Genomic DNA, 72,089 nt, shown 5'->3' with positions numbered 1-72,089 from the left:
GGTCTCATGAGGGTGTCTGTCCCTCACTCAGTCAGGATGGGGCTGGCAGCAGCTGATTAGGGGGCTCTGGCTCACTCAGACCGGAGGAAGGGAGGGGATGGAATGCAGGGCAAGCCTTTGGTGGCAGAGGCCAGCGTGACCTTGCAACTGGCTGAGGTGTGCCGTTTGTTCTCCAGGGGAAATTGTTCCTTTATCACCGGACCCTGGCAGAGGCGGGCTGCACAGGCTCCCAGGACGGGAGGTGTGGATAGTGACCTGTGCTTGCACACAGGCTTCTTGGTGGCTGAAGCAGCAATCTTAGGATTTCCTGCCCATCTCTGGTGTCTGTGCTGATAGCCGTGGCTGGCGCCCACCTCTGGAGCTTGTGTAGGCAGTGCTCTGAATCCCCTCTCCTCTTGCACCCCAAAACAATTGTCTCTTGCCTCTTAGACAGGTCCAAACTTTTTCCCAGACTCCCTCCAGGCTAGCTGTGGCGCAGCAGGCCCCTTCAGGCTGTGTTCATGCAGCCAACCCCAGTCCTCTCACTGAGATCTGACCTCCGAAGCCTGAGCCTCAGCTCCCAGCCCCACCCGTCCTGGCCGGCAGATGAGCAGATAAGCTTCTTGGGCTGGTGGGTGCTGGTTGTCGGCACCAATCCTCTGTGCGGGAATCTCTCCACTTTGCCCTCTGCACTCCTGTTGCTGAGCTCTCCTCCGTGGTTCTGAAGCTTCCCCCTCCCCCATCCCCACCCCCATCTACACCAGTGAAATGGCTTCCTAGTGTGTGGAAATGTTTCCTCCTTCACAGCTCCCTTCCAGTCGCTCAGGTCCCATCCCTATTCTTTTTCTGTTTTCTTTTGCCCTACCCAGGTATGTGGGGAGTTTCTTGCCTTTTGGGAAATCTGAGGTCTTTTGCCTGCGTTCAGTAGGTGTTCTGTAGGAGTTGTTCCACATGTGTTTCTGATGTATTTGTGGTGAGGAAGGTGATCTCCACGTCTTACTCTTCCACCATCTTGAAGGTTTCTATCAAACTCTTTAACACATTTGTGACTCAGCTTTACAATAGAGATTACAGATTTTATCTATGAGATTTTATTCATACTTCTACAAATATTTTAATGTAGATATTACCATAGGAGAGCATATATTGTATTGATTGCAATATAAATGTCAGAATCAAAGACTATACTTAGGCTTTCAAAAACCACAGGACTAATTTTACCTGATGTACTTAATCAACTTAAAAATATAGAAGTAGTTCTATTGCCTTTTCTCTTTTTGTATTTCTCAAAAAATGTGAATTGATTGAGACTTTATTTAGATATACCTAGAGACAACTGAATATCATAAATTTAAAAATTATTTAATGTCATACTATTTGTCTTTCATTACTCTACATTAGCACCTGTCATATTGCTTAAGATAGGGAGGACTTCAATAGATATCTGCTTCTCTAATAAGTGAATTAATAAAGTATATAGTCACATTCATAGAAATTAATTTAGACTTACTCATCATCATCTCATAATTCTTATATGGGCCGAACAAAAAATGAGTGACAAGGAAAATTTGTATTTTAATTATTTGAAAGTCAGTGAGATTTTCTAGAGGAATATATCACCACATCTGTGTGTCACCATTATTATTTGTATCAATTCCTCTTTCAATGTGAGGAAACTGGGCTGAAAATTACTAATATTAAGAGTTTTTCTTGTTAAATATAAATCTTGAGCAGATTATCAGGAAATATTTTGTTTCTGCTTGTTTTTCATCAAGGTAATTATTTTATACATGATAAACGATTTGACATTTAGTAAAGCCTCTAGTGCATCAATAGCATGATATCATGTGTAAGTTTTACATATTTTATAGCAAATAAGAGTAACTTTTCATTATTCATAAATTTACCTAAATATCAATTAAATGTTCAAATTTACTTCAGTAAATTAGTATATAGATTTCTCGTGTATGATGACACAAAAGAAACTTAGATAGAAAACAGTGACATTTATCATAGGTGTGTTTAATTTAGGTGACTATGATTATATGTATTAGAGAGAGAGGGAGAGAGAGAGAGGAAGATCTAAACAGAGTGTAGAGGAGAGAGATATTTAAATAGGGTGGACAAGTTGACATGTAAATTACTCAATGAGCTTATGCTAGTGAGTAGGCATGAGAAGGAAGACAGAAAACTGCTTTCTATTGGTTAAATTCAACTGCAGCAAGACCTGTAATGGTTTGAGCATCTCACAATGCAGTGTATAATGTAGAGTGTTCACATGTATGATACAGATTTTTCATATCACTTGCTTACTAATTTTACCTCTAACCATTTTAAGAAACTTCAATGCCAGAGATAAACTAACTGTAGAACCTAATTAATAGGGTTCTTTATGGTTGACTTATGTAGAAAGATTTTGCTTATACTAATTCACTTTCCATACTTAATTTCAAGCTTACTTTCCACCTTTACACTTGTATTTATTAACTCTAAGCTACCTTCTAAGGCAAGTGCATATTTCTAAATTTTAAAAATCTCTTATTAAAAAAGCCAGAATAATATAGTATTATATTCTCTATATCCTTGAAGAAAACATTCTATTGTTATACTGAAATGAAAAAAGAGAGAGCTATTTTAAGTAGTGTCTTGATTACTAATTAATAAATTACCATAGTGGTCCCCAAAATTCTTTTCACCACTCTGACAAACTTGAGAAATATTTCACAGTTCCCATTATGCAAGTAATTTTCAAATGGGAATTAAGCACTCTGAAATGAATATTAGAAAAGTGAAAGGACAGAGAACTATAACTAGGGAGGAGACTTCTCAAGTGATTCTTACACATTTTTGGGGAGTTCTCTTAAGAATCATTGACATGAAAAGATTGGCATATATGCTGCATAATTGATTCACATGCACACACACACATTTAAGAAAGAAGAATGACAGTAAGGAGGAAAGGGGACAAAATGCAATGAAAGGCAAAAACACACAAATCAAATATTGAATAGTTTATAGCTTTGTCTAGTGGTAACTTATTTGTATCATCTGACTCATCTCTCTCAGATATTTTATGAAAATGTCTAAAGTGAAGGAATTTATGATAGATTCTTAATTGGAGGCCACAGGCCCAAGGAAGTAACACTGGCTGTGTGGCCCTTGCTGCTTTGCACTTTTCCCTAATACTTGAACTACCCAGCCACTCACATTCTATTTTAAATATCTTATCATACAATTGCAATAAAATACATGAAATATTTCTTCCTGTTAATTATTAACAGCAAAACAAGTTAAAAACTCTCCAGGCTTCAAGGCAGATGATATATCCATGGACACCAAACAATAAGCATAAAATAGAAGACTTTATGCATATGATAATGATATTTCATCTTGTCTCTTTAGCATTCAAAATCTTACAAATATTTGATGTCACTTTGGCTTAGGATTTATTAAGATTGCTGTCTTTTCTATTTACCCACAAAAGAATTTGCCAGAATATTAAAATCAACAATGCCATGGATTTTAAACTAACTGCAAGAGATAAAGTCCAAGAAGACCTTAACATTTCTGTCAGCTTGACTAAACCTCAGGCAGGCTTCTTGCTGCTGTTAGGTTCCTGACCTTTTCTCATAGCAGCTCTTACAGATTCCAAATGGCCTAACCACAGAGGTCCCTCCTCTTCCATTTCTTAAACTATTTACTTGAGAAAACTTGTCTTTCTTTGTGCCTTGAAGTGTACGTAAATTCTTTCAAAAAGTTTCTTGCTGGTTTTACAATCCAGGAATGTCTTTTTCAAGGACCCAGGAGCCATCACTTTGAAATGTAAATATCGATCAAGATAGTGTTCCCCTGTGCCAGTTTCTCTGGGAGGGTAAGGAGCCAAACTTTTTATTCTCTTATCTGTTTTTCGCTGATGGTTTTATGATCTCAAGTCAGCTGGATTCATGGCTGGCTATTTCCTAGGTTTATATTCTTAGATTTTTGTGATCAAAGAGGAAAAGGAATCGACTTCATCCTCAAAACAATTTGAAAATTCCTAGGAAATGACACAGACATACTTGGATCATGTCGCATGCCTACAGCTTGAACCAACATCACTGCTGAGGAGGGGATGCATGTTTATCTCTGTAACAGGGATAGAATAGGATGAATGGATGGCTGGTGTGCAAGTCTAAGGGACTGGTTAGTGAAAAACAGTATACAAGTGTTTCATACTCTAGTAACAGAAATAAGTGACAGGGGTATATAGCAAAGAACTGAAATTTCCTCTGAAAAAGTATGATGTGCTTAATTTTTATGTTCTTTATCAAGAATTAACATTTCATATACAGCATTGTTAATTGCAAATAAAACAACTTCTCCACATAGTAATATAAATGACATAGGCTAGCTTCATTAGATTAATAAGCCAATGACTCCAATTTTTTAATTATGCACAATGCACCGTTTCTTTCAAAATAAGACATCTTTTAATTAGATAAATATGTCATCTATAGGTCATTGACAGCTAAGATGATCACTGATGATTCAGTTTAGTCCAAGGTAACTTAATACTCCCATGGAATTTCCAGAAAAATTTCATCTTTGAACCAAAAAGTTCTTTTCTAGTAAAGGATAATAGAGAAGTAAAATAAATTTCCAAATCCTTAACTTTTTCATACAGAGTAATGTAACCCAAGAGATAAATGCAACATTCCCCAGAAACACGTGTGAAGATGTCCTTTCAGTGGTGCAAACTAATTGTTTGAAAGAAAGCATATGATTGAAAAAGAAAGATTTTATTTAAAAATAAAATATTTTTTATTGTCAATATTTAATAAAATGTCATTCTTCTTAAGAAGAAGAAATATAAAATGTACTCAAAAGAAAAATATTTGGACCACCAAATAGTCATGGAAAACAATCCTTTCCATTTTTTTATGTTCATCTATAAGAATATTAAAATTGATGCTCTGGGAATATTTGCTAAATATATTCTTTTAAAAAGTAATAAAATAATAGTACTTCAATTGAATGATTGCAAGTGGTATAAATATTATTGCAAACACATAACAAATTGTCTATTTAAAACAAGTATCCTGTAAAGATTACAATTAGAAATAGAACAAAAATTTTTCATTTTCCCCCCAGTCTTCAAGCCAGTTGTCCAAATAGCATAATGCCAAATAATAAACCAAATAGCATAAGGCCAAATAATGAATATGATTATTAATATCATAGAATATTTTCATATCTATAGTTCTTACACAGAATATTATCAAAATGTTTTATATTCTTACTTATGGTGTCTTATCAGATTTGGCATGTAAACTAACCTTTACAAAGTTACTTATTCCACAAATGATATTGCAACAAAACACACTTATTTATAAAGATAAAAACTTTAGATATGAGATTTGGCATAATATTTTCTGTTTGTTGCAAAAGGATAATTTCATTTTTTCTCAGTGTTTTAATATCCTAAAAGAACAAAACCTTATGTTATTTGTGGACTTAAAGTTTAAAAATCAGAATAGGGATACAATACATATATGTACATTATGTTAATTTTTAATAAATCTCCTTTATAAAAATATTTTGGAATTATTATTCCATTTCCTTATGATATGATTTAACTAAAATTTGTTTTTCTGCTAATCTTTTCATTCAAAAGTCCAGTTTATTACCTTTTTTCTGTACTTATAATGCATAAACTTGAACAAAATATTCCTATAAGAAAATATTGCTATATGTTAGCTGAGTAGATTCTTCAGGGATTTCTGGATTCTAGCACACATTTCCATGGATTTTTATCAAGCATCTCTCTGTCTATATAAAACAGATTTAGATCATATGCCCTCAAAAATAACTGAAATGTGAGAATAATATTTTGTTTTCCCAGTACGCGGGCCTCTCACTGTTGTGGCCTCTCCCGTTGCGGAGCAACAGGCTCCGGACACGCAGGCTCAGCGGCCATGGCTCATGGGCACAGCCGCTCCGCGGTATGTGGGATCTTCCCGGACCGGGGCACGAACCCGTGTCTCCTGCATCGGCAGGCGGACTCTCAACCACTGCGCCACCAGGGAAGCCCAAACGTACCGTTATCTAGGATACAAATAATAACAAATTCAAACAATGAGTGAATAGAGAATACATACTAAAAACCTATCATGAAAGTATGATGGCCAAGAACTCTCGCGGTAAAACGTCAGACATAAACCAAAACAAATGATCATGACTTCTAGTAGTTCTGGGGCTGAACAACCTACTCATTTAAACAAAAGCACAGGTATTAAAAACTATTACATGAAAGGAAACTATCATGAGTCATTTATTTAAGTGTTGAGTGGACCATCACATTAAAATAACTGGAGTCTTTCAACACCCCATGACATACAGAAATAGCAAGTCAGACATATGGATCTGACAGGATATGATACAACCATTACAAACTCTCACTACAGAAGAATGGACACACGGTGTCATTAACCAACTAGCCAAATGAATACAAACAGCCAGTAAAGCTCACCAGTAAATCAAATGAATACAAAATAAAACAAAATGTGGTTATTCTCCTATCAGATTAAGCCAAGATTCTGTAAGAAAAGTCTTCAAAATGTCTATACTTTTTCCACGTTCTGCAGTACGCCACGGCCAGAAACCAGACACACCAGGTGGTAGAGGTTCAGGACCATAACATTCTTTACCAGCAGAGTGTTTCATTCCATTACTTACAGGTTGCTTTGCAGCCAAGCCTATGTTTGACAAAGCATGAAAAGAAGGAATCTTTATATGAAATATTTGGTTGCAAAAACTAGACCTACGTGTTAATATTTTATTTAGAACAAGCCACATATTAAAATTCACATTTAAATATTTAATTTGAACTTACTGAAAACAAACATCATAGGTTAAAAGGGTTATATTTATCCTTCAAAGCTACTATATTTTGTGTTATTTTATTTATTTATTTTAATAGATCTTTATTGGAGTATAATCGCTTCACAATTCTGTGTTAGTTTCTGTTACACAACAAAGGAATCAGCCATATGCATACACATGTCCCCATATCCCCTCCCTCTTGAGCCTCCCTCCCACCCTCCCTATCCCACCCCTCTAGGTCATCGCAAAGCACCGAGCTGATCTCCCTGTGCTATGCTGTTTCTTTCTACTATATTTTAGCACCATTAGGATGCAGGGTAAAATGGAGTGTATGTGGTAATATAGGACAAATATTTCATAGATGTAGCTTATTGATAATCACCACACGATCCTGTGAGATTTACATGCCTCTTAAAAATATATAGGAGCTCAGTTCATTTTGTGCTATTATATTGTGTTTTTTAACTTAATTACCATCAAAAAAAAATGTTTGTATGCATGTGGTTTGTATGTGTATATCCTTCCTTTACTTTCAGAAACGAATGCAAATACATTTGTATTTAAATGTGTAATTTAAATACAAATTTAAGTGTAATTTAAATTACACTTTTCTTGTTAGGCGATAAAAAAAATTTCTAATAAAAGTTCCCATCTTTTTTTTAGGCATACATAATTACAATATAAATGTGACGCCATTCACACCATTATTTCACCCCTATACTCACCTGGATCTAGGTATAGAGCCAGATACTGATTTGGCTTACCTCTATGTCTCCAAATAACTGAGGCAAATACAAAAAAAAAGCCCAAGAAATAAAATTACTCTTCAAATAGCTCAATGAGTTTGTATATTTCAGTTACATTTCCACTTTGTTGAATCATGCTAAATAAAAAAAAAGTTTAACTGTTTTCTTCTCATTCCATGATGCCCTTTTATATACCACCAGGTACTAATTTTACAGAATTCCTAATATACATGCTTTATTTATATATATTTCCATTTCTAATATCATAGCAAAAGTCAACTTAGCTATTTTAAGAATACTTTACACGTGATATAAATTTTTAATAATAATATCTAATTAGTGTGATACCACAAATCTTTTCTTTGTATGTACTATTTCATTATTAAAATATCACTCTCTTGAAATAACAATTGGCAGACAATCATAAGCTTTTTTTTGACTTCATAAACACTCTTAACAACTTCTATTTAATACGTTATTGTCCAAGCAAGTTGATTAATAGAGAATCAAAAACCTGGATTGAGAGTTGAGAGGCGGTTGAGAGTCCGCCTGCCGATGCAGGGGACACGGGTTCGTGCCCCGGTCCGGGAAGATCCCACATGCCACAGAGCAGCTGGGCCCGTGAGCCATGGCCGCTGAGCCTGTGGGTCTGGAGCCTGTGCTCCGCAACGGGAGTAGGCCACAACAGTGAGAGGCCCCGTACCACAAGAAACAAAAACAAAAACAAAAATACATCTTTAAGTAGAAAAAAAAAAGCTGTATTTATGAAGATGTTTACAATAGTTTATTTTAGGTTATTTCCAGTTTTTCACCAATTTAAAAAATTGACCAACTCAATTAAAACCTTGTAAATACAATGTTAAAAAGTATAACTATGAATCATAGAATTTAAATTTAGTATGAAAAGAGAAGAATGGCAAATTATTTTGAAGCTACGTGGAATTATGTTTATGGACAGCAGGAAGAGAAAATAAAAATGTAAATATTGCTTGATAGGATAATGGAATTAGAGGTGGTCTTTTAAATTTTTCATTCTTATGCTAATACAATACCTTTATAAAACACCCAAATCTTCAAACAACACATTTAAAAAAAATTGTGGTAAACTACACAAAACAGAAAATTTATCATTTTAACCATTTTAAAGTGGACCGTTCAGTGATATTAAGTCAACAAATTTTTAAAACTTTCAGAGGGCACCTGAATAAAAGATGTGTTGTCCATTGGTGATTTTAATGTATCTGGTATATAACTAAAGTCACCACAAAACTCTTTCTGGGAAATTGGCAGATCATAAACATAAAACATTTATTTTGCTTTATATTAAACCTTATTGTTCTGCTGTTTCAAAATTCAAAGTTACTCACAAGAAAGAGTCAGTTTCATATTAGATTTGGTTTCACAAATGCTGCTCCTGCTATTCATTCTTATCACCAACAAAAAAGGACAATTTGTGACTAACCATAATATGTTCCAGAAAATAAAAAGTTAAGGTCTCTTAGAAACAATACAAACGTTATCAGTAGAAGTGAATTCTAGGAAATTTATATATTCAGGAGAATGTGAAACTTACACCACTGATTGTTAAAGGCTTTTAAAAGCTTTCTATTACAATTACATTTCATAACAAAATAATAGGCTTAGTTGTAAAATCCTGGGTTAACTACCATTTGGAAAATTAAATATACATTACAGTAAACATTTAGAAAATGGTTTTCTAAAATGTTCAATCTAGGTAAATAAACTTGTCTGTAGAAGTCTTTTATAAGGATCATACATATTTCAAGTTTTTTTAATCATTCACAGAAACAAGATATTACCTGATTCAAAAATTTAGGTAAGCATTTCTAAGAAAGAAGCAGGAAACAATGGGAAGGTTGGAACTGAGAAGAAATTTTGTTTCTTGTAGCGCAAAAGGTAATTCTGCATTTAAAAAAAATCATTCCTCAAAAGCACCACTACTAAAATTATCATCAAAGTGCACCCCAAATTACAATTGCAAAGTGTCAGAAGTAATTATCAACCAGGAAATATTTTCAAAATAACGAAGTTTTTATGAGATCCAAACAATAATGTTGGTTAATATTAACATCTCTTTAAATTCATTTATTATATCTATATTCTATAAATTCTCAGAAGTCTCAAAATAATCATAGGCTTCCTAATATGCATGTGGTTAATATTGGCTGCTTTAATTTTAGCACACCAGAAAACAAAAGGGGTATAAGTTCAGAAAGAGTTACCAACTCTAATCGTAGCTTTTCCTTTTCGATCACTTCCCCAAATTAGAGTTCTCTTTTTCTGTCTAGCAGCTTTGGATGGTTCCTTCACGATGGAGAAGTTATCCACTGGTACTGAGACAGAAATGATAAATATGCCATTTAAGTTTCAGGTAATTTAGGAGGGTTTGATCTTCATTGGAAATTAAGATACTTTAAGTTAATAAAAGATTTTCAATCTGCATTTCTGGAAACCTAAATTAAAGCATCACACAGCATTTTCAAAAACAGAAAAGCCATTTCATTTGACTAAACACTTAGTTTTAAGATGGCAGAAAGTACCTTGTAATTTTCTTTTAAGAAAGAAAGAAAAACAAGCCATTAAAGAGAAATTCTTCCGAGAGAACTGAAACGTGTGATATACCTCTGACTTGGCACTCCTTCCATCTGGAGAACTTTTTGGATAACTGCTTTCATCACACAATGATCTAAAGTAAAATAAATTGAGATTAGAGTAATTAGTTCCCAATGAGTGGCTATTTCCATTTAAAACCAAAAGCCAACTAATTATTGCTTTTCCCATAAATGTAAATACGAAATCTACATTATGTAATTATACACTTATCTCCCCCTTTGTGTATTCTAATTTCTTCCTCAGAAACCTAAGATGCCATCTTGCAGACTGCCTCCAGTGGCTACTATTTTGGCAGCAGCAAAGGTCAACTTTAAACATTTTGCATCTAAAGTGGCTTTGGATACCTTTGGATAGAAAGTACAGTCTGAGCACTGTCCAGACACTTAGATACCTAAAGGGCATCTAAGATAACAAACCAAAGTCCTGATATTCCCTCAAAAGCTGCTCCTCCCATCAGCTCCCTTTTTCTAAGTGATACCACGCAGTTGCACACATAATCATCAACGACTTGTCTCCTTGTTACTATTCCCTTCATACCCCACATCTAATCTATCGGCAAGCCTTGTTAGTTACACCCTCAAAACACAACCTGAATTCAACCACTTTTCACTTGCTCCAAACTTCCAGCCTAAGCTAAGCCATAAACATCTGTTTTTTGGACCACTGTGATAGTCTCCTAACTGGTCTCCCTGTTTCTCTTCTTTATCCTCCCAAGTCCATCCTCTATACCAGGTCACCTTATTCAGATACTATTTGGATCATGCCGTTTTCCAGTTCAAAACCCTCTATTCATTTAGAATAATCCAAATCTTTACTCTGGCCTTCAAGACTTTACAAGATCAGACCCCTGGCTAGCTCCTTGACCTCATGTCATACCACATCTTCTGCACTCAGTCCTCTGACCATGTTAGCCTCCTTGCTTCTCCTTAAATACTCCACCCACCTACCTGCCTGCATATTCATTGCCTCCTTGCTTTTCCTTAAATACTCCACCCACGTATATGCCTGCATACTCATGGGCTCCGTGTCCTGGAATGTGCTTACCCCAGATTTTCCATGGCTTGCTCCTCTCTTCATTCAGGTCTCCATTCAAATGCCACTTCTCCAGTGAAGCTGTCCCCTAACAAACCTGTCCAATGGAGTCCTACCTGCCCCCGCTCACTCTCTTTACATTAACATATTTTTGCACCTCCTACTATCTAAAATTATATTACTTATCTGTTTACTCATTTCTATCTGAACTCCTTCACTAGAATGTAAGCTCCATGAGGGCAAGACTTTTGTGTGTCTGGTTCACTGCTTTATCCCTAGTGCCTAAACACGTATCTGGCACACAATAGGTATTAAAAAAATTACTTGTGAAACTGACAAATAAATAAAGTACTCCTTGCAAGAATTCAGAGGTTGCATAAGAAAGAAATAATGCTCTTGGTGGAAGCAGGCTTAGTATCTAGGTGCACCGCTTTCTGAGTAGAGATGAGAACAATTTACAAGTATAACTCACTTTAATTAGTAAATTATCTGCTAAAAACATAAGGGACGTACAACATTAGAAAAGTACCAGGGTTTTTTTGTTGTTTTTGTGTTGCTTTTTTTTTTTTTTGCGGTACGCAGGCCTCTCACTGTTGTGGCCTCTCCCATTGTGGAGCAACAGGCTCCGGACACGCAGGCTCAGCGGCCATGGCTCATGGGCACAGCCGCTCCGCGGTATGTGGGATCTTCCCGGACCGGGGCACGAACCCGTGTCCCCTGCATCGGCAGGCGGACTCTCAACCACTGTGCCACCAGGGAAGCCCAAAAGTACCGTTTGCTAGGATACAAATAATAACAAATTCAAACAATGTGTGAATAGAGAATACATACTAAAAACCTATCATGAAAGTATGATGGTCTCGAACTCTCACGGTAAAAGGTCAGACAAAAACCAGAACAAATGATCATGACTTCTAGTAGTTCTGGGGCTGAACAACCTGCTCATTTAAACAAAAGGGATCATCACAAAAGCACAGGTATTAAAAACTATTACATGAAAGGAAACTATCATGAGTCATTTATTTAAGTGTTGAGTGGACCATCACATTAAAATAACTGGAGTCTTTCAACACCCCATGACATACAGAAATAGCAAGTCAGACATATGGATCTGACAGGATATGATACAACCCCTACAAACTCTCACTACAGAAGAATGGACACGTGGTGTAATGAACCAACTAGCCAAATGAATACAAACAGCCAGTAAACCTCACCAGTAAATCAAATGAATACAAAATAAAACAAAATGTGGTTATTCTCCTATCAGATTAAGCCAAGATTCTGTAAGAAAAGTCTTCAAAATGTCTATATCCTTTTGATGCAACAACTCTCTTTCTAAGAATTTAACCAAAAGAAATAGTCAGAGATATAGGTAAGGATATATATCAGAGTACTGTTTGTAACTGAAAAACTGGACATACCTTTCATACAAGATTGGATAAGTTATGTGTACTGTGGCATATTCATATAATGGAACACTGAACAGTCACAAAAAATGATGCAGTAGATGCAAATTTACTGACTTGCTAAGATGGTCATACTAAATTAACTGAAAAAAGGTATAAAATTTGGAGTAATCCCACTTGCATAAAAAAGGGAGAGGTACTCATTTTTGTAGTCTTTCAGTTTTTTACAAGTGCTACCAGCCAGTGTTTGTGAGAGGCAGGCTTCACATCCACTCTTGGGGTGGACCACAAATTGGCATAGCCTTTCTGGGTGGTGATTTGGCAATGTGTATCAAAAGTGTTAAAAATATGTCATACTTACTCATTCCACTTGTAGTACCTTATTCTACACAAGTAAGCCCAATGGACACAAAGGTGTATATACAATGTATTCACGTTGCTTGTGACAGGGAAAAGCAAACTGTCTAAATATAATTGCAAAGAATTGATTAAACTATGGGACATCAATATGATGGAACATTACATGATACCTCATTAAGTGAAAAAAGCAGGAATATGAAATAGCAAGTATACTACAATTCTATTTTAGTAATCCCTAAGTGTATAAATATATTTATATATTAAAAAAAGGACTGAAAATATATACACCAAAATGAACAGTGATTATGTCTGGGTATTAAGCTTATAGGTAACTGTTCTCTTGTTACTGTGTATTTTCTGTAAAGAATACATGCAACTCTTAGAGAAAGTTTAAAAGCAACGTAAAAGCTATCAGAAAAATGAGGCTTTGAAAAAAATCCTATCACAACAGTATCACGCCAAAAGCTAAGCATATATTATATTAAAAATTCAATATTTTCAATTTTAGAATTTACCTCCAAGCCATAAATCCTCACTAAGAGATTTTGCAAAAGCATGAACCAAGGTCACCAATGAGCTTGTTGCAGTTCAGAGTGATGCGCCTCCAACCAGGCATACAGTCAAGATCAGGTCTCCTGGAACGAAGACTCTCAGCCCAGGTTTCTTCATGCCTTCTGGTAGTCTGATACTTCAAAGATTTAATGGGACAAAATTAAGATGCTTCAATAAGGAAACAGGGTGTGCCTACTGAGTATGGCTTATTATGTCAGAGATTTACACACACACATATCAAGCATATGTGCCAGGAGAATCAAGCTGAGAAATTAAACAGTCAGTTCTGCTTTATGAGTCCAGTGACCCACATTCTAGTCGGTCAGTGATTAGATTCCAGCCACTGGATGACCTGTTTTTGAACAGTTATGTAAAGTTGGACAACTCAATTACAGTCTAAGAATTATTTTCCTTATCTTCTAAGTCAGGGAATTGGTTCTAAATTCTATCATTGCTGAGGCTCTAAATGTCATCATTCTGTCCTCCACTGGTCTCCAAACACCTGACTGGGCAACCCATAAGAAAACTTTTTAATATGCATCTTATTTTTTAACAAATTATATACACAAAATTCTACACATTTAACTTACGTACATTATAAACTACACAGATAGTTTTTCATGATACAAAGCTAAATAGGTTCTAATATTTTCTTGCCCTAACTCCTAAGGCATTATTTTATTTTATTTATTTTGAAAAAATATTTATTTATTTGTTTGTTTGTTTGTTTGGCTGTGCCGGGCCTTTAGCTGCGGCCTGCCGGATCTTTTACTTATTGCATGTGGGATCTAGTTCCTTAAGCAGGGATCGAACCGACGTCCCCTGCATTGGGATCGCAGAGTGTTAACTGCTAGACAGTCAGGGAATTCCCAGGCATTATTTTAAAAACTATATTCACAAAATGGATCTCACATGCTACCTAGGGTATGCACACAAACTTCAGAGGCCTGGACTATGCAGAGCCAGTTTGATGTGCCTTGGGAAAATTATGGTTTGACATTTAACCACAAGTCTTGTCTTAAAGACATTCAATTCTTTATATTCATAAAATAAACTCTGGTAACAGGGAACACTGACTTTAAATGAGAAAAGTCTTGTTACATTCTTGAAAAAAGACTCAAAGTGCCTTTGACACTCTAAAAGGAAAATCATTAGTGTCATTTTCCTATTAACAATAGCTTATAAAAGCTCCAAGCAGAAATACCAGCAATCACTTACACAGTGCTTGGTATGTGCCAAGCACTATTTATACAAATGAGTTCATTTAAACCTAAATGAGGCCTAGAGGTTAAGTGATTTGTCCATGATCACTAGCTATGAAAAGGGAGAAAGGGAATTTGAACCCAGGCCATTTGGCTTCGGCACCCAAGCTCTTGACTGTTTTCTCCCCCAGGGGTCAGTGGACTTGCCCTGTAGAGGATCAAAGAATTCTTCAATTTTTAAAATCTAAATTTAAACATTTCCAGCTTTGTGGGCTATACAGTTTCTGTTGCAACTACTCAACCCCACTGGTGTAGGCTGAAAGTAGCCATAGCTACCATGTAAACAATGGGCGCGACTATGTTCCAAAAAAACTTTCTTTACAAAATCAGGCGACAGGCTGGATCTGGCCCACCAGCCATAGTTTACCTATCCCTGATCTGCACCAGCAAAGTACTAAAAAGGCTTCATGTCGAATTATTAAATACTTTAGGCCTAAATACAGTAATTAGAGCCACTGTAAACTTGTTAAGGCATTAGTTGAAAAACTGTATTTACAAGTTGCTGATGTAGTAATTTTTATTAGTTTATAAACTACAGCAGCTAACAGACACTTGATTCATTTAAATCTTGAAGACTGTAATGGCATAGTTTCTGCACAGCATCACAATCAGTGTTTTCAGTAACTAAAAATACATAAAAGTATTATTATGTATTATATATTAAATCTCTTATTTCTAAAATTAACTGGACTATCTTTACTAAATGGTAGAATCCCAAACTGAAAACTGGTCATATTCTTTCAACAAAATGAAAGATGCACTCACAGGTATCAAAAGACAAAAATTAACTGCCATCTGTGTCAACGTATTAATGTGCTTCAATCACATATGTTTTCATGAAAGTTTAAATATAAAATCACCTTTAAGATCTTGGCCACGTAATCTGCTCCCTGCCATGTCAGATTACAGCCCGTGAAGTTTACTGTCTTAAGAGTGATAGAGTTCTTTATACCTTGACAAAAAACTAAAAGGAAAAAAAAAAACCACACACACAATAAGATGAAGAGCCTATACATTTGTCAATCTTGACTTATTTGCTTTTCTTGAGTCAATTGGAGGTTTACAGCCACATTTTTTAAATCATTAACAACAACCTTCCCAAACACGTAATTGATGAACTGATGCGTTCTAAAACTTGTCAGTAACAAAGTCTTATTCCAGTTTACAGCAACACTTTAATTCTATTTAGGTACTAAAACTGAATACACTGAATACTGCAAACTTTATTGCCAACCACTCAGTAAAGTACTACATACTTTTGAGACAAAGGAAAAAAGAAAAACCTAAAAAGCATAAGACTCTTCCGATTTTCAGTTCCAATGATACATGCCAATCTTGATGATCAATCAGCGACTTAAATGTCAACTATAAACCCAGTATTTTATTAGCTGCTATGCAGTATACTAGAGCAATAGAAGAGAGAGAACCTCAAACCCTCTGTTCCCTCAAACTGAAAGGCAGGCTTCCTGACCCCTCCAGACCACTACTGGACATAGGGCACGCACGCTAACGTTTCAGGACTCCAATGAAGAGTCACCTGGTTTGTGATTACTTCCATGACACACCCTCACCACCACTGAATTCGCTGCTCCTACGGGACGTTACATATATTTCCTATTTGAACACACCCACAGTGCATTATAATTATGACTGCAGACAGACGTTCTAACAATTTAAAGAGAATGATGACTTTTTTGCTCTTTACGTCTTGCTATTTCCCTTCCCATACTATTTCTTGAAGAGAAACCATAAAAATATAAACACACATAAAAAACAGAAAATATAGAAAACGCGTTGTTTGTGGCTTAACACAAACTTAAGTAAGATTAATTCTGACAGTATCCAGCATGACAAACTTCCATGGTACAAATGAGAATGGACCAAGGTTTGAGCAGGTACAGGAGACAATCCACGCATGAACAACACCAAGGAAAGGTAGACAGGAAAAGGTAGACAGACATGGTGTGTAGGAAATCATGAGACCAGTCCGATGGGAAGAGACTTAAACAAGACTGAAACTCACTTTCTAAACCTCCATCTCCAACTGGACAACTCGCAAGACACAGGTGCACCAAAGTGGCCAAATATTCAATCTCGTTAATGGGGAGGAACAGTTTAAAATTTTATTGGTTGAGTTTGCCCCAAAAGCAACTATCAAAGGTTGGCAGGACACAATGAAGGCTTACCTTTGTTAACATAGTTAAGTCTCTCTCTCTCAGAGCTAGCCCACTTAGCTGAAAAGGAATGGATATATGTATAACTGAATCACTTTGCTGTACACCTGAAACTAACACAATATTGTAAATCAACTATACTCCAATATAAAATAAAAATTTAATTAAAGAAAAAAGAGATTCTGTGCTCTGTAGCACCAGAACTCACTTCTTCCAGAGCACTGACTACTGTGCTTGTGTTTACTTGCCACCCAGTAGAAGGGGAGCTTACCTAGGGCAGAAGCATCACCCTTGGTTCTGACAACTCATTCAAGTGCCAGGATACTTTACACACATAACCTGCTTAATTAATTCTAAGAATCCACAGAAAGAGTGGTTTTGAATGTCATTTTACAAGTGTGGGGATTGTAGTGAAAAAGAAACCTGCCCAGGCCACAGAGAGCATAAGCCCTGGAATTCAAACCCTAAGCTGCCTTCACACCGGTGCTCTTTCCACTATAGGATACTATTGAAAAAAATTTTTTTTTCCTGAGCCCTGTTTGAACGGAAAGGAAATGAAGCTGGGATAGATCAATTTCCTAACCGCTTTGGTCTGTACCAGGCAAAGTCATTCAACACGCCAGGTAACATCTGTGCAACCATTAACGACGCTCCAAACTGTGCTAAGTGTTCTACATTGTAGAGTCTGCAAGCATTAACAGAGTGAGACCTTGTAACCTCCACAGAGAGTGGGGTCCTGTTAAGCCCATGCTACAGATGAGAACACTGAGACCTAGAAGCCTTAAAGCACTCGGCCGAGGTCACCGAGCTGGCAGGGGTCCTAAGCCGCACGCCCCGTCTAGTGCACGCACACCCGGGCACTGGGCACCGGTTCTACTGCCCAGCCTCCACCTTGCACCATCTAAAACCCCGCTTCTCAGCGCCCACATGAGGGCCTGTCTCGCCAAGCCGCGGCTGGAAGAAACTCTGGATACAGATCACGGGCAGAGGGTGCTCAAGAGCGGCGTCCAGTCCACTCCACGGAAGCGGTCGGCCTAGAAGTCCAGCAGGACCTCCCGCAGGGAAGCGCGAACGGGGGCAGAGGCAGCGAGTCCTGCAGCGCACACAGGTCCTCACAGCGCCAGAAGTCGGCACGCTGTCGCGGCGCAGCTTCACCGAGTGATCATGGCCAGAGCGTGGCCTCGGGGACGCTGGCTGCGGACACGATGCCCACAGCCGCCTGGCGGTCCCTGCTCGCCTCCCAGCCCCTCGGGCGGCTGCGGCGCCGAAGCGTGGGCAGGACCCGCGTCGCAGGCGGAAGACGCAGGGCCACGTGCCCCAGCTACGCCGGCTGTTGGCGCCGGCCTCAATGCCTCGCGAAACGCGGAGCTGCGGTTTCAACTTCCGGGCGGGCCCGTGGGGGCGGGGCTCGAGGACGTCAGTGCACGCCCCGTGCGTCTGCACGCAGCCCAAGGGTCCTCCCATGGGGATCCGGCGTGAGGAACAGTGGCGGGCGCTTCGAGACTAGGGCAGCGCGAAAGGTAGGAGGTGTGGAGAATTTGGGGTTTCGAAAACGCGTTTGCTGACTGATCCGAACAAAAGTGAGACATGATTGTATCAGCGCATTTTATGATTTTTGTTGTTGTTGTTGTTTGTTTTTTTGCAGTACGCGGGCCTCTCACTGTTGTGGCCTCTCCCGTTGCGGAGCACAGGCTCCGGACGTGCAGGCTCAGCGGCCATGGCTCACCGGTCCAGCCGCTCCGCGGCATGTGGGATCTTCCCGGACCGGAGCACGAACCCGTGTCCCCTGCATCGGCAGGCGGACTCTCAACCACTGCACCACCAGGGAAGCCCCCCTCAGCGCATTTAAAAGTAAACTCCCGCTAAGTGTCTGTGCTCGCGCTGCCCAGGAGAGAGCGTGCACTCCGTGAGGGACACAGGAGAGGCTGAGTGAACGTCTGCCTGTGGTCCGTTACCTATTGCACGGGTGTGTGAATTTCTGAGGAGAGCTCTTAATTTCTGTAGTTTCTGCTGACTTGACACGGTGGTTGGCAAACGGTGACGTGTTCCGTGCATTCAGGACATGATCGTGGTTACTAATAATCACTTTGTTTTGTACTGACAACCCCACAGAGAATTTACTACTGAATGTCTACTTTACAGAGGAGAAACTGAGGCATAGGAAGTGAAGTGACTGAGTGAGAGGAAGGACTCAGACAACTGGTGTCAGTAAATTAACCCTGTGAGGCGGCCGTTAGACCCTGGTGGCTCTAGTGATGCGGCTGCCTACGTAAACCAACCAAAATCTAAGCCTGTCAACGCCTCAGGGTGACGAAAACTGCTGAGGACAACCAGTCACAAACCACCAACTAGGCGTTAAAGCCACAGCAAATCAGTCATTTCCTTGCTTTGCTTCTGCCCTTTTAAAAGAAACATCTCTGCAGCTCCTGTGGCTGGAGTGCTCCTCACCTCTTCCGCTTTGTGGTGCCTGAATTGAATCTATTTTTGCTCACATGAAGTGTTAAAATTTTAAATATGCCTCAGTTTGTCTTCTAAGATTGGCCGTAGAAGTTGGATTTGTGCCCAGTTTCTAGAACAGTGGTCGTCCTCTGGTCGGGCCTTAGGCGTTACATGTACAATGTTCCTCTTCTACCACCACCTCCTGGATGCCTCCACCCACTGCCAGCTCCCGCACATCAGATCCCCTAGATGTGGTCAGCAATGGCTTTTACATGCAGCGTGCTCACCTTGTAACATCACAGACACTCCTCCGTCCTCCAGCCAGCATGTGAAGTGAAACATTGCCATTCCTGTTGAAGAGTCTCTGGTGTGACCACTTTCCCAAACACAGCCACTCCCCAGCTGACCCTGGACTGTTTTTTTCATTCGTGTCTGTTTTTCTTCAGATGATTTTCTAGTAGTTTATACAAATATGTGAATCTGGATAAACTAATATATTTTACTCTCAATTTCAGGTTGCATCCTTTGCTCTCCAGCAATCATTGCAGTGCTGTTTTCAATATGTCCACGCAGGCATTCAAAATAACAAAAATGCTTTTGAAAAATAATGTCGTAGGTTGACAGTGGTTTATAAATTATAGCATACTCTTATGCTCTTAATTCTTCTTCACAACCCTGCTTATCATGGCTGGAATTGCTGCTACACCTGTGGGGTCAGCTGGGGGCTGGCTGTAGCCGGGCCGGGGGCCTGACTGGGCCACATGCCACTTATGCCCCAGCTAGTAACTGGGGCTTGTGCTCATGGGGGTAGCAGGGCTCTGAGAGGGAGAGTAGAAGCATCATGGGACCTAGCTCTGAGCTGGCACACCATCGTTTCTGCTGCCTTCTATTGGCCATGGCAAGTCACCTAACTTCAAGGGGGGGAAAATCAACTCTGTCTCTTGATGGGAGAGGCTGGAATGTCACATTGCAAAGAGTGAGGACACAATGAGTCAACCTGGAGCCATTTTTGCAATTTGGGATGGCGCTTGGTGCCTTCCTCGAGGAGGTCGTCTAAAACCATTTTTCAAACATCTCAGGTTCCTATAAATCTCCACCTCTGGTTTGGCGGCCCCTAAAAATTCCTAGTCAGTTTTGGTGAGGGGACACTTGGTGACAGTGTTGTCTTTCGAAATGAGTCGTTCCGTTACTGACATTACATTGCTCCCCATACATTATTTATAAGGTTTCCCTGTTTGCATGTGCAAACTATTTCTGTGTATATTTTGAGAAATACATTGTACAGGCCTCTTTTTTTTTTCTTTCACACACCCTAGAGATGTCATAGAGGCAGTAAATGTGTCCAAATTTTTGAGAAATTGGAACAATCAAGACTTACCTGTATGGAATGCTGTTAACGATGTCAATTCCCGCTACAGTACCTTTCATCTGAGACACTTAGGGTTTGTTAACAGATTAAAAGTAGTAAAAGACGCGGATCGAGAGAATTTTCATTATCTTGTGCTCTGAAAACTTGGATTTTCATTGGTTTGAATGGGCCTGAAAATGCATTTCTATTACTAGGTGCATAGAAACCTCTAGCGGTATTCTTAATAAAGCAAGGTTAGTTATAAGCAATCTGAGTTATAAGCAATCATCTGATGGAGGGTAAATGTACCACACTCCATTTTAAGAAAAATACAATATAAAAGTCTTACCATGGAAGAAAATCTTTATATGATCTTTTATTAAAAAAAACTTCAAGAAAAATAAAGACATGACACCATATTCAGTTTAAAGTCAGTGACTTGTAAGAAAGGCAAAGCAAAGACAGTCTGATTAAGGCCGTTGCATTGTTCTGGCAATTTTTAGGTCTCACCCATTTCTGTGGCCTTTTTAGAACCTAAGCTTATAGGGCACAGAGAACTTCATCTTGACGTAGGACTGAGCAAATGCACGGAGCGTTTCTCAATAAATAGGCATTAAATTCTAAGTCCAGAAGGGGCCTTGAGATGCCCTGTCTTTACTCCTTGGTAGAACTGTTTTAACCAGCCCCTGAAAACAGATTTTTTTCTTTAAATCTCAAAATTCAGAGATTCCACAATCAGAACTTACTTCTCATATTCCCTTGTGGTCTGCTGTGGGCATCTGTCTAATGGTGTGAACTCTGCGTGGGGAGCCTGGCCTACCCTCCAGGCCCACGGTTTGGGCTGCTGTGGTGCCATGCTGTGCTCAGGGGCCTTCTTCTTTGGAGGTCTGAGCTCCAGTGAGCCTTGGTCATGTTCTTTTATGGACCCTTGGGTGCTTGACCACTCTGACCCTCAGTCTCATTTGCAGGTTCTGGGGAGGATTAAATGAGCTCATGTGATACCCAGGTGACTGAGGCAGTGTAGGCTCAGGATGAATCTTTGCTTCATTTTCATTAGCTGCGGAGAAGACGATGACCCTAGGGATGAGCAACGTGGACTCCAGCTTGGTGCCTCTCCAACGTTAATGTGGGTATGCCTCTCTTGTGGATCTTGTTAAATGCAGGCTGGTATTCAGTAGTTCTGGGTGGGGCCTGGATTCTGTGCTTCTAATGAGCTCCTAGGTGACGGTGACGCTGAGGGCAAGGGTCCAGCACCTGCGTTTTTCCCTTTCCGGAAGAGCAGGACGTCTGCCCCCCCCCGCCCCCCCCACCGCCCTGGGAGGAGAAAACATCCACAATGTGACTACTAGGAGCCAGCTTCCCTCACAGGCAAGGGACCTGTACCTCTGCTCCCAACCATTTTGTCTGAGGCGCAGCAAGCCAAAACACTGACATGCTGAGGTTTGCAGCAAAGAGGAGGTTTATTCACAGGGCAGCCAAGCGAGGACGTGACGTGAGAATAGGTCTCAAATCCGCCTCCCCAAAGGCAAGGGGCTTGGGGTATCTGTGGGATAAAGGTTAAAGGAGCAGGGAAGTATGAGACATGGGGAGCATGAGGAAAGGTGATTGGAAAAAGGTGTGCTCATCATTGTTCTGAGCTGGCGTAACTAGGCTACAGGGCTCAGCACATTCTCAGGCTGGAGTGTTCGGCCCTCTGACGGCAGGAGGTCAAAAGGCACTTGCCCAGGTGGAAGATCAGTGGTCCTCTGCAGTCTTAACCAGCTCAAACTGACTAGACACAGATGATTCCAAGTTCCTGGACAATACCCTGGGCAAACATCTTATTGCTTATGCTACCTGCTACTTGGAGGATGTGCAAGTGTTCAAGCTACCTTGATGAGTGAAGACAGAATTTGACTAATCCTTACACATGGTTTCACCTCCAGACGAGCAGAAGAGGCCTGTAGGCTGAGTCTGGCTCCTGGCACCTGGAATTGGAGGCAGATGGTTTAAAAACGGGCTCTCCCACCCTCTGTGTGATCTTAGGTAGGTAGACTATTGAACCTTCCTGTGCCTGTTTCTCCACCAGCAGCATGGGGACACTCAGAGTCCCTCTCTTGGGGGCTGTTATGGGGGTTCAGTGAGATATAGATGCATGCACAGGCACATGGGAGACACCCAGTGTGTGTTACCTTCATGCTTATTTTTATTAAGACACCAGTATTGTTAGAAGATTTCTGGTTTGGACAACAAATTAGATAGGTGGTCATTGCTATAGATTATGCAACAGCAATTCACATTACCATTTGCAAAAAAGTAGTTGGTTGTCCAATGGGGATTATAAACATCCATTTACCATGAGCTACTGAACAGATAGTTTACACAGTAACTACTTCAAGTACTATTTAGAATCAATTCTCTTTGTTTTCTTAAGCAATGGTTAACCCCCAATTTCGTGAATCCTACCAAGTAAGTCACTTGAAAATCATCTAGAGCAATCTATTTCACTTAGCAAGCCTAAAGCTATAGTTAAACAATTTTATTTACTGTTCTATGACAAAAATTACTCTGAACAGCTATCCCCTGGATAAGTAATCAGCTAAAGCTAGTTTGACTGACTAAATCGATTTACTGAGTTAATAAGCCAGTTGTTTTAGAATAGGTCTAATGCATATTTCTCATCCATTCTGCATTAAACTATTTCCCATGCCTAAAATGTCTTTTTCCCCATTCATACATATCCAAATTCCTACTTCTGTGCTGTGGGGCTTGGCTGAACTACACCTGCCTTTAGTGAAACTTTTCTCCCCTGCACAATTGGAGATAATTTTAGTCTCCTCATGACTCCCATGGGGTTACCTCTGCTGTGACACTTGACTGTTTGGTGGCATATTTTATTTTATTTTATTTTATTTTATTTTAAAAAGCCTTCCGTTACTCCATGCATGTCAAACGGTCAATGCTTTCTCTTCATAAACCTGCATAACAATTTTCTGAACTCTTCTGCTCTGGGCAAGATTCATCAATACACCAGGCAAACATAGTGAAAGAGGAGACAGTACTTGTGTTGTATTCAATTGGGCCTTGATACCTAAGTGTGACTCTTAACCAAGGATTATGCAGTAGTTAAGGACACAAATTAAAGTTGTTTAGGGTGTGTCCTAAAGTCTCAGTGGCAGAATTTAAATCTCTACTCTGGAAATGTAAACCTGAGACAAACTACTTCCCTAAACGTCATTTCCTACATCTGAGAAAGATAATAGTATCTACCTTGTAGTAGACTGAATAATACCATTGCCCCCAAATGTCCACATTCTACTCTCCAGAACCTGTGAATGTCACCTTAACTGGCAGAAGGGACTTTGCCAATGGGATGAAAGTAAGAGTTCTGAGATGGGGAGATTCTCCTGGACTACCTGGACGGGCCCAAATATAACCACTGGTGTTCTTGTAAGAGAGAGGCAGAGGGAAGTTTTACTCCAAAGAGAATGTGTTGATGAAGTTGGGGTTAGATTGATGTGGCCAGAAGTCAAGGAATGCTAGCAAGGAAACAGATTCTCGCTTAGAGCCTCTAGAAGGAGGATGGATGGCCCTGTCAACTCCTGGTTTCAGCCCAGGGAAACTGGTTTTGGACGTCTGTCTTCCAGAACCATAAGAAAATAAGTGTGTTTTGTTTGAAGCAAGCACATTTGTAGTAATTTGTTACAGCAGCCATAGGGAACTAATGCGTACCTCATAGGAACTATTTCTCCAATTAAAATGTGTGACTGGAAACACACTTAGTGGCATGTGTGACACACAGTAGTTATGCTACCGTAGGTCGTTCTTGGAAACTGAAGCCTTGGTTTTGAGAGATCATCAAAACCAGTTCAATGGTTGCCATGTTTCTCCTTGTTCATCCTGGTGACAAACCTGGTAGAGAGAGCTCCATCCTTTCCCACAGGACCCCACCCCTAGTACTTAGAGGGAAGCGGTTATGTCTCACTTAAGGCATTTTTCTTTTCCTTTCTACTTTTTTCTTCATTAATCTTCATCCAACTGGCCTTTCTAAATTTTACAGAAAACAAAACCATTTCTCAATGGATTCAGATACTACCCCAAGTTAATATTCCAATCAAGTTCTTGTTCTTCCGGGTCTCATCACCAGAAATTTCTGAGCCTAAATCTTCTCTAGTTTCTAGGATCACTCATTTTCTCATTTCTCCCTTCTCCTTTTAGTTCAGAGTCTTGTCAATTTAGTCCCTTCCCTAACCACAACTTATAGTAAGGTGACACAGCAAAGTGATGAAAGTCTAGATGGTCTGGTTTTAATCCTGGGTTTTTGCCACCTACTTACTGTGTGGCATTAGGCAAGCTATTCAACGTCTCTGGACCTCAGTTTCCCCCAAAAAAGTGACTATTGTGAATATTCCCTACCTATAGGGTTGCCATTATGAGGAATAAGTGAGTTAATATTTGGTAAGCCCTTAGAATAGTACTAGTTATAGTCTAAGCACTACAGTTGTGCTTGTTAATAATAATAAATGAAATTCCAAGCGTATAACTTACCCAACTTTTTGTCATAACTTTGAAGTGTCGGTCTATCTGTTGGCCAACGTTGCAGGTAAATGAGTCAAGGCATGGCCTGAGGCATTGCTACCACTGGGTGGTGTGTTCCCAGAACTTGGAACAGTGGTGTGAAATGGATAGTGGTTCTACCTGGAGACAGGGCAGACTGGAAAATGACAGCCTGGGAAGGAGGTGTGATGTCCATAGCTTTGTTGTCAGAGCTGCTGCCTGCTGAAGCACCGATACCGACCTAAGCTGTAAATGGGGGGCTGGGGAAAACAGGAACAGGATGGAAGATGACAGCTTGGGAAGGAGGTGTGGTGTCCATAGGTTCGGGGTCAGACGTGCTGCCTGCTAAAGCAGCGATGACACCCGAAGCTGTAAATGGGAGGCTGGGGACAAGAGGAGCAGAATGGAAAGGGAAAATGGGCAGAATGGAAAAAGATAGCCTGGGAAGGATGTGTGGTGTCCATAGCTTCGGGGTGAGATGTGCTGCCTGCCTGATCTGAGAAAAGAGAGTGAAAGTGAGAGAGCTTCTCTCTAGCTTCTAACTCTTCTCGAGGTCTAGCATGAACTGGACACTGGACGGCTCAGCCTGGGTCTTGACATTCCATTGTACGTGTCACAGAGCAAGGGCGGGCGGGTCAAGGGATGGGCTGGGGGCCCCACGCAAGCCCAGCCCCTGGAGAAACCCGGCCCAAGGGCAAAGAGCCTGACTCCTTCTGGACTTTCTATCGGCTGGGACTTCTCGCTGTGGGTGGCAGGTGTTTGGCACTGGATGGGCCACCATGCGGAGACTGTTGGTGACTGTGGAAGCCTTCTCCTCCAGAGCTCACCCTGCCTGGGCACCGGCTCTGCAGGCCCCTCAGCCCTGGATATGTATCGGCCAGCCCTTCCCCACAACGGGTCCCAGAGGCCAGAGCCTACTCAGAGGTGAGTGCAGAAGGCACCCAGAGCTTGCCAGGCTGTGGCCCGCCTCCTCCGTGGACCTCTCCAGCTTGTGTGCGAGCCGTGGAGACAGGAGCACCTTCTCCTTGGCTGCTGAGCTGCCAGCATCACCATGAGCCAGGCAGTGAAGGTTTCTGAGCAGGAGATGCAGAGCCCTGACCCGACTGGATGCTGCACCCCACGAGGTCCCTTCCTGGCAGATAGGTTCTTTCTTCACTTCTTTTTTGAAATTTGGTAAAACAACATTTAAACCTTGGCCTGTCCTTCAGGATATACAGATGGTAGTGGCTTAGCCGGGATTTGAACCAAGCCTATGTGATTCCAGAGCTCGTGCTCTGGACTCTGGTGCCTCCTTATCATATATGCTTCATGTGATACTTTTTCTTTTTTTCTTGAAGTCCTTATGATACTTAGCCCTAAGTGCCATACCTGTAATGAACACATACACTGTCCTGCAGGAGGTGTTCATTTGTTCAACGCGTGAATTGGTCATCCACCACACTGGGTTTTAATCTCAGAAGATAGGTCAGGGACCACCAGTTGTCAGCATAGCACCATCCCACATTTCTAACTGAGGCTTGCAGCCTAGATTTTTCCCTTTGGTCTAGTTTGAAGGATCCAGGTATGTAAAGCTTATATTCTAGATAAATCATGGGCTGTCCTGAAAGGAATTCATCAATGAATTATTCTGTATGGATTAGAAGCCAGTTTCTCTGGCCTTGGTGGAGTATATCCAGTAAGGCATCTCATTCATGTCTAGAAAGCAAGTATATCATTTATTGCAACTTCAGCATGGAGCGATGTATTGGTTTAAAATAAAGTACGATCAACAGAATTTGGTCATTGTGAGTATGCCTGCTGGGTCCACTCTTTACTACACACACATGTGTAACTCTAAAGCTTCTTAGGCCCCAGAGAGGAGACATACTCTTGTGTGTCTAGGACAAGGGAAACATGTGTTGCTATTCAGGAGCTGGAAGCTATATCATGACAGGAAAGAATTGAAAAATCCTGGTTTTGGTCTACACATCACTTGACCTTGTTCAAATCTTGTTTCTTTGGCTTGCTTCATTGGTGTGTTTTCTTCTCCTGGGACAGACATTGTGTGTTATATATCAGGCATGTAACATGTAGAAGTTTCAGAACCCAGAATCATATAGATCAGTTAAAATTTATATATTTAAAATAACACTGGGCATAATTCATATATTCCAAAATTAGTTTGACCCTCTGCTCATGAGATTCTTTTTATGGTATCTCAAAGCAAATTTGGACTTCCATCCCCAATAAACTTTGAGGTTGGAGGACATAAAAGCTATTGCTCAGACCTAAATTCTGTCTGAAAAAAAAGGGTAAATATTATAAGCCCTTTCTAACCTCTCCAAGAGCAGAAATGATTTACAGCTGTGGCATTGAACCATAATTTCTTGATCTCATTTGGGAAGAGTTCAGTAAGAAACAGTATCTTGATTTTTGTTTGTTTGTTCCCTGTTTTCTTGTCTTGCTTACCAACAATCCACTGTAATACATGAGTGAGTATGGTAGCAGGCTGAGTGCTCCCTGGAGCTCCTTAAATGAATTGTTTTTCCTAAAATGAATTTTGTCTCCTTGTTTTCAGCCCCTCTTCTTTCCTCTGCCCTTTTCTATAACTAGAGCTCAGCAAAAGCTGATTGGCTTTGTGCAGACCCTACTTAGGGTAATCTTTTCTTCATTATTTTATTCATGGCCCCTCCATTTCATTGTTTGCCTTGTCGAAATGTGTTGAAATCTTTCTGTGGTTGATGACTTCCAAAATGTCTTGGCTTTTATTGGTTGAATACTTTTCGTATTTCTACAGTTTTATTTAAATATGGTTTCAGGAGGACCAGAAAGTAAATATATTTCCTAGTCTGCCATCTTGAGATGAAAATCCCTGTTGATTTTAGCATCCAGTGTTCCCATGGGAAAAAACACAACCTTGGCATTAATAGAGGTAACACTCAAGATTTCAGCTTTTCTTGAGCAATCACTAAGCATTTAATATGTGCTCATTTCTAATGGGAAAATAATAACTATCTCATGGCGTTGATTAGAGGATTAAATTAGATAATGGACATGAAAATACTTTGTAAGTTTTAAAAATCTATAAAAATGTTTTTGTTATTATTTGATTTGTTGCTATTTCAGCTTTAGCTGACAGTTGTTTATGACCTTGCTTATGTGAGAAAATGCCTTCTGGTTTATTGTTTTGAAAGCCAGATTATACTTTTCAGTAGCTCAATGGAAATGACATCATTTGTGAGGGTTAAGGGTGAAGGCATAAATGTTTCTTGACACCTATCACTTTACAATGTTTTCAGGAACTAACTGACTCATGTATTCCTCTTCCAAATTTTGCTGAGGACCTCCTACCAGCCAGATGCCTTCCATCAGGTGTTGGAAAGCATTTTCTGGATTTTAAATATCTTAGGCTCTGTGGGACACATACACTTTCTGTAACTTCTCCTCCTCTTTCTTCTTCAACAAACTTTCTGAACGTGAGAACGATTATTAGCTACAGTCACACAGTTCCAGGCTGAGAGCCTGATTTGATTTGTGGCCAGTATTTGCCGATCCCTACTCTGCGTCCTCACTGAGGAGGGGGACGATGTTTGAGTAATCACTTCTTTGAATCAACTGTTAATCTTCTGGGGCTTATCCTTATTCTCCTGCAGTCCCTAATGAACATGGCATCCAGAGAGATCCTGTTAAAACATAAGTCAGATCATATCACTGAAGTCTCTTCAATGGCTTCTTCACAGGAAAAGCAAAGTCCTCAAAGTGCCTCCACAGCCCTAGAAATCTGGGCCTCTGTTTCCTTTCTGACTGTTTCCTTCTCCTCTCCACTTTGCTCCCTCTGTTTCCCACACACTGACATCCTTTCTGCTCCTTGGATACTCCAAACCCACTCTTGCCTCATTGCCTTTCCATCTGACTGTTCCCTCTGCCTGTACTATTTACTTCCCAGATATGCACCTTGCTCCCTTTCACAACCTTAGGTTCCCTCTTAAATTTTATCTTCCCCAGAAAGCCTTCAGTGATCACTTAGTTTCAGATCGCAGCCTCCTGCTACCAGGTAACAATCTCCATCTCCCTTCCTTGCTTGCTGTTTTTCTCCAGCACTTACCTGATATACTAGTTATTCTACCCATTTATTCAATTTTTATTTATGTATTTATACCTATGATTTTATATTTGCTTCTTTACTTTTGTCTCTCCCCTCAGCTCGAGAGAGGCTATATTCATCTGTGTTAATCACTGCTGTGTTTCTTGAACATGCCTATAAAACATACTGAAGAAGGGTGCCTGAAATTTGGTAAGGGATCAATCAATTTTCTTGGCTGAATGAAGAAATATGTTCATAAATTAATGAACAAATCTCTGGGGTTTCTGAATTAAGGACTAATGGGAAGAGGAAGGCAAATGGTTGGGACAGGGTACTGCAAGAAATAGTATTTGGAGTACTCTGATAGCTATCCTAATAGATAACATTTTGTTCCTTTAAATAGTTTTAATGAGAGAGCTGGGAACTAGGGACACACAGCATCAAGGTTTTTATAATGCATTCTGTAGAGTTCTTTTTAAGTGTATACAAATATCATTGAAAATATATGCATGCATGTAAACCTCTGTTACTTTATTTAGTGCTTTACAAGAGCCCCTCAAGGAAGGGGTAGTAGCAACTATCAGTGTCCTTCCTTTATGATGAGCTTAATTTATTCAAAGTTACATCGTAATTTATTTGTAACTGTGAAACTAGAGTTAGTTATTTAGTAGACCCTCCCTAGAAACCTATGACGTTAATAAAACCAACAGAAATGTGTTCTGTTTCCAATGATACACACACTACAGACTCAATTATGTGTCATCCATTTTAATGAAGGGAAGAAGTGATTTAACAAACACAGCAAACAGAATATGAAGTTTTGTCCTCCATTAATATTAGTAATGGATAATGTGGGCTCCAACACCTTCAAGGTAGCTTGAGACCATCATCTCTGTGTCATGGGCAGGGGGATGCTCGGCCAGGATGTCTTTCTCTGTTACTGAGAAAAATTTCCATAATATGTAACAATACTTACTGATACAGGTATGGGGCATTTGGGTAATTAGGATTCCGTTAGCATTTTTTTCCAGAAGCCTTGACTACAAAATGAAGATAGTAGATTTGGACACTTTCAGCTATGCAGAAGTTGTTTGGGTATTCATCTTTATGCCGAATGAAGTAAGCTTATTTCATCTCTGCAGCTTCCATATACCATTTTCCCACCTCTGTTTTGTGTTTGGAAAGACTTTTAGAAATTAAAACTCAAGTTAAAAAGTGAGTGACGGGCTCCCCTGGTGGCTCAGTGGTTGAGAGTCTGCCTGCCGATGCAGGGGACATGGGTTCGTGCCCTGGTCCGGGAAGATCCCACATGCCATGGAGCGGCTAGGCCCGTGAGGCATGGCTGCTGAGCCTGCGCGTCCAGAACCTGTGCTCCGCAACGGGAGAGGCCCCAACAGTGAGAGGCCCGCGTACCGAAAAAAAAAAAAAAAAAAAAAAAAAGTGAGTGACAACTTAAATGATATATGGAATATTTTGCTGACCTACAAGTGCATGCAGAATTAAATATGACCCTGTTGAAATGTTAATTTTATTTTAATGTGTATATTGAGGTGGAGTCTTAAAGGTGCCAGAAGACAAGCATTCACCCATCCTGTTTGGAACTGCAGCACACAGACACCTTCAGTTACCAATTCTGTTCATTCCACAGAATCATCTTGAGAAAACATACTGGTTTTTTTTATGTACCTGGTATATATCTTAATTAGTTTGAAGAATTTCCCAAATATCTGTTAATATGTAGTTCTCCAATTCCAATCTTGTCACGTCCTGTACCGGTGACACAGCACATAGGAGTTTTATTTCTCTTTCTTTCTCTGGGTTGTTCAGAACCCAACGAAAGAACAATGGAATGGCATCAAAGAGATCAAGGTTCTTGACTCAGATTTACCATAAAATAGTAGTGTCCTCTTGAGAAAATTATAGTTATTATAGGCCCCTTTCCTTTTCTTTACTTTGACAGAGCTGCACTAGATGACCCCAAGTAACATTGCACTCTTTGCAGTAGTAGCTTAGATGTTATTGGTTTTCTAAAACAAATGAAGACAATGACACAGGAAACTGTGCAACATCTCTGTAACTATGTTTTCTTAGAGTTGCCTCCATTTTGCAGATGATAAGATGGCTGAGCACAGAAGTAGATGTTTTGACCAGAGGTTCCAGAGTAGATGGAACTGAACCACAAGTTTCCTTCTTTCCTGAAGCTCACTTAGCCAAAACATAGGCTTCTGAATATTAAGCTGTAAAGCATATTATCAGTATGCTTTAAAAGAAGCGGTTCTTCTAGGATTTCTAATTAATAGCAGGAAGTTTTGAAATTCTTAAAAGATCATCTAATTTTGTGAGATTTACAGCTCTATTTTCCTGTCAAGCAAGTTCTATTAGTGCCAGATAATCATCTGAGCTTCTGGATGCTTCTCTGGACCTCTTGAATTTTTCTTCTTGCTATCTGAAATTCATGCCAGATAAGCCTTTTTGTAGAGAGTATGTACAGACTTGTCCATTTTCATATAAGAAAGTGATGCAGTGAGTCAGGTCGGGGGTTAAGCCCTCATTCTCAGAGTGGTATTGAGCTCCTGGTGAAATATAATCATCATTTCCTCAGAATAGAAAAGCAGTTATCTCAAGTTTTTAATGCCATTAACTATTTATACATTTACGTATAATACATATATTTATTGTACCTACGAGGTGTGTTCTCTTTGGGAAGTACAAAGCTATTTGAGACATAGGTTGTTCATTTTATTGTTTTCCCACAAATACTGTGACCCTTTGAGCAGGAAGGTCTATATTTTACTAACATCTAGAACAAGCAGCTAACACGGTGTCTAAGATGTAGTCAATGAATATGAAATAGATAAATGAACACATTTTTAAGGAAGGGCCAGGACATGAACAAATAGAAAATTTTCATTTTCAGTCACAAAGCCACAACAGATATAAAAATGATACAGACAACAAGTGCTACAGTCATTCAGAGAAGGCATAGAATTGATACAACAAGGATCTCCTCTATGGCACAGGGAACTATACTCAATACTTTGTAATAACTTATAAGGGAAAAGAATCTGAAAATGGAATCACTGTGCTATACACCTGAAACTGACATGACATTGTAAATCAACTATACTTCAATTAAAAAACAAACAAACAGACAACAACAACAACAAAAAACCAAAGAGGTCATAGAAGTTCTTACGGGATTCCAGAAGAGAAGAGAAGCCAAATGAGGATGGGAGAGAAGGTTTTTGAATCAGTTCAGAGGAAAAGTCACAGAGGAACTAGTGTTTGATCTGAATTTGAGATTAAGATTAAGATGAATTAATCTTAATTAATTAAGATTGCAACACAGGGATATTACAGATGAACGTAATCACATAAACTTACTATACTGAAACTTGCAGAGGTTATGAGTGTTGTTCAAGATCCCAAAGCAAGTGCATTGTGGAATCAGAATTTTAAGTGAGGCCTAATGAACTAAAAACAAACAAACGCAGAAACAAGCCCTTCCTGTGACACCACGTTGCCTTTGAAGTCGTTTTTCTGGTGGGTTGGTAGAAACTGGTTCCAGGGTTTCTTGCAGGAATGACTAGTTCTGTCCCCCCATGGCCCATGAGCCCCGAGTTGATCCTCAGAGTTTCCTTTAGAATGGACTTGCTAAAATGCAGACATGCAAGTATTAATGACGCCTGTGTCCAATCATTTCTCCTGCCATTGCCTACTTCACTTCTGGATTATATGAACAATTCACTGTCTTCATTTATGTTTTTCTCTCCTCCAAGAATTCCTTTCTCCCTATGGGGCACCTGGGAAACCCACTTCATTTTTCAAAACTCAATTTACATATTATGTCTTTTGTGCAGTCTTCTTTTTAGTGCTGTGATCACACGCTCCTTTTTGCTACCTTGCACTTCTGCATGCCTGATTGTTGCACTCACTACACTGTATTGGGTTTTTTTGTTATTTTCTTGCGGTATGTGAGACCTTTAAACCTTTATCAAGCCTTTAAACTTCCTTGAACCCATAGATATATAAATAATTGCATAACTATCCTCCCTCTATACAATTCTAAGATGATCATATCAAAGTATGGTCGTTAATTGTTTATTTTGATTTTTTGTTTTTGCGGTACGCGGGCCTCTTACTGTTGTGGCCTCTCCCGTTGCGGAGCACAGGCTCCGGACGCGCAGGCCCAGCGGCCATGGCTCACGGGCCCACCCGCTCCGCGGCATGTGGGATCTTCCCGGACCGGGGCACGAACCCGTGTCCCCTGCATCGGCAGGCGGACTCTCAACCACTGCGCCACCAGGGAAGCCCGCTACACTGTATTGTGATTGTATTTTTAACATATCTCTGTGTTCTCCTGGGCAACATTCCTTGGGGCCAGGGACTACTTTTTTTCATCTATTGATGTTGCCTTAGCATGTTACTTGTTGTGAAGTAGTTAGTTATAAAAATGAGATTTGAATAAATTAAAAATTGTCATGTACATATTACTTATTAGCACTTTACAGATATAACAGGAAAAAGTATTAATGTTGGTGCTGAAAGTTCACTTTTAGTAAATGGTGGTGGTACTTGACTCTACTTATAATATTTTTCCCACTATTTTATATCTTTTTACCTGATAGCTCTTCTTTATTTCCACCTATGTTTCTTTATTACGAAACCAAGAAAAACAGGTATGAGGGTAGGGCTAGGCCATACATGGCTGAAATAGTAAAGAAATTGTGTGGGGTTTTCGTGAGAAAATCCAGAAGCACACAGGTCTGCATGTTCCCTTTGAGGCATGTGGAGGGGTCTGTTTCTGATTTCTTTTACATTGTCAATGTGGATGATCATCTTTTACTGCTGGGGTGGTGGTGGTGGGGAGTGACAGAATGTTCCTTTCCTGCTCCTGATGTTTCAGTCCTGTCAAGAGAGCTCTTAGGTTCTTTTCAGCCCTGCTTCTTTACTGACTCTGCCCTAGGGTGATCAAGTGACTTATATAGAAAGCTTGAAAAGAATTAAGTGAGCATGCTTGCCTTGACTAATTCTGTCCTCTTCCTTGAGAGTGTGAGTGAGTGTCTTCTGTTTCTCTCATTCTGTGTATTACTAGTTAGTAAATCTGCCCAATTCTGGGGTTCCGTTATGTGATCATCTTATTGAAACTGGATTCTCAAGCCAGTGCTATCAACAGTAACAGGAATATTCGGCCCTCCATCTTTTCGCTTTTATCTTATTTCCTAATTTATTCCAAACCAAATGGAATTAAGGCATTGTACTTCCTGGAAGGTAATTAAAAGACCCTAACACTTGGTGCATTACCTGGGAACACTGAGAAATAAAAAGAAAAGAGCGGACATTTTAGAGAGCAAAATGTCCATGTGGAAGATATTTTGTTACTGCCAAGGAAGTTAGTCTAGTGCCTTGGTTTTTAATGTATGGTGGGATGTTGAGACCTTTGACTGTTTGAAAATATTTAGGTTTGTGCAGTAAACTGCTGAAGCCTAGAAAAGGTTTAAGGCATGCTGTATAAGTGTCCCGTGCTTGCTGGGAGACTAATAAACTTGGAGGCTTAACACAATAGAAATGTACTATCTCACAGTTGTAGAGGCCAGAAGTGTGATATCAAGGTGTCAGCAAGGCTGCCCTCCCTACAGATGCTCTAGGGGAGATTCTATCCCTTGCCTCTTTCAACTTCTGGTGGGTGCCATCTTCCTTGGCTTCAGGCCACATCACTCAGTTCTTGTCTCTGTCTTCACATCACCCCCTTTCTGTGTCTGTATCTTCTCTTTTGTCTGTCTCAAATGTCCCTCTGCCCTTCTTGTATAATAAGGACAATTGTCATTCTATTTAGGACCCATCCAGATAATATAGGATGGAAATCCCATCTCAAGATCCTTAATGACATTTGCAAAACTTTTTTTTTCAAATGAGGTAACAGTCAAGGATTAGGACATGGATATATCCTTTTGGGGGCCACCATCCAACCCACTATACCAGCCGTAAGATACTTTGATTTTGGCTGATGGCTGCAGCTTATGGTGTGGGAGAGTGGCTGTTTCTTTCGAGCCACTTAAGTAAAGGTCTGACATAAAGAAAAAGGGCATTAGGGAGTTCCAGGTGACTGAGCAATACCTGGAGCAGAATGAATAAAGCACCTGGAGGGTCTTCAGTATACAGAGACCATTACCTGGCACTTGACTTGAAAGTGTGCAAGAGTTTACAGGGCAGGAAAGTCTCAGGCAGCCGTCCACCTTGCCTTACTCTTCAGGTACAATTTTTCCCAAGCAGGCTTGACTGAGACAAAGACTCAATTGTAAGGAAAACATGTTTTGTAGAACTTGTTGGCATTGACACATATGGTCTGCCATAGGCTGAAGTGACTCCCTTTACATGTGGACCCAAGCTGACACTGGTTTTGTCAATTATGTTGGAGAAAGAAATGTTCTCTTAAAGGCAGCTGCCTTTGGTCTATGCAGTTCCATAGCAGGAGGCAGTGAAATTGGCCATGGCTGCCTAGGACTGTCAAATCTATGCATCACAACTGGAGGTATAATGTCACTTCACAGAACCCGTAATCAGTTCAGTACTGCAGTGTGAACCACAAGGTCATCAAAGAGGAAGGATAACTCAAGAGTCCATGTGTGACAGATGCTCAGGGCTGTGCACTGCACATGGCAAATTCATAGTGACAAATCAACGTCAGTCTTCAAAGATTCCTCCTGGTTCGAAGTTCGCAGGTCAGAAATTTCAAATAAATGGCATAGACTAATGGACATCCTAGTGAGGCTAAAACGAAAGAGACTTTATCTTTCTCTCAAATGCCATTGAGTTTCTGCTTTGTTCTTTGGTCAAATTCTGTACTGGATTCTGGGAACAAAAATGTGCCTAGTTTCTCTCTTCTAGGAGTGGGGGATTGATTGGCTTGCTTTTGAGATTGTTTTTAAATTTTGGGGATAGTGCTGTAAAATCAAATTGTATCTTAGTAACTCTTTGGGCTCTTTAAAAGCATGGTTCATGAGAGACTTGATAAACTGATAAAACAGCCAAGGCCCTGAGAGACCCACACCCGTGTCAGTGACAGAAGTCCAAGCTACAGATACTGAAGGAGGCCTCAGTCCCACTCAGGCAATGAAAGCCCTGTCACTGAGAATGAACCAAATGTACATTTGGGAGGATGGTTTATGGACATTTAGGACTTTGGATTTTTAACCCACAGTAACAAGGAAACTTGATTTCAAAATTGGGCTTTAATACTTTGGGACCTTAATTCATAAGAGCATTTAATGTGTGCCCTTTTAATTTCTCTGTGAAGAATTTGATACTGGCACAGGTGTACTTTCAAATTTGCAACATTTCTATGATTTCTGAATTGTATTACTGGATGCTTTTATGTATTTATCTTAGTTTTCACTTAACCTCATGAACTTTCTATGGTTAGCTGTGCTGTGGATGGCTGATAGAATAAAAAGTTGTTTCGGATCGTTGGATATGAGTAGCCCTGGAGTTATTTTAAGTTAAGGCAATTTCTCACCCATATCAGAGACTTCTGGGATGAAACTCTAAGTTGTCCACCAGCAGTTCCTGGAGGCCACTCAAATGAGTAGCCCCATAACAGTGTGAGCAGGACTGTCCTGATAAAGGTCTTTTCTTTTTCCTGAAGGGAGAGCCACATTCCGTTAATTACAGGCTTAAAGGCATAGTTGAGTGGGTTAAGAGATTGAAAAAAACAGGGAAGCATTAGTGACAATTTCCCTTCTCATTCCTAATGGTACCAGCATGTGAAGGGAATTTGAGTAGTATAACTTTTAACCTCCCTGCTCTTATATTCACTGACACTGGCTAGGTGAGGTGACCTACTTGACTGGCAAAGTTGGGAAGAATAACTGGCTATGCTTTGCTAAGCTCTTCTTTCCTTCATCTTGGAAGTGACTCTGGTGATAGAGAGACAAAAGTTCTCTGCTCCACTGTGGACATGCCCCTTTCACATGGATTTGCCTGGCACCAACTTGCTGCAATAAAGTGGGTAAGTCTGGATAATTCTAGAATTCAGTTGACAGACTCACTTGGCTGTCTCCTGAAGCCCCATTTTCCAACATGGGCTCTAACAGTAAAAAGTGACATAATGTGTGGGCTCCAGTGCAAAATGAAAATATAGTGCCTCTTGTTCAAACTGCAAAGAAAAGGTGTTGTTGAAAGTATTTGCACCGGGGTGCATAGTGTCCTCCCCAAATTCATGTTTACCTGGAACCTGTGAATGTGCACACGTAAATTCTTTTTTCAGATAGAATCGAGATAAGATGACATCATACTAGATTAGGGTGAGCCCTAAATGGGTTCTATGTGTTGTTCTCTCTTCTCTTTTTCTTGTATGTCATCTTTTTCAGCAGAAGTGTTTGGCTAATATTGGGAAGTAACACGAGTAACAAAGGATATGATAAGATTCCTTGGACATTCTTCTTTCTTAAAAAACAAACTGCTTTCTTTCTGTGTTAGAAGTAAGTTCAGATTCAAATGGAAAGCATGGCCTCCCGGAGCTCTTAACACCTTCACTTAGTCTTGGATGTGACCAGTAGCACAGAATTCTGGTGGAACTCAGTAAGACTCCAAATGGGTACCAAATAAGCATGTCATGGAAAGCACACCATAAGCAGGGTGAAAACTAGATGTGAATGGGGCAGCAGGAATGGTGGCAGACACACATATTGCACATGCCTCCTCTGCTCATGCATATATTTTATTGTCCCATAAAGTTTACTTACAAACGTAAGTTCAAAGATAAAATCATTAAGAATTTCAAGACAGCAATAGCAGAGCATGAAACCAAGCAAGCGTGGGGCCCTTCTGAGCATGGTTCATGCGGGACTTGATCAACTGGTAAAAGAGCCAAGGCTCTGAGATACCCACACCATGTCAGTGACAGAAGTCCAAGCTACAGATATTGAAGCAGCCCTCAATGCCACTCAGGCACTGAAAGGCCTGTCACTGAAAATGAACCAAAATGTAAATTTAGGAGGATAATTTATGGACTTTTAGGACTTTGGATTTTTAACCCACAATAACAAGAAAACTTCATTTCAAAAGAAAGTGTGAGGTCTTCAAGTTTGCTTTGGTTGTTGAGGGTCCTTTGTGGTTACATATCAATTTTGAAGTCGTTTCTTCTATTTCTGCCAAAATAGGGGATTTTGATAGGCATTGCATTAAATCTGTAGGTAGCTTTGTGTAATATGGACATTTTAACAATAGTTCATGAATGTGGGATGTCTTTCCATTTATTTATGTTTTCCTTGATTTCTTTCAATAATGCTGTAGTTTTCAGTGTACAAGTCTTTCATGTCTTTGGTTAAGCTTATTCCTAAGTATTTTATTCTTTTTGATGCTATTGTAAATGGAATTGTTCTCCTAATTTCTTTTTTGGATTGTTCATTGTTAATGTGCGGAAATGCAAGTGATGCATATATGTTGATTTCATATTCTGCAAACAAACTTTGCTAAGTTGTTTTATTAGTTCTAATAAATTTTTTGTGAAATGTTTAGCATTTTCTACATCTTTTTCAATAGTTTCCCTTTCAGCCTCAGTGTATCCTTAAATCTAGGGGACATTTTGACCTCCATCTTAGGCTTTCATCTTAATTCTCAACTTCTTCAGAGTCTTAGCTGGTTAGTGTTCTCCTTATTGTTTGCCACTTTGGAGAATCCAACAAAATGTTGTACTCAAGGTGAGACCTCTTTTCTCGTCCACCTCTGAACCTGAATATCACTTATTACTTACTTCATTCTCTTAGAACTTAGCATTCGAAGTTTAAATGGTGATCTTTCTTAAAGGAGGTCAATATGCTCACCGAATTCAAGACCTCTGGTGAGTTGTGTCAAGTGTGTAGGAATCATATTAACTTTTTGGCTGTTAGCCCCCCTGGAAACATTTCTAAAGTGGTGTTTGAACTTGATATTCAGGTTTATTGGACACCGCATTAAAGAGTTTAACAGAGTAAGAGTAGGCTGGTCATTCCTAAAGCAGACTTTATCCAAGGGTGACCTTGTAGCCACCTGCATCAGGCTCATCCTCTTTGAGTCATTGAGTGCCCTCAACCCCCCTAAACTGTAAACTCCTTATAAACAAGAATTATGTTTTATAGCTCTTGTTCCCCTTCCCTATACCTAAACATGCCTGGAATAGAAGGTGCCTCTATGAACAGGTGTTGCTTTATTTTAAACTACATTTAGTACATGTATATGTTCATTTCCCTCTGGGAAAGGAGGCTACATTCCACAGGATTCAAATATCAAGCCTTTAAACTTCCTTGAACCCATAGATATATAAATAATTGCATAACTATCCTCCCTCTATACAATTCTAAGATGATCATATCAAAGTATGGTCATTAATTTTTTTTGTTGTTTTTTTGTTTTTGCGGTACGCGGGCCTCTCACTGTTGTGGCCTCTCCCGTTGCGTAGCACAGGCTCCGGACGTGCAGGCTCAGCGGCCATGGCTCACGGGCCCAGCCGCTCCACGGCATGTGGGATCTTCCCGGACCGGGGCACGAACCCGTGTCCCCTGCATCGGCAGGCGGACTCTCAACTACAGCGCCACCATGGAAGTCCCCATTAACTGTTTTTAATTGCAAACAGATAATAAGCAAAGTGAAAGGAAGTTTTTCCACCAAAGTAAAGGCCAAAGTTCAAAAAGTCAAATTAATATTGGATTTGTTACTATTCTAAATAGTAAAGAACACTGACAAGAAATATCACAGTACTGGTTGCTATTATCATCTTTTCATTTTCCATTACAGTTGTTTATATTATCTTCATGGGATATCACTGAAGTTATCAAGGTTTCTTAATTGTCAAATTAAAAAACAAAATCCCTTGAAATGCCAATACAAAGAAAAATGAGTCAGAACATGAAAAAATGTTTTAGACAAGTTGACAACATATATTCGTTGCTCATTTCCCTTTCAGAGAGAAGTTCTATCTTATTCACACCCACATGTACAATAGACTGAATAAAATACAACCCCATCACTCAATGGTGATAAAAAAAGGAAAGACAAGCTGGTTCCAGAAAATTCCCCTATTTATTCCTAGTATCTGGTTGCATCTGGCAAAAAAGAGCATTTTGAAATATTCTCTAAATTTTTGTATTTTATTTTATAATAATTTGCTTATTTATCTCAATGTAAATATTAAAAACGCATGAGAAATATTTTAACATTTGGCATTTCTATCTATTTCCTTAATGTTTCCTTTGCGTCCTATGATGATCGTTTGGGATAGACAGCACATACCACTCTCATACTCCCCAGAGTCTATAGCCCCATACACATGCAAAATAGCTTGTGGGGATGTGTTAACATACACTTGGTTGAGGCAGGAAGGCTGTAGAGTACGTAGTTTTTACACCTCAACATTTTAAGTGTTTTTGGAAAGTAACCCTAGTTTGAGTGCAAGTTCCATCGATTTATCAAATGCATTTCAGGTATACCTAGGTATGTCCAGTAAAATGGTAAGGCTATATTACTGGGAGACTATTTACATGAGCAAGTGAAAAGACATCGTGAAAAAATATATTATAACCAAGAGTCAGATATAATACGTCAATCAAATAGAATGTAGATCCCAGAAACATATCCACACATATAAGGACAATTGAGTATTCAGCAGAGTTGCAAAGCCAATTTCGAGGAGAAAGGATAGTCTTCTTGACAAATGGTGCCGGAAGCATATAGCACACGGATATCGTGCATAGATAGCCATATGCAAAAGTATGACCTTTGATCCCTACTTCACACCATATAAAGAATTAACTAAATGTAGATCAAAACATAACTCTCTAAAACGTGGACAAAATCTTTTTGACCTTGGGTTAAGCAAAGATTTCCTAGAGATGACACCAAAAACAAGATCCATAAAAGAAAAAAAAGTGATAAATTGGGTTTCATCTTTGGAAGCCATTATTAATAAAAGAAAAGCCACAGCTTGGAAGAAAATATTTACAAATTATATACCTGAAAAGACTTGTGTCTCTAACATGTATAGAACTCTCAAAACTCAGTAATTAGAAAAAATTTTTTAAATTAAGAATATGGGTAAAAATATTTTAAAAGAGAATCCTGCCAAGGAGGTGTACGGATGCAGATAAGCACATGAAGTTGCTCAATGTAATCAATTATTAGCTAAATGAAAATGAAAGCCCCAGGAGATATCACTACACACGTATTGAATGGCTAAAATTAGAAAAGTCCAACCACACCAAGTATTGGTGAGGCAGTATAGGAACTGCAAGTCTTTTACACTGCTAGTGGGAAGGAAAATGGTGCAGTCACTTCAGTCAACAGTTTGGCTGTTTCCTTATAAGTTGAACATACACCTACCGTATGATCCAGCATTTCTGCACGTAGATATTTATGCAAGAAAAATGAAAGCATATGTTCATACAAAGACTTGTACATGGATCATCACAGCATCTTTATTTTTAATAGACAGAATTGTAACAACCTCGAGCACCCATCAACAGGCAAATGAATAAACCTACTGTGGTATACTCATACAGTGAAACACTACTCAGCAAAGCAAAGTGATAAACTATTGATACCCACAAAAATATGAATTACTCTCAAAATAATTACATTGTGTGAAAGAAGCCAGATAAAAGAGTCCTCACTGTGTGAATCCATTTATATAAATTTCTAGAAAGATGCAAACACATGTCTAACGATAGAAAGCCTATCAGTGGTCACTTGGGGATGTGGAGGGGTGGAATGTGAGGGAAAAAAGGGGCTTTATGAATGAGGCATAGAAACACTTGCAAGTGAGGATATGTTCCTTTTCTTGATTGTGTTGGCAGGTCCATGGGTATATGCATATTTCAGAACTTAAATTGTGTTCTTTAAGGATGTGCAGTGTACTGTGTGTCCATTCTGTTTAACAGAGCCATTAAAAAAAGCCTAAGAACAGATGGTTGTCTCAACAAATAAATGTAGCAAAGAACAGAAAAGTCAAGTACAGTATGATTTCTGTCAGTTGAGTTTTCCTATAGTTTATTTCCCTCAAAAAATATATCTGAGTCCTTAAAAGAGATGGGACTCTTAATAAAAGGTAAAAAAAAAAAAGCTGGCAAAGCCATCAGCAGGGTGAGCTCCAGCTACTTTTCAATTGTGGGACACTAGGTGCACAGTGCAGACATGCTAGGATGTTTGTTCTTCCTGCCCAATATTTTAGAGAGGATATTAAACACCCCCGTTAAATGCCTGCAAGTGATGGCCAGAGTGGAGTTTGGAGAATGATGTCTGTGATCTTTAATATGGTTGTGCCTTTGTAAAGAGTCTCACTCAGAATTTCCAGGGTAATTTTGGAGTCAACTTTTTTTTGTTTTTTGGATGATATATATTGTTTAACTCACCTCAAGAATATATCCACGTAGACTTGAAGTTAGGGACCAGCTGGTGTAAATTTGTGTGGTTATCTCCTGACCTAACCTTTTAGCTTCTTTTTGTTCCTTGATTGTAGTTAAGCTTCATCTTGCCTCAGGGCCTTTGTATTGCTGTTCCCATGTTCTGGAAATATTATTTCCAGAAAAATTGTCCATAAATTATTCCTTTCTATTCTTTGACACTCATCTCTTAAAGATATTTTTTTCCTTGATTGTCCTACCAGCCTAACTTAGTCCCAATTTATCAGATTACCTTACTTCTTTCACAGAATAATAATAAAAACAAATATTATCTTTGGTGTCTCTTTGTATTTAGATCAACTTTTTCCCAAAGAACACAAGCCCCACAGTGACAGAGGTTGTTACCTTTCTTATCCCTTATTCTGGGTCTTAGAACTGTGTCTGGCATGTAGTAATAACTCAAGGTCTGTTGACTATGTAAAGAATATGTGAGTAGATGAACAGATTTGGAGTTATTTGAGGTCGCTGTTAATGATGGCTGGTGTTGGTGATTAAATTAAAATTGTAGGTTTTCGAGTTGGAAGTGATCTTACTGAGTCTCACAGCTACGGCAAATCTCTCCCTACTGTAGCATCCCTGACAGATGATCAAGTCTGAGCTTGAATAACTGTATATGAAAGACCCTAACCAGGGCAACCTCGTAGCTTTCTTCAAGCAGATCAGAACCTTCCTTGGGAGTTTGCTCCCTACTATTCAGCTGTAGTTAGGAGGAAACGGTTTGATTTACCCAGAAGCATCTTCTCTCAGTCTCCTTGTTCTAGTTTCTAGAGAATAGACAGGACAGAGTTTCCTCTAAATTACATCCTTTTGGGTTTGCATTCCTGCTTGTAACAAAATAAGCACCATGCTATGGCAAAATTCCCCTTGTCTGCCACTTGTTACTACATTCCTTGTTAGTGTTTAGAAATAATTTGTCTTAATGTTCCACATTATAATTGATGGAGTAAAGAAATCAAAGCGATCTGGGGGTTATGTCAGAAGCAATCAGACAGATATATTTTTTTTAACATCTTTATTGGGGTATAATTGCTTTACAGTGGTGTGTTAGTTTCTGCTTTATAACAAAGTGAATCAGTCATACATAAACATATGTTCCCATATGTCTTCCCTCTTGCGTCTCCCTCCCTCCCTCCCTCCCTATCCCACCCCTCCAGGCTGTCACAAAGCACCGAGCCAATATCCCTGTGCCATGTGGCTGCTTCCCACTAGCTATCTACCCTACTACGTTTGTTAGTGTGTATATGCCCATGACTCTCCCTCGCCCTGTCACAGCTCACCCTTCCCCCTCCCCATAACCTCAAGTCCGTTCTCTAGGAGGTTTGCGTCTTTATTCCTGCCTTACCCCTAGGTTCTTCATGACATTTTTTTTTCCTTAAATTCCATATATATGTGTTAGCATACGGTATTTGTCTTTTTCTTTCTGACTTACTTCACTCTGTATGACAGACTCTAGGTCTATCCACCTCATTACAAATAGCTCAATTTCATTTCTTTTTATGGCTGAGTAATATTCCATTGTATATATGTGCCACATCTTCTTTATCCATTCATCCGATGATGGGCACTTAGGTTGTTTCCATCTCCGGGCTATTGTAAATAGAGCTGCAATGAACATTTTGGTACATGACTCTTTTTGAATTTTGGTTTTCTCAGGGTATATGCCCAGTAGTGGGATTGCTGGGTCATATGGTAGTTCTATTTGTAGTTTTTTAAGGAACCTCCATACTGTTCTCCATAGTGGCCGAACCAATTCACATTCCCACCAGCAGTGCAAGAGTGTTCCCTTTTTTCCACACCCTCTCCAGCATTTATTGTTTCTAGATTTTTTGATGATGGCCATTCTGACTGGTGTGAGATGATATCTCATTGTAGTTTTGATTTGCATTTCTCTAATGATTAATGATGTTGAGCATTCTTTCATGTGTTTGTTGGCAGTCTGTATATCTTCTTTGGAGAAATGTCTATTTAGGTCTTCTGCCCATTTTTGGATTGGGTTGTTTGTTTTTTTGTTATTGAGCTGCATGAGCTGCTTGTAAATTTTGGAGATTAATCCTTTGTCGGTTGCTTCATTTGCAAATATTTTCTCCCATTCCAGACAGATATTTTAACTTACCCTTTTAATGTATTTAATGCAGACAGTGTGAAGAATTGAGCAGTATAGTCACCGCATTATTGCCATTGCTGAAAAAAATGTATTTATGGTGAAATTTATGGTAATTTTGAAAGCATTAGCTGATGGGGGAATTGTCAGCTACATCTTAGTGCTCTGAGCATTTCTCAAAAAGTTGTGATACGAAACACCTCTGACTTTTCTTGTATTTCTGTTATGTTCAACTACTTCACAAAAAGCATTCTTCATATTCCTGAAATAATGATGGGCTTAGTTGAGATTCTTTTGGGTCCTAACGGACCAACATGTGTGCATAATAGTGTCGAGTTACACAGAGCCTGGATGTTTGGCTCCAGACTGAAAGCCTCATGGAGTCGTTTTTTCACATCTGTTCACCAATGTGTATGAATGGGAGAAAACCAAAGTTCTGGTTTGTTCAATCAAGGGGAGCCACACTCCTTTTACTTTTGCTGAGACAAACAAGTAAAGAGGTGTAAAATATCTGAAAAGAGCCTCTTAAGGCTTGGTAGAATGCTTAAGTGGGATGTAGAGAATATACAACAAAAAGAAGAGCAAGTGAGTACTGCTGGCAAACATTTTCAAGGACAGCTAACAAAATAATAATAGTAGTAACAACAATAGTAAGATTGATTTTAAAAGACTTAAGAGTGGCATGGATTCCTAACCACTCTACATGTATTAACTCCATGCCACAGCTCTGTAAAATGGGTGAGGTTATTAAGCCCTTGTTTTTCAAAGAGAAAGTGAAACACAAAGAAGTACCACTCCTGAACTCCCACCACTAGTAAGTGGTGGAGCTGGGGAAAAATTATCCAGGCAAATTAATTTCAGAGTTAGTGCTCTTAACCAGTAGGTTATGTCCCACAGGTAATATTTGCACATTTTGAAATCACTTTACAAATACTATTTTTACCCCTAAAGTACACAGGGAATACCCAGGGAAATTGGCATTATATTTATTTTTATTTCTTTGCCAATAATCTGTTAACTTTGGCAGTTCAGTATTCTTCTGCAACTTCTTAAAAATTCAGCCTACAATCCAAGAAAATAAGAGCTAGTGAAAATAAATGCCTTGTAAATCCAGTTCAAGAGAGCAACTAAAAACTAAGGTCCCCTGGATGTAAAAGAGAACGCAAAAGAAAAGGAGACAAGAAGCCCAAACCTTATGATTAAGCTCCACGTTGTTAGGTAAAGGGGCATTTAATTAATGCTTCTTTAATACCTTGTGCATGGAGGCATGGCTCTACAGAAGCCAAGGAGTCTCCCTTTCATCACTGACTCATGGTATGCTTCTGGCAGGGTCACTTCCTTCTTTGAGCCTCAAAGCTTTTCATCAAGACAGTGAGGGAAATGGAACAAGGTTAGCTCTCACAAGCCAGCTCTCATGTTCTCTCATGTTACCTGTGAGTCTAGGTAAGTGCCAAATGTCTTTAACATGACAGATTATATTTTTTCTTAACCATTTCTCTTCTCCTGATTTTTACGTGATTTGAACTTTAGTTAAACAGTAAAACGAGCCCTGACTCTACTGGCTGGAGCTAGACAAGGGATATGGATTTAGTGGGATGAGAAGATAAAGAACACCAGGGAGTAAATCAAATGTTTTACACCTGTGCTTAGCTAATTGTTACTCAGATAATTCAGACAATCTTACAGCACCTGAACCCTGAAATTCCTTAGTTCTGTTTAAGAAAAAGTAACTCTTCAAGTAACTGAACTCTGAGAATCATGTAAGTCATAAAGAAAAAGAAGAAATCTTATTTTTTGAATTAGTTGATTTCATATATACTGTTTCACTTTCATGATATTAACTAGCTATCTTTCCATTTTATGTTTGAGGAAAGTAAGGCTTTAAAAATCTCAGTAATTTTCTCAAGGTCACTTGTTAAGGATGTGGTAGGCAGCATAATGGCTCCTAAAAATGCCCTCACCCTAATCCCTAGAACCTATTAATATGTTACCTTACATGGTAAAGAGGACTTTGCAGATATGACTGAAGTTACAGACCCTGAGATAGAAAGATTATCCTGGATTACCTCATGGAACAAATCTAATTGCATGAGTCCTTAAAAGCAGAAAACCATTTCCAACTGTAGAAAGAGAGAGAGATGTCCTAATAGAAGCAGAATCAGAGAGATGCAACATTTTGGGTTTTTTAGGTGGAGAAAGGGGACTCTGAGTCAAGGACTACAAGTGACCACTGGAAGCAGATAAAGTCCAGGGAACAGAAACATCCCTAAGAGCCTCCAGAAAAGAATGTAGCTCTGCCAATACTTTTTTTTTTTCTTTTTTAACCATCTTTATAGGAGTATAATTGCTTTACAGTGGTGTGTTAGTTTCTGCTTCATAACAAAGTGAATCAGCTATACATATACATATATCTCCATATCCCCTCCCTCTTGCGTCTCCCTACCACCCTTCCTTCCCTATCCCACCCCTCTAGGTGGACACAAAGCAGAGCTGATCTCCCTGTGCTTTGCGGCTGCCTCCCACTAGTTATCTGTTTTACATTTGGTAGTGTATATATGTCCATGCCACTCTCTCACTTCATCCCAGATTACCCTTCCCCTTCCCTGTGTCCTCAAGTCCACTCTCTATGGCTGCGTCTTTATTCCTGCCCTGCCCCTAGGTTCTTCATAACCATTTTTTCTTTTTTTTTTTTTAGATTCCATATATATGTGTTAGCATATTGTATTTGTTTTTCCCTTTCTGACTTACTTCACTCTGTATGACAGTCTCTAGGTCAATCCACCTCACTACAAATAACTCAATTTCATTTCTTTTTATGGCTGAGTAATATTTCATTGTATATACGTGCCACATTTTTTTTTTTTCTGCAGTACACGGGCTACTCACTGTTGTGGCCTCTCCCGTTGCGGAGCACAGGTTCCGGACGCGCAGGCTCAGCAGCCATGGCTTACAGGCCCAGCCGCTCTGCGGCATGTGGGACCTTCCCGGACCGGGGCACGACTCGTGTCCCTTGCATCAGCAGGCAGACTCCCAACCACTGCACCACCAGGGAAGCCCTGTGCCACATCTTTATCCATTCATCTGTCGATCCTGCCAACACTTTTACTTTACTCAATTGAGACCAATGTCAGACTTGTAAGGTAATAACATTACATTGTTTTGAGTCACTAATTTTTTTGTAATTTGTATGAAAGCAATAAAAAACAAATACAGAGGTCCTACAACAGCCAGGCTATATATTTATACTTAAGTATTTCTGAAATGAATTTACCTTGTGATTGACAGCAGCAGCAGCTTCCGAGGGATCCCACCACACACCTGAGGCAAAAGCAGCCTAATACAAAGCAGTGACAGCATCAGGTCACTGCCCCACACTTGGGGTAGAGGGGGACTTGATCTACTGTAGCAGCAGCATAGCCTGAATGGGAACCCATCCTCCTGTGGCACTAGTCCCATCAACATTAGTCTAATCTGCTAGCATCTGCTGTGCCAACAGGCCCAACATATACAAACCCTCCAACTCAGTAGCATTAAGTGAGCCAGGCTCAGTGTTTCCTGAAACTCATATCCAATGGCACTGGAAAGCCCAGATATCACCTACTGTTATGAAAACATAAAAAAACAATAACAGAAGACTGGGAACTTCAGAAAGAAAAGGGGAACAATGGAATGGGTGAAAACAAATGGGGTAAATATCAGAGACTATCATTAGCCTCATGAGTTTCTTGATGGTCAAAGCAAAAATGATGACACCATCTGATGTGGTTCTCAATGCAGAGAAAGGAAATACTACAGAAAATCATACTTTAAAACTGGGGAATATTAAGAGACCTAAATGGAAGTAAAATTTTGAAACTTCACTTGAAGTAATAAAACACTGATTCCAGTAGGCTATGATAAGTTACATATGTATACTGTAATGCCAAAAACAACCACTAAGAAAACTATACAAACAGTATACACAAATGATTATAAATAAATTAAAATGGACTTATTAAAAAATGTTTAAGTAACCTACATGAAGGCAAAATAAGAGAAACACAGGATTGAGAAACTAAGGTAAAAGACAAAACAAAAAATAAAATGGTAGACCTAATCTAACATAGCAATAATTACATTAACTGTAAATGATCTAAATAACCAAGTCAAAGACAGAGATTGGAAGAGTAGATGAAAAATCAGAAGCATGATCCAACTATATACTGTCTATAAGAAGCTTACTTTAAACATCATGATATAGGTAGTTCAGAATAAAAGGATGAAAATGATATATCCTGTGAACGTTTATCAGAAAAAGCAGGAATGGCTATATTAATATCAGATAAAGTAGATTTCAGAGCAAAGGAAATTATTAGGGGCAAAGAGGATCATTACATAAAGATAACAGGAATAATCCACCTAGATGACCTAATGATACTAAATGTGTGTGCACCAAACAACAGAACTTCAAAATACATGAAGCAAACACTGAAAAAGGTAAAAGGAGAAAATTTTAAATCCACAATTATTATTTGAGACTTCAACACAGCAATTTATAGAACTACCAGAGAGAAAAATCAGCAAGGATGTGGAAGAACTGAAAACATCATCAATCAACAGGATATAACTGACATTTAAAGAACACACTCAATAAGAGCAGAATACATATTCAAGTGTCCATGGAACATTCACTCATATACCATATACTGGGCGATAAAAAAACATTAGCAGATTTAAAAGAATTAAAATCATAGAGAGTATGTTCTCTAGCCATAATGGAATCAGACTAGAAATCAATAACAAAGACAACAGGAAAATCTTCAATCACATGAAAACTAAACATCACAATTCCAAATAACTCATGGGTAAAAAAGACAGCATCAAGGAAAAAATTTTAAATGCAGAGAATAAAAGAATGCAGATATAACAGATCAAAGTTTGTGGAATGAAGTGAAAGCAATGTTGAAAGGGAAGTTTATAGCACTAAATTGGGAAAGAAAATATTTCAAAGCAATAATCTAATTTTCTATATTAAAATAGTAAAAAAGGAAGAGGAAAAAACACTAAACAAGCAGAAAGAAGGAAATAATAAAGATGAAACAGAAATCCATGAAACTGAAAATGGGGGGGGAATCAATGAAACAAAAGGCTGGTTCTTTGAAATAAACAATCTAATCAATAAAGATCTAGCAAGACTGATAAAGATAAAAAGAGAGATGGCACAAATCACAGATATCAGAAATGCAACCAGAGATACCATGACATATCCTGCAGGTTAATAAGGGACAAGTTATTATGAAAAAGTCTACACTATAAATTCAAAAATGTAGATGAAATGGACCAATGCTTCTACACCCAAAACTACCAAAACTCAGCCAAGATGAAATAGATAATCTCAATTTTCCTGTAACCATTAGAAACATTGATTTTTCATTTAAAAACTCCCAAAAGAAATATTCAGGCTTAGATGTTTCACTTTTACCCAAGACTTAAAGAATTAACACCAATTTTACATGACTTGATAAGAAATAGAAGTAGAGGGAACAGTTCCTAATTAATTTTATGAAGCCAGTATTACCTTGATACCAAAACCAGACAGGGATAGTATAGAAAGAAGAAAACTACAGACCAATATGTTTTATGAAATTGGCTGTAAAAATCCTCAGTCAGATATTAGCAAATTAAATCCAGAAATATATAAAAAGAATAATATACCATGACCAAGTGGTATTTATTCCAGTTATGCAAAGTTGGTTAAATATTTGAAAATCAAACAATGTAATCCACAATATCCAATAGATTAAGGGGGAAAAGTCATGTGATCCTATCCATTAATGCAGAGAAAGCATTTGACAAAATCCAATCCCATTCATGATTTTAAAAAAAGAAGGAAAAAAAAACTTCAAGCAAACTAGGAATAGAAAAGGAACATACTGAAACTCATAAAGAGGATCTACAAACAACCTATACCGACATTATATTTAACTGTGAAAGACTGAATGCTTTCTCTGTAAGATCAGAAACAAGGCACTGATATCTGCTCTCACCACTTTTATTAAATATATTACTGGAGGTTCTAGTAAGAAAATAAAGCAAAAATAAATAAATACATAAATTTAAAAGTTAAATTTTTAAAAAGTTTATTTAAAAGATAAAAGGACTATTCCTACTATGTTGAATAGGAAGGAACATATCCTACTGAATGTTGAATAGTAATATATCCTATTATATTGACTAAGGTAAAGTAAAACTGTCTGAAGATGAGATGATAATCTAAATGGAGAAAATACCAAGGAATCCACAAAAAGCTTGAGAAATAATATTAGTTTGTAAATGTTTTAGAGTACAAGGTCAACACAATTTTATCAAATTATATATTAATAACAAATGTGTAGAAGCTTAAATAAAAATATGTGATGCCATTTACAACTGACCTAAATAAATACTTAAATATAAGCCCAATAAGACATTTATAGGACCTCTATACTGAAAATTACAAAATGCTGATGAAGAAAAATTTTAAAGTCCCAAACAAATAGGGAGACATACCTTGTTCATGTATTAGAAAACACAACATAATAAAGATGTCAATTCTCCCCAAGAGGCTTAACACAATTACTCTTAAAATGTCCTTAAGGTTTTTGTGGATATAGACAAGCTTATTCTAAGATTTATATGGTAAGAAGAGGCTGAAGAATAGCTAAAACAATTTGTAAAGGAAGATTAAAATGGGAGGAATTAATCTACCCAATTTCAAGATTTTGCAGTAATGATGGAGGGTAGATACATAGATCAATGGAATGGAATAGAGAACCCAGAAATAGACTGACATAAATACATTTAACTTGCTTTTGACAGCAGTGCAAAAGCTATCAAGGAAAAATAGACTTTTCAAAAAATGGTACTGAAACAGTTGGACATCCCTCGACAAAAACAAACAAAAAATGAACCTTAACCTAAATCTCCACACCTTACACAAAAATTAAATCAAAGTGGATCATAATCTTAAATGTAAAAGCAGGACATTTTTAGAAAAAAAAATAGGAGAAAATCTTTGACATCTAGAACTAGGTGAATAATTCTTAGACTTGACACCAAAAGTATGATCAATAAAAGCAAAAACTGATAAATTGGATCTCATCAAAATGAGTTAAAAATGCTTCATAGAAGATCCTTTTAAGTGGGTGAAAACTCAAATTACACAGTGGGAAAACATATTTGAAAATCCCATATAAGACAAATGACTTGTATCTATAATATACAAAGAACTCTCCAAACAACTTAAAAAAATCCAACTAGAAAATAGGCAGAAGACAGGAACAAACATTTCATGGAAGAGAATATACACATGGCAAAGAAGCACATGAAAACATGCTCAACATCATTAGCCATTAGGGAAATGCAAATTAAGACCATAATGAGATATCAGAGAATAACTAAAATTAAAGTATAGTGACAACATCAAATGCTCGCGAGTACGTAGAAAAATTATATCACGTCACTGGTGGGAAAATAAAATGGTTTATCCACTCTGAGAAACAGCTTGACAGTCTCTTTTAATCCTAAAAGTAGATTCACCCTACAACGCAGTAATTGTACTCTTGAGCATTTATCCAAAAGAAACAAAAACTTAAGTTCCCACAGAAACTTACACATAAATGTTCATAGCAGTTTTATTTATAATAGCCAAAAACTGGCAACTACCCAAATGTCTTTCAATGGATGAATGTTGAAACAAGTTGTGATAAAATCTTATGATAGAATACTACCGAGCAACAAAAAGGAACAAATTATTAATATATGCAAAAATTGAAATGAACTTCAAGGGAATGATGCTGAGGGAAAAATTTTAAAAAGCCAATCTCCGAAGATTAAGTAATTCATGATTATGTTTACATATTATTCTTAAAATAACAAAACGGTGGAGATGGAGAACAGATTAGAAGTTGCCAAGGGTTAGAGATGGGGGTAGAAGGTACAGCGGGGGAACTTTGTGAGGTTTTTGTGGTCCCAGTACAAATAATACAGCAATCTTGGTTTTAATCCCTAAAGATTTTTAAAAGCAATTCCTAATAAGAGATGTCCAGATATTTAGCAATGGCAGCAGATTAGAGGTATAGCTCCCCAACATGACAACTTCAAAACAGATGGTACTAATTCAATGCATATGTTAATTTTTAAAAGGCCAGTCACAATACTTAAATGGTATATATCTTAATGATATTATTCTAAGGATCCAGCTATACCAGATGGACTAGCAGGATTTCCTGTACATTCAATCTTATTTAAGACAGTAAATCTTATAATAAGACAGTTAAAAAAAGAAAAAGAAAAAAACAAACCAACTACAGGTGGATATTCTCATAGGAAGATGAGGTGAAAATATGTAGCAGTGGTTCAAAAGTTTAAGCAGTGGCACCTAAATTTGGCTGCACATTAGAATCATCTGAGGCACTTTTTAAAAACCCTCACACTGACGGTTGGTCATCCTAGACTGATAAAATCATTTTAAATCTCCTCAGACGATGCCAATGTCTAGCCAGAACTGAGAACCAGCCGACTAAGCAGAAGGGGATGTTTCTACGAAGATTTCTTAACAATAAGTCCTTTCACCCAATCAGATTCACCTCCCCGCAACTGGGTAAAGAACGCTAGATGTTGTCCATACTTGCTTAGCTTTAATTAGCACTTGTGACTTGCCCAAAACCTAGATCATGTTTCCCCTAAATTTCATGTTATTCCCTACGTTTTTCAAACCCAGGGCTAAGGGGTTTGCCAGGATGAGATTTTAAGTGCTCACAGAGGGGAAGTCCCTGGCAAACCAGGACAGCCGTCACTCTACATCGAAATGTAAAGCATCCTAAATAACCCTGCCACTGCTCCCAGATCCTAGTCTGTGCCAACCAGTGGAGAAAAGGCATTCTCCATTACTACCACGGCAAATGCTGCTGTACTTGCCTTGGCTGGTCCCTATCTTTTCCAGGTGCCACTCCCCTTCACCTGCTGGTGGACGCTTTGGCCAGCTGACAATGCAGATATTTTCAAACTTTAACGTGAATAAAAATCACCTGGAGGGCCTGTTACAACAGAGATCACTGAGCCCCACCAGAGTTGCTGATTCCATAGGGCTGGGACAGGGCCCTAAAACTTGAATATCTGACACATTATCAGGGGACGCTGGTAAAGCTGGTCAGGTTGTTACCGAATGCAGGTTCCTGTGTCTGAAGCACAGTGAGGCCAAACAAACTTAAAGGTTGGAGTCTGGAGCAGAGAAAGGTTTATTGCAGGATCAAGCAAGGAGAGGGATGGCCCGTATTCCAAAAAACCCTGAAATCTCCAAAGGATTTCAGCAAAGCATTTTTAAAGGCCAGGTGAGGGAGGGACATCCCAGGGAATGTGATCAGCTTGTGCACAATCCTATGATTGGTTGATGTTGAGGCCACAGGGCAGGTAACATTATCCATCCTTAGGTGCCAGAAGGTCTGGGAGCTACATGCTCATGATCATCAAGGAGTTAATTTCCTCCATTGGGGGGTGGTTTTTAGCATCTGAAAACTCAAGAAATATGCCTGAGATACTATTATCTGAGTACTTCAGAGAGGAACTACAGCAGAGGATATGGAGGATGGGTCTGTCCTAGGAAGGCCCCATAAGGTACTGCTTGGTTACAAGGTGACCATACTTTGAGAACCACTGCTCTAGTGGCTTGGAATGTTAAGAAAGTAATGGAAGAATCCCTTCCCAAATCTAGATTCTAGTATCGCCAGCTATTTTGGTGGGGGGAAGGGTAAGTTTTTTCCTTTCTTGGACTTCTTATTCATTTATATCAAAGCCTATTTGAGGCAGTGCGCTCGGCTGTCCTGCAGATCTGTCTTTTGCTTCAACAGTGTTTGGAATGAACAGACCCAGGGACGCTCCTTGCTCCAGCCCCCGACCACCCTCCAACATTTTTCCTGTCGCAACCTTTGGAATCATCCACTCAGCGATCCTCAGCCTCCAGGACAGGCCAACACCATTTTTTTGAGCTTAGCTCCTTATCACTGATCAACCACGAGTTCCCAGGTTCGTCAGAATTATTCCATGGAGGTGGAGGCGGCCGTCCACCGCCTATTCAACATGAACCTGTGGACACTTACCTCTCTCTGAACTTCTATTTCGACAGCAACAATGGGACTCTGGACAGTGTGGGCCACATTTTTCGCCAACTGGCTGAGGAGAAGTGTGAGGGTGCCCAGCTTCTTTTGAAGATGCAAAACCAGTGCTGCGGCCGTGCCCTCTTCCAGGATGTGCGGAAGCCTTCTCAAGATGAGTGGGATAAAACCCAGGATGCTGTGGAAGCCACCATTCTTAGGGAGAAGAACCTGAACCAGGCACTATCGGACCTGCGCGCCCTGGGCTCTGCCTGCGCAGGCTCCCACCTCTGTGACTTCCTGGAGAGCCGCTTCATGGAGGAGCAGGTGAAACTCATCAAGAAGATGGGCGACCACATGACCAACCTCCGCAGGCTGGCGGGTCCGCAGGCTGTGCTGGGCGAGTATCTCTTTGAAAGGCTAACCCTCGAGCACAAACAGGAGTCTCTGAAGTCCAGCGGCCTCTGAGGAGCCCCTCTGGCGTCAGAGCTTCTGCCTGAAGCCCCGCTCTGCAGCCACTAGGCAGCTTTGTAACTGCCCTGGAGCCCTCTACCAAGCCTTGGACCAAATGGAAACAATAACGCTTTTTGCAGAAGAAAAACGAAAAGCCTATTTGAAACACCAACAGAATAAAGAGAAAAGATATATATATGTGTGTGTGTATATATATATATATATATATATATATATATATATATTCATCATGTTCTTTTAACATATGAATTGCCCCACTTTATCTGTGTGAAATAAGTTTGTTTCCGTTATTGGGCTGGTTCTCAAGCTTTGCTGCTCGTTTGAATTACCTGAAGAGCTTTTAAGAAAAACATTGGCGTCTGGATCCCAGCCCCAGAAATTTTGATTCAGTAGGTCTAGGGAGGAGCCTGGGCACGGGGAGGTCTCAGAGTTCCCCAGGTGATTCTAATGTGCAGCAACTTTGTGAACCACCTCTTGGCTTCAATCCAGCTAATGATCAGATATTAAATCTAAGACACATGGGCTAGTGCGTGAGCTCTGTTGCTAGGTGTATTCCATTTTCTTCCTCCTGGAAGATTCGTGCCAGGGAAAATGATTGATAGTTGTGTTACTTCTCTGAAATTGATTGAAATTTCCAATTAGCATGAACAGGGGAGGGTGAATGGGTGAATGCAATAAGGTGTATCATTTACATATTGCCCTATATGTATGGCTAGAAGCTTTTGCAACTGAGGTCTGCCCTACTTTTCATGCTAATGGTAATGCTTGTCCTCCTAATGCAGCTGTAAACTTTATAAGCCCATAGGTAGACAGCATCACAAAATATTTACCCCTCCCCACTAGCCCACTCTCAAGCTTCACTCTGCTTCCCCAATACACAAATGTACATCAATCCACTTGAGACCAATATCAACATATTGACCTTCAATTCTTCTACTTTGCAGCTTCCCTCTTATCAGGAGATGTCAGCATTTAGTGCAAGGACAAATGCTTACCTCTTGGTGAGTAACGTAGACAATGCCTCCAAGAGACAAATAGCCCTTAGGGAGGGGGAAAAAGTCTTTCAAAAATGTTGATGCCCAGAGGAGGCATTTTCAGTCATCTCAGCTTAGAGGTCAAATATCCAAAATAAAAAAGGTTAAAAAGAAGAAGAAGAAGAAGAAAGCAAGGAAGAAAAGAAACAATTTTCTTATCTCATAGTAATAAGGCAGTTTTCCTTAAAAAAAAAAAAAGACTTAAGCCTTAAATTCTCTTTCCTAATCAAAATGTGCTTCTCCGTCTTTAGACTATTCCTCTTATATCCTGTATTATTCATGATGTTTAATTCTTGAAATAGCACATGGCTGAAAACAGAAGCTAACCTCTTGTCCACTATGAATTAAATCTTCTTTTCCTAGGACCCGTCTACAATGTACAATTTGGGGTTTGCCAACATAATCATTTTCTCTGAAATAAGTTACAGCATTTTGCCTTTTCACTATATATAGTTATGCAATATATTGTTAACACAACATAGTTAATATAGTAAATACAACTATAACACACATGATATGATGCCACTTTGGTGATTTTCTTCATCCATGTAACTCTGAAATTTGACAGTATAGTTTTCATATTCTAATGAGCTGAGTATTACCTTTGCAAGGATAGAAAAATAAAATAAATTCATAATATTCTTGTGTGGTTTGCCCCTGGGGTGGATTACCATAATGGGGGGATATTTGAGCCTTTCCCCAAGTCATTAAAAAACCTCCAGCGAGCAGTCCCTTGTCCTCTCCAGGGAGTGGGGGGAAAGGATCTTTAATCATAATAATCCTGGGAGATTTCCTGAGAAATCTCGGAAATAAGACATCTGCTTCTGTGCCTTGTTGTTTTGCAGAATAGCAATGATTGCTTTAGCAGCTTCTATTGCCATATGTGTACAATAAGTAAATGAACATAAAATTGAATGAACGCATAAAAGAAGGATAAACCCACCCAGCTTAACAAATCCACTCTCTCACCTGCTGTGCCCTGAAACATGAAAGAAAGAATCACGGGATCATAAGGATTAATAAAATAACAGTCTCTGTTAACAATATTGACAGGAGGTATAAGGATAATTTGTCTGATGCGGGACAAACAGCTTAACTGCTTAATTATTTTTTTTTAAAGGGCAAATCATTCATTTATTGTTTAAAGATTGCAAGACAACATCTGAATTTCTGTAGCACAATTTAAATGTTTTACTTTTTTGATAAAGCAGAGTATAATAGAAAAAACAATTAGTTTCCAGTAATATCTATATCTCTATTCAGAATTAAGTCTTCCACAGACATGTAACCTGGAAACAAAAGACTGTTACAATAAGCAAAGCTTCAACAGAGCAGCTACTTTTTGGGCCAGGGAAAGGTTCATCCCTATAGGAGGATGATGTGCTATGTAAAATGGCTGCAAGGTCACAGCCTTGAGGGCATTGGAAGTCTATTATCCTATTCCACATTAAGTAGTTTGGTGAACTTCAAACGTCCGTTCATCTGCAACCAAGCTGGCAACTTTTAACTGATATTTCAAGCAGGTAAAAAATAAATTAAAAGAAATCCCTACACTGATGTTCCTTGATTTACACTGTAAAATGGTTCATTAACATGTAATTCTGGCTAAGAATTACATTTGAGACTCCTTGCTCAGATTTTGGTTAACAGTACAAATCTTTCAGAAATTCAAGTTCTTATTAATCAATAATTTTCAGCTAGGATACATTCAGGCATCAGCTGCAACTACAGAATAGGTGCACTGCCTCAGCGCTTTGGAAAGACATAACCTAGAACACTACTAGCAGACAAAATACCTGTTACTAGACAGCATATGTGCAGTAGAGCAAGACAAAAACATATATTCATATGTGCTGCGGACCAGCCGGAGAAAGAGGATTTCACCGCCCAGGACCAGAAGGGAAGGGGTAAGGAACTGAAGTAGCACCGACGATTGGGGTCAGAAGGACGAAGACAACTGATGGTTGCAAGGCAAATTTTATTGCGCTGCAGTTGCAGATTATATAGACTAGAAAAGGGAAGGTTGCCAGACGGTGGTTTACATTATGTACAGACTGTCTCGGCTCAGGGTTAACTTCCCTGGGAGAAAACCCATAAAGCCAGAATCATCAAAAATAACCTGCACGTGCAGGGGGGAGACAGCTTTGCTTATCTCAGTTTACGTTCTTTCTGATCTCTGGGCCCTGGTGATTTATTTCCCATGGAATGGAACAAGAAGGGGAACAAGTAGGGACAGTCCCTTCGAGCAGGCAGTGAGCGGCAGCATGCCTGGCACGTCCATAGCCTGCTCTCATGGCTGACTGCTTCCCACAGGTCCCCCTTTTTTATTTTTTAATTTTTGCTGCAAAATTATTCCATGAAGCTTAGTGCCGAGAGTAGTATATTGTTGCATGAGGATACGAAACAGACATGAGAAGATTATTATCAATAATAGGCAAATTATGGCCAGGGTAATAAATCCTGACAACCTTCCAGTAATCCAAGACTGAGGGTTTAACCACTTTAAATGATCCAGTAAAGTTTGAATTACATCTTCTGGTGAAATATCATGAAGATGTGCATTTTGTATAACCTGAATTTCAGCATTTAACTTCTTAAGATCAAGACTAATATTATTATCTGACCAAACACTCAGCAGATGCATTTTTACTTTTTCCCATTCCCAAATACAGTCATTGTACTTTTTAGGAGTAACACAAATCCATGTATACTTTGCATGACAAGCTAAACGCATCCTCAATTTTAATGCTGCCATCTGATCTCCAATCCCCATAACTGCATTTTTAAATTCATCTAACTTGTTATTAATCTGTAAATCTATGTGACTTTGTAAAGATAAAGCAAGACTGGTATTCTGAGATAATTGATTAGCAAAGTGAGCATGATTAATACTCTGTGAAAGAGCAAGACCGGCAGTAGCTGCGGTAGCAGACAGAGCAGCCAAGGCAAGTAAACTTACTATTAGCCACCCAATAAAGCATCTCCTTCTCTGCAAGGCTTTAGAGAGTTCCATCCATGCCTGTACTCCAGTATCTTCATACCAAGGTTCTCTCAGATGTACAGGCACCATAACATATATGGGTTGCTTTAGTATAAGCACAGATTGCGTTCCTGCAGAAGGGAACACACAACTACTAAAAATACAATTAACACAGCTAGTATTATATCCTCCTTTGGAAGAACTACCAATGTTAATAGAACCAATCAAAAGTGTATATGGAGGAGCAACACAAGTTATAACAGGTATATTGGAATAAGTTAGAGCTAGTTTCCATATATCCCAGTTCTTTTGAAATATGATTGATAAACCTATCTATGAAGGGAATAGAAGAGATAAGTATAATCTTGGTATAATCTATAGTACACCATATTTGGTTATTATTCCAAGATGCGTTGCAACGTTCAAAACTGGATCCAGGAAAATTAATGGTCATAAAAGGAGGAAATTGATTTTTTGATTTTCTGTTAAGAATAGTAACCTTATGTCCAGCTATAAGTATCCCTTGTCCTCCAAGTAAACACTTCATACAGAAATAATTTCCTGAATCTTCACCTGTAACCTTGGCTATAGTAATAGTGGAATCCCTAAGTGGTGAGGCGTATGAGATTCGACCTCTAATATTAATAGGTTGCCCATTTTATACCAAATGATGGTATCCTTAAGATCCTCTCGTCGGCTGGTAGCCGGGCATGTTAAGAGTAATGTTGGTTCCTGTAAAACGAAGGATGCCTGGAGGGCCTGACAAACTAATTGATTGATCCGTTCCCTCATAAACATCTGTATGCTCATAACTAATAGCCTTTACACATCCAGTTTCCAGATTCAATGGGCTAAGACAGACAGGATGGGTACTAAACCGGTTAGTATAATTTACAGACATATTGATTTGTTTTATATTCCCAATAAGAGGCCCATAAACAGTATCATTGTAAAATACAGGAAACTCTGCTTCAGACTAAGATATGGGTTGTAATAGTGGAGGATCAGGTACATAGGCCCAGTAAGTTGCTGCATTAACAGAGGGAACACATGAAATGGTTGCCAACATAGCCAAAAATAAAGTTACAGGTGTAACAGGATTATTCTGTTGTTTCACTAACTCTTGAGCTCGTGAAACCAATTGTTTAATTTGTCCCCAAGTTGGAACATCACTCCTTTGAGTCGTCCTGGCAAGTGGTCTCCTCTTCTTCTTTTTCTGAATCAACAGTGTCAAATTTTCGGGAGAGATGCAGAGCTTCTTCATCTTCTGAACTAGTTGTGGGCTGTGGCGAGCCATCTATTTGCTTGACTAAGCGCTCAGAAAGCCAGCGACATCCAGGCGCTGATCTGGGAAAGATACACACGTGACCACGGCCCCAAATCAACACAGGATCAGGACCATGCCAAGTGCTGGTTAACGGATCTTTCCAGAGGAGCTCCGGAGATTGAGAGGCCAATCTTGGCTCAGCCATCAACCTCTCCCCTGCAGACCAGCCAAATTTATCAACAGTGCAAAAATTTAAAATAAACAAAGCATGATTTATAAGGTTATGTGGTGTTGTTCTGTATAATTCCCCCTTTTTTATTTTTTCAATAGTTAGCTTTCAAGATCTATTTGCACGTTCTATAATACCTTGTCCTTGAGGGTTATATGGAATGCCTGTAATATGGGTAATTTGTAATGAATTACAAAATGTTGCAAAAGCAGCACTAGTGTAAGTGGGCCCGTTATCTGTTTTAATAATTTTGGGAAGGTTCGTGAAAGCAAAACAGTGTAATAAATGAGTGATAACATGTTTAGTAGCTTCTCCGGTCTGTGCTGTAGCACAGAGGAAACCAGAATAAGTATCAATAGTGACATGAACAAACTGTAATTTCCCAAAAGACGGGATATGAGTAACATCCATTTGCCATAAATGACTAGGTAATAATCCACGAGGATTAACACCATAATGTGGAACAGGAAGGTGACGTAAGCATTGCTTAACAATTTGTCGGGCAGCTTCACGAGTAAGGGAAAATTGTTTGCGTAATGTAGCCGCCAACTGATGGTGTAAAGCATGCGATTGTTGTGCTGCTTGTGAAGCAGTTTGATCATAACTTACCATAATATGAGGGTGTCCAGGACATGCACCATGAGTATCAACAGTATGAAGATAATGAATGCAATACATTAGCCATTCTTGACAGCATGACGAACAGAAAGTAGGAGTACGGTAAATTGGGATATGTCCTGCTTTAGGGAAAAGAGATTGAGGAGGAGGAGTAACTTCAACTCTATTCTTGGGAGGAAAGTGCACAGGATAAAGGTCACGTTTAGATGGAGTTAAAACATCTGCTGTCACATTAAGTTTAGTCAATGGACCAGGCAAGTTAGAATGAGCACGGATATACAGACCTGCAACAGGACCATCGTGGGAACGAATAAGCTGTTGAAGCAAACAAAAAGAGGATGATAATTCAGGGTCATTAGTATGTCCTATGGTCGCAGTCTCCAGAAGAAATAATAAGCTAATAAGATATTTACTATCAGAAAACAAATTAAAAGATATAGAAGGCAAATGTTTAAAAGCCATAATGACAGCATACAGTTCAACACGTTGAGCTGAAGTCAAGGAAGTTTGTCTAATGAGTTTTGTTCCGTCGTCAATGATTACAGTATCCACTCCTGAAGAAGAACCGTCTGTAAAAACCAAAGGTACATGAGGAATAGGCTGTTGCCTAATTATAGAAGGAAAGATATAAGAGTTAAGTTTGCTGAACTGGATCAATTTATCAGCAGGGTAATGGCATTCCAAGGTATCTGAAAATCCTGCAAGAGCAAGACCCCATTAATTACTATGTTGAAAAAGCCAATTTTGTTGACTAACTGAATAAGGGATAATAATTTGAGAAGGTTCTGTATTTATAAGTTGTAAGCATCTAGTTCTACCTTGCATTATTAAATTACTAATAAGTTCATAATAAGGGTTAATAACTTTAGAGGGTGTAGATTTCATATGAATCTATTCAATAATTCCAACAGTTTGCCATAAGACAGCAGTAGGCACATAAGGAGTTGGACAAATTATTAAGAAAATTGGAAGGTGAGTATGAACTCTAGTTAATTGTGTAGAACTGACAGATCTATTGACTATTTGTAAAGCTTGAAATCCTTCTGGAGTCATAGAGCGTGAAGAAGGATCTGAGTCACCTTTAAGAATATCCAACAAAGGCTGTAATTGAGCAGTAGTAAGTTTTAAGGAAGCCCTTAGCCAATTAATATCTCCAAGTAATTTTTGAAAATCATTTCATGTTTTCAAATTATCAACTCAAATTTGCAGTTTTTGAGGCCTAATAGTAGTGTTATCAATATATTTTCCCAAATATAAAAATGGAGATTGTCTTTGAGTTTTTTTTGAGGCAATGACCAAGCCAAATGATCGTAAGGATTGTTGTAAAAATTGAAAAGCAGTCTCTAATAAAGAAATATTATTAGTGGCTAAAAGTATATCATCCATATAATGTATGAGCTATAACGTTGGAAACCTTTTTCTCACAGGAGTCAAGGCCTGAGCCACATATTTTTAGCATAATGTAGGACTATTTGCCATGCCCTGAGGCTATATTTTCCATTGACATCTCCTCATGGGTTCCTTAAAATATAAGGAAGGCAAGCTAAAAGCAAAATGTTTTCTATCTTCAGGAAACAAAGGAATAGTGAAAAAACAATCTTTTAAATCTATAACTAAAACATGATAATTGTGTAGTATGGCTGTTGGAGAGGGTAGGCCTGGTTGCAGAGCTCCCATTATTAGCATAGTTTTATTAACAGCTCTTAGATCCTGTAATAACCTATATTTTCCAGATTTTTTCTTGATAATAAAAATAGGAGTATTCCAAGGACTATTGGAAATTTCTAAATGCCCTAATTGTTCCAGTACTAATTGTTCTGCAGCTTCTAATTTCTCCGTTGTGAGGGGCCATTGGTCCACCCACACAGGGTCATCAGTCAGCCAAGTAATTGGATCAGCAGTGAGTGGAGGAGAATCCAAGGCCCCTAAGAAAAACCTAAACCTTGTCTATCATTGTTTATTTTCACATCAGTAGGATAGACAGTTCCTTGTTGATTTGTTCCCAGCCCTTTTGTGGGAAGAAATCCTTGATTCAACATCATATTAGAGACTTGAGAATTTGGACTATAAAGTAATACTCCCATTTCTTTTAATATATCTCGGCCCCAGAGGTTTAAAGTCAGCTCAGGCAAAACATAAGGCTGGAAGTATCCTGAATGGCCCTCACTATCTTGCCATAATAATAACTGACTACTTTGCACAGGAGAAGAACTTTGTCCTATTCCTTGAAGTTATGTAATAGTAGGACTAATGGGCCAATGTTTAGGCCAGTGTATCTGTGCATAACAGAGACATCAGCTCCAGTGTCTAACAAACCTGAAAAAACCTTTCCATTAATGGTTAATTTCATTTCTGGACGTTCTTTCCCTATCTTCTGAATCCAGTAGGCAGCATTAGATGATCCAAAAGCCTCTGTTTCTCTCTTTTGATGTAAAATTTGTCCACGAGGTACAAAGGGCAAAAGTAGCAATTGTGCAATTTTATCGTCAGGAGAAATAGTTATTATATTTTTAATAGTTTGTGCCATGATTTTTATTTCTCCTTCGTAGCCAGAATCTATGACTCCTGGCATAATAGTTAAACCCTTCATGGTGACACTACTTGTTCCCAATAACAGTCCCATCAAACCCTTGGGTAAAGGTCCATAGATGCCCGTAGAGAGGGCCTCAGGACCCATTTCAGGAGTTAATACATATCGGGTGGAGGTACTGAGGTCCAGTCCTGCGCTTCCTGGTGTTACTCTGGAGAGCGAGGATATTGTATGTTTTTGTTTCTGGTTAATGTCTGATTTATAATTTGAGAAGGATACACAGACATTGGCCCTATTGTTTGTTGGGGCCGGGGAAGGCCCCGGCAGGAGTTTTCCGACAGTGGTGTCCCATCCTTGTTGGCCACTGAGCGACAATCTCGTGCCCAATGTTTTCCCCTATTGCATCTAGGGCATAAACCAGGGATTTTCTGACCATCTGGAGATTTTTGAGTAGGGAAGGAAGGACTAGGTTTAGAATTAAAAGATCTACATTCTCTAGCAAAATGACCTGCCTTTCTGCATTTAAAACAAGTCTTTGTTTTCTTTTGATTGTTTTTAAACCCCACTTTAGTTAATGCTGCAGCCATAGCAGCACCCTGTATATAAGCAGGCCCAATGTCTGCACAAAGGCGAATATAATCCTCCAATGTTCCCCGTTTTCTCCAAGGTCGAATCGCAGCCTGACATGCATTATTAGCGTTTGCAAAAGTTAGTTGCTTAACTACAATTGTACCAGTGAGTCCATCCACAATGAGTCTCCCCACCGCCTGTAACAATCTATCTACAAAATCAGCATATGGTTCATTAGGTCCCTAATTTTTGAAAGATCCTCAGTTGTGTGTGTATAAGGTAATTTCCTCCAGGCTTCTAATGCTAAATGATGTATTTGAGGATAAGCAACAAAGGGATAAGTTAATTGATCTTGTAAAGAAATACATTGTCCTTCCCCAATCAGCATATTATAATCAACTGGAAAATTATGGGCCGCATTCTTTTCTGCTTGTTCAACAGCCCGTTCATAAAAATCAAACTTCCATATTAAATAATCTCCACCATTTAAACAAACTCGTGCTATAGATTTCCAATCAGCGGGGGGAAGAGCTTCTCCTGCAATAGCTTCTCCTGTCAACCATAGCAGTAGTAAAAGGAGCAGTGGGCCCATATTGAGCACAGGCAGATTTTAAATCTTTCAAAACTTTAAAAGGAAGAGCCCGATGCTCCCTAATAGCTTGTTGAGGATTATTAGGATCAGGTCTTTCTATGACAGGACAACAGAAAATAGGATCTTCTCCTCGTTTTATTGCTCCTTGTACAGCACGCTGCAAGGGACTGAGCATTTTTACAGATGTAGATTTTTGAGGAAGACAGTCCTTACTAATTTGAAGCTTTTTCACTGACTTATCTATCATAGCCATTAGAAAATGTTCCTCTTCGGGCTTCCCTGGTGGTGCAGTGGTTGAGAGTCCACCTGCCGATGCAGGGGACACGGGTTCGTGCCCCGGTCTGGGAAGATCCCACATGCCGCACATCTGAAATATTTAAATTAATTAGCTCTTTCAGTTTATGAAGTGGCAACGCAGTAGCTGATAATACAGTCTTTTCTTCTGTCAGAGGCTTATGTTTTTCTGACTTTACATTCAAATCAACACTATCATGAGAAGAATCTAAACATTCTTTTATCAGATTCCACACACTAAATGTAACAACAGGAGTATGAGTAGGCCCTCGAGACTCATAATAATTTTTTAAATCTCCAACTTTCTGCCAGATTTCTATGTCAACAGAGCCGCCATCGGGAAACCAGGGAGATACATCACGGATATGCTGCAAAAACTCAGTCAGCTGTGAGGTAGAAACTTTATTACCCCGAGCTTTAAGCATCGAAAGTAAAACCTGAGCAAATAATTCACACTCCTTTGAGCCCTTTTGCCCCGTCTTATTTTACTTCTGACTATTGCCTTATGCCTCTATTAGTTTCACTTTTATTCATGGCCACACATATTTTGCATAAGGGTTCTCTTACTTGCATTTTCTTTTTCTTTTAATTGCCTTCACGCTTCAGGTCCCTGTTCCGGCGCCACTTGCCGCGGACCAGCCGGAGAAAGAGGATTTCATCGCCCAGGGCCAGAAGGGATGGGGCAAGGAACTGAAGTAGCACCGACGATTGGGGTCAGAAGGACCAAGACAACTGATGGTTGCAAGGCAAATTTTATTGCGCTACAGTTGCAGATTATATAGACTAGAAAAGGGAAGGTTGCCAGACGGTGGTTTACATTATGTAAAGACTGTCTCGGCTCAGGGTTAACTTCCCTGGGAGAAAACCCATAAAGCCAGAATCATCAAAAATAACCTGCACGTGCAGGGGGGGAAACAGCTTTGCTTGTCTCATTTTACATACTTTCTGATTTCTGGGCCCTGGTGATTTATCTCCCATGGAATGGAACAAGGAGGGGAACAAGTAGGGACAGTCCCTTCGAGCAGGGAGCGGCGGCATGCCTGGCATGTCTGTAGCCTGCTCTCAAGGCTGACTGCTTCCCACACATATGTTGGCTTGTTTAAGCCTCAAGCCCTCGATCCTTTGTGGAAATACAATAATTTCTTTCCTATGGTTTTCAATACCAAAAACTCAACTTCCAGAAGGGCTAAAGTCTAATTTGTACTCTAAACCAAGTAGCAGTGCAGTTCACTACTACTGAGGCTGAATCCATAAAGACTTCAAGACCACGTCCAGAAGACAAGTTTTAATATATAATACCCTAGAATATTTGAAACATAATTATCATATACATAGCTGGTCCTTCAGAGCTTTTTACCTATAACGTTTTTTGATGAAAGTTATTTATGTACTGGAGATAACTGTGACTTACTGATCAAATATTTGAATACTTATACTTACCTGGGATTTCATTTCTGCTGAAAGAAAAAGGAAGAACAGGACTCAAAAAAAAAAGCAAACTTTAGAAATGAAAGTAAAAATCTTATCACACACTATCACTTTTGGAAGCAGCATAGAGGGGCAGTCAATGGTAAAACACTGGTGAAATAGGTCAAAACTCTAGGCCAAAAATCCATTATTATTATCATCAGTGACAGTACCACAACTGTGCCCTTCATAATTAATAATCACTCCTAAGAATCTTCATTTGGCACCAGATGATGTGTTTAAGAGAAACACTCTGGGAGGTTTTGAATCAGACTTGGTTTTTTGTTAGCCAAGTTACAGGAGAATTTTTAAAGTGGGGGGAAGGGAAGAAGGAAACGGACCAGAAAAAGAATTTAAGCCATCATCTATAAACCAACAAAGCACTGATAGTTCCAAACATTATATCAGACACTAAAATGAGTGATATAGGCTCAAGTTGTTTATAAAACCTATAAAAAGACTACACCAGCAAAGTCCCCATTTATCTGTAGGGTTCAGAAACTAAAACAAGGAATATTTTAGCTTAAAACCTTATCTCAAGAGAATCATATACACTTCACATGAACAAAAATACCTGAAACCAAACATTTTTAAAAGCTCCAATACCTAAAATATAAAGAAAAAAAATTATTCAGAAGACTCAATCAATCCATGATAATCACAAAACGGCTGGGCAATCTCTATCTCGCTTCCACACTAACTATCCATCCCATGGAAGACCAAGGGAGATCAGACCTTCCAGACTTACCTTCCAGACCTTCCAGACACCTGGCTGCTGCAAAATTCTATGGAGACTCCTTGTGGAACAGCAGTTTCCCATCTCTTGTGTCTCTCCCTATCATGATCATGCAGGAAGCAAGTCTGGCTGTGCTATTTCTTATCATTGTCATCCATCTTCAACATGGTATTGTACAGATAAGGAGAAAGTAATTCCCTTTCCCCCAGAAGGTTGAGGCTCAGGTACAGGGGTAATTCTCTTGTGCATACAGTCATTATTTAGGCTGACTCAGTGACTTCAACAGGCTTAATCATGTGATCAGGTTTGTTGCCAACTGCATAATGTTCCCACATCTGTAGATAGAGCCTCTCTAGTTCCATTGTGTATTGTTTGGTGTTGAACAGAGGGCTAGATGTTCTCTGCTTCCAGACTTTGCCACGAATTTTCTTCAGGTATTCTAGATCAGTTCGCAGTTTCACAGCTATGTCTTCGTATTCTTGTCTATTTTTAGCAATAAGCTCAAGACAACCTAAACAAGTAAGCTGGGAAGCTGCAACTCAGGAAGCAAGAGTCTCTCCTGGCATAGTCACCATGGGTGTCCCTGCCCAAAGGACATCCATCCCTGTGGTGTGTCCATTACAGATTGGAGTGTCCAAGCAGACATCAGCCAGCTGACCTCTCCGAACATGTTCCTCTTTAAGAGCAACAGGTGAAAAAATGATACGGTTCTGGGGGAAGGCCCATATTTTGTGCATACTGTTGAATATTAGGTTCTCCTACTGCTGGAAAACGCAACAGCCACAGTACACTATTGGGAACACCCTTCAGAATATTTGCCCACATCTGCAAAGTAGATGGGTCAATTTTATATAACTGATTAGTTACAGTACACAATGGCATCTTCCGGTAACCCATACTGAGAACGTGTGGTTACAATAATGGTATGGGGAACCTCCTCTCCAGTGGCAGCCTTATTGTTGATCAAGGTAGTTGCCAGCCCATTGCTAATACTGAATCCATTAATTGCTATCTGAATTTGTCCTCTGTTAATCATTTCAATAACTGCTTCTGCAATAGTATTCATTGGAATGACAGGCATATTAAGAGCTGTATTACTGCTGTCGGTGTTGTGTCCTCCATCAGGACATTTCATCTTGACAATTTTCACATCTGGTAGACTATCAAGAAATGCTTTGAGGTCGATGTCATTCAGCACAATCCGATTGTCATAAATGTGCCCATTGGACTTAAAATCGATGACTGCTTTCTTCTTCAGGTGAGGGAACATATTAGCATGATCACCCATAAAGAAAGTATGGGGCATATAAGCCAGTTTCTCAGAATACTGCTCAGCAACTTCAGCAGGTGAAGTTTCCTGATCAGTGATGATATAATCCATGAAAAGCGTGCCACTAGTCCCAGGGTACCCCAGCCACATTGCCTGAATAGGAGCTAGCCTGAGAGCAAAGAGTTCATTTCGAGCACCCTTGGTATAACCATTCATATTTACAAGGATGTGTATACCATATTGATGGATGCGATCAGCTGCTTTTCCATTGCATGGAATCTGAGAAAGATCAATGAAATGATTGGCTTCTGCCATCACTTTCACTCGGAAGTTTGTGCCATCATCTGGGCTCAGGGCATAACAGAATACCTCAAATTTATCAGGATTGTGCATGCCTGGAATAGACTGCATAAGATGAGAAGTAGGATGATTCCCAAAGTCAGAACTCACATATCCTACACGCAGTCGACCATCACTGAGCTTCAAGTCTTTTGGATGTTCATACGGTGGTTTATGAAGGACATTTATGTTATCCAAGCAGAGGTTCCCATGCCTCTCAGCAATAGCCTTCCTGACGCCATGAGAAAGAGGATACAGCATACTATGATGAGGCTGCACAGAAGGCAACCTATTCTTCTCTAACTGGTCAGCCACAATGCTGACCAACTTCTTCATTGGCTCATCATAGTCTGTCCAATCAGAGACAATCTGCAGGCAATGAGCCAAATGACAATAAGTGTCAGGAAAATCAGGTTTAAGCTTCAGAGCAGTGCGATAAGAAGCAATTGCTTCTGGAATATTCCCTGAATCCTTGTGAATGGAAGCCAGATTGCTGTGGGCATCCGCAAATGCAGGGTTAATCTGAATGGCACGAGTATAACACTGCAAGTCTCCCTGAACATCCTGCATTCTCCTTCAGAGTGTTTCCCATATTAGAGTAGGCATCAGCAAAGGTAGGACTGATTCGAATAGCCTCCTTATAATGCATCAGAGTTTCCTGCAGTTTTCCCTGATGCTTCAATACACTTGCTAAATTTGAATGGGCAGCAGCAAACTCTGGGAAGACTTCTAATGCTTTACAATACAAGCGAACTGCCTCTTCAATGTTTCCCTGTTCTCGTTTGAAATTGGCTAGGTTATTCAGAGAGTCTGCATGGGTGGGACACAGCCGGAGAGCTGTATTATAACAATCTTCTGCTTCGGCAACACTGCCCTTCTCTTTGAGAGCGTTAGCTAGGTTGCAGTAAGCATCAGGGAAATGTGGTTGCAATTCAATAGCTCGCCTGTAGGTGTCTATTGCCAGATCTATCAGGCCTTGCTCATAGTATACACAAGCCAGGTTGGCATGTACCACTGCATGATTTGGACTCAAGCTTAGGGCACAAAGGTAAGCTGCCACAGCTCTGTCACAAATCCGTGCCTCTTTCAAGACATTTCCTAAATTGATATAAGCATCCAGAAAATTGGGGTCAAGGGTGACAGCCTTTTCAAAGTGATGAATTGCAAGCCAAATCTCCCCTTGTGCATTGAAAACACAGCCAAGATTACTCCAAGCTACCACAAAGTTCGGTTGCATCTCAATTGCTTTCAAATAACATGCCTTGGCTTCTTCCAAGCCACCCAGGGCTTTAAGCAGGTTCCCCAAGTCACTGTGAACACGGTACAAATCAGGATTGTACTGAAGGGCAGAGACGTAAGCTTGTACTGCCCCTTCCATGTCACCTGCTGCCACCAAAGCAGCTGCCAGGTTAGTATAACCATCGATGAAATCTGGTCTGAGATGCAATGCATACCCGTAATGCTCAATTGCTTCCTGCAACTGCCCTGTTTCCTTGTACACATTCCCCAAATTCGAATAGGCTTCTGCCAGAATAGGGTTCTGTTTAATTGCCAGAGTACTAAAGTGGGCAGATCTGTCCAGCCTTCGACACTGGAAGTGTATAGATGAAAGTAATAAAAGTACACCAGTGTTGTCTGGCTCTTGTCTCCAGAGCTGCATGCAGTGTCTCTCAGCTGCCTCAAAATTTCCTGCCTGATATTCTCGATGTGCCAACTCAGCTAACCCTTGGAAGGAAAGCATACGTTTCGTTGGTTCTGTGCTGTCGGCCACTTTGCCCATGGAAGACGCCATCTGGAGCTTCTGGAGAGAGAGCGAAAAGGGGGTAATTGAGTCCCGCTGCCGCCACTACTGGCAAGAATGTTTCTAGAGGTAGCAAATACGAGGGCAGCAGCCATACCACTGCTTTGGCAGGCTTAAGCGACGGCAACAGTTACAGGCACCGAACCTTAGGAACTCTGGTTGGCCATCTACCTCTCACGGTCTTGAAATCTTAATTCTTAACCCTGCCCTCTTCCACCATTTTTCTCCTACTCAGGGAATAAAAATTACCTATACATTTGCCTTAGAAGAAATCAAAAGTCAGTAGTCCACTTTTTAAAATTTTGTTTTCTGTCCAGTTGGAAATGAAATACATGATTGAATTTTCTTCATCAGTCATATAGTCAATGTGGAAAACATTAGGGCCATGAATTTCAATACGGTAAGATCAGAAAATTTTCAATTGGCCTTCCCAAACCACTAATAAGTAACCAATATTGTATATAATGTTAAAATCTTAGAGACTGAGTTTGATATTTAAAAAGTTCTGAAAACATTAGCTAATTTTTCCTCATCATATTTCTCATGCCTCAAACCTGAGTATTACTTTTTTAAAAATAAATATTTATTTTTATTTTGGCTGTGTTCGGTCTTCAATGTTGTGTGCAGGCTTTCTCTAGTTGCGGCGAGCGGGGGCTACTCTTTGTTGCGGTGCCTGGGCTTCTCATCACAGTAGCTTCTATTGTTGTTCCACAACTCTATGGGTTCCTTTTTAGGTCCTACGAAGAAGCCTAGAAATTAGTTCATGTAATTATAGGTTTTTGCAAAATTGTCAAAAGTGAGATATTTTAACTTCCATCAGGGAAGACCAGCATCTCTTTCTTTGCCAATT

General features: G+C 39.4%; 1 protein-coding gene, 1 long non-coding RNA gene and 2 pseudogenes across 2 annotated transcripts; 1 reads left to right on the top strand and 3 right to left on the bottom strand.

Annotated features, from left to right (window-relative positions):
- Positions 1-6,599: 6,599 nt before the first annotated feature.
- On the bottom strand, positions 6,600-10,324 carry LOC113625565 (uncharacterized). The gene is made up of 3 exons (XR_003434719.1): positions 10,230-10,324; positions 9,834-9,940; positions 6,600-6,713 (listed from the first exon to the last, which is right to left on the bottom strand). It is a non-coding gene; the product is annotated as an uncharacterized LOC113625565 (long non-coding RNA).
- Positions 10,325-12,507: 2,183 nt separating this feature from the next.
- LOC113625532 (centrosomal protein of 78 kDa-like) lies at positions 12,508-24,658 on the bottom strand (annotated as a pseudogene).
- A 961-nt stretch (positions 24,659-25,619) lies between these two features.
- LOC113625531 (uncharacterized) lies at positions 25,620-55,577 on the top strand. The gene is given in 4 exon segments (XM_027116112.1): positions 25,620-25,805; positions 25,892-26,256; positions 54,964-55,031; positions 55,034-55,577. Coding segments are annotated over 4 exon segments (1,092 nt in total). The 3' UTR covers positions 55,507-55,577.
- A 2,136-nt stretch (positions 55,578-57,713) lies between these two features.
- On the bottom strand, positions 57,714-71,639 carry LOC113625564 (UDP-N-acetylglucosamine--peptide N-acetylglucosaminyltransferase 110 kDa subunit pseudogene; annotated as a pseudogene).
- Positions 71,640-72,089: the final 450 nt, after the last annotated feature.

This window comes from Aethalodelphis obliquidens, unplaced genomic scaffold (genome assembly GCF_003676395.1).
Source record: "Aethalodelphis obliquidens isolate GAN/ISIS:26980383/991018 unplaced genomic scaffold, ASM367639v1 scaffold16, whole genome shotgun sequence".
Taxonomy (NCBI): domain Eukaryota; kingdom Metazoa; phylum Chordata; class Mammalia; order Artiodactyla; family Delphinidae; genus Aethalodelphis; species Aethalodelphis obliquidens.
This window is presented reverse-complemented; position numbering and strand designations above follow the sequence as displayed.